The sequence below is a fragment of the Cornus florida genome, unplaced genomic scaffold, assembly GCF_030987335.1.
Source record: "Cornus florida cultivar Cherokee Brave unplaced genomic scaffold, ASM3098733v1 CherokeeBrave_3.0.0_Hap2_Chr10, whole genome shotgun sequence".
NCBI classification, from domain to species: Eukaryota; Viridiplantae; Streptophyta; class Magnoliopsida; order Cornales; family Cornaceae; genus Cornus; species Cornus florida.
In genome coordinates this window covers 86,345,759-86,417,847 of record NW_026775580.1, presented here as the reverse complement: position 1 = coordinate 86,417,847, position 72,089 = coordinate 86,345,759, and the positions used below count along the sequence as shown (strand labels likewise).

Genomic DNA, 72,089 nt, shown 5'->3' with positions numbered 1-72,089 from the left:
CAAAGAGCCTTCTCTTCTTAATTCCAGAGCCTTCTCTTTTCCCTACTACGCGTCTTTTGCTTCATCTCCGGCAACATCCGACCTTACTGTTCTTCATCTAAATTGAACTTAATGGTCTTAAATTACATTTAGTATTAATTCAGACCTTGATTTATTGCAGTAAGACTCAAAACAAAAATTAAAACAGTGGGACGTTTTATGCCAAAACAGAGATGATACAAAACCATACTAGACAAAATGATTTCAGACAAATTTAACCGATAACAGATAATCAAGTATAACATATAATGACCATGCATAGCTTAATTAATGTCCAGCGAATCTCCTAGAGACTATCTAGGTGCACAAAACACAAGCTAACGGGAAAGAGGAAGAAAAGAACTTGCTTGTGCTTTCAGTTATGAAATCCCGGCATCATGTCCACTATTCCGACAACACTGACCTACTATCAAGCCTCCTAGTGCTCCAGGATAATCCACCACAACCCCACCTTGGTCCTCTCTGTTCTTCTCCTTGACAACCCTTATGGTGCTCTATTCCTTCTACCCTCTGTTTTTGTTTTACAGAACTCAGTTTACGTTTATGTGCTATGTGTTATACTCGTAACCTGTGATACCCCTTGGATCCGAGATACGGGTTGATCAGGCCCAAGCCCAAACCCGAGGGAAATATCAAACAATTAATACTTTAATGAACACAGAATACAAGATGAAATAATAAGAAGTAAATAAATAGGTTGAAAAGAACTCTAACTGAAAATCCTCAAAATCACAATATAAAATCCAACTCCAAAACCTCCAATTAACTAACAACTCGGGAATCTATCTAGTGGACCCCTAATAAAAATCCCAACTGTAAAATGAAATAACTGAAATAAGATCCAAAGCTAATAAATAAGTAGTCCTACGTAATCGGTAAAATAGAAGTCTATATTTGCTCTGCACGACCAAACTCTAACCCTGGAACTGACGAGCACCTGAAAATAATAAAAGAGTGGGTCAGGCCCACATGTAAGTCCTAATTTACTACGATCTAAACAAGAATCCGATACGCAGATACATCTTAGATAGACTCAACAATATCTAGAGTAGTCCATATACGTATATATTACACACTATAGGACGCTCACTAGTCCAGTAGATTTGTCTCAGCCTGAGTAGAGATACCATGCAAATCGCATATTACGTGGTCAAGTGTACCTAGACCAACCAGGGAACAACACCTCTATCCAGCTATCCATCCTAGGCGATATACGTACCTTAACCATGGTCCTGAGACTCAAGCTCATACCACGGTACCATATCATAAGTATATAAAGTCCATTTCTTCCTAGTACAAAATATCATCCATCTGGTATAGTGGCTTGATATCTGTACAACAATTCATCCCATAAACCGAATTGTGTCATTTAGTTATTTACTGACTTGACACCAATAGGAGTTGGACTTAACCTTTATGGTTAATCCACCCTAATCCATTTTAGGTAGGACTTAGTGTTGAACTAATCCAAACCTAGTATGTCACCGTCCCATACCGGTGCATACAGTCCTCCAGGAACCATAGTTGACAAAACAGTGATAACTACCCATCAACCTTAGTCCAAAATAAGCATAAATATAATCAATCATGCAAATAACCAATTTATGTTTTCAACACCAAGTTTAGACATCCTACTCCAGTCCTTTAAATTGACAAAGTCCAACTATGTAATTACCTCCTCCAAACAGTGTCGTAACAGATGAGATATATAACAGATTTACTTATCAGTTAATCCCAACAAAGCATACATATAATTAAATAACAGAATGCTTATGACATAGCTACAAAACATGATTCAAAACTTAAGATCATGCAAAGGCATCATATTTCTAAAACAGTTTGCAATACAAGTCAATTGCTCAATCTTCCACAGACAGACCTTTGTTCAAACTTATGTTAATTCTGTCCTAAATTCCTGAATGTAAGCTTGCTTCCCAATTTATTTATAAGTCTTACACAATGTATTAAATCACCCAGAAGCTTTTAAACAGTTTTAGGAACCTCAGTCTCAGCCAAACAGAGCATAAAAACTCAGTTTTACGCATTACGAAGAGAAAGAGAAGGCTCTGTAACACAAAGAGCCTTCTCTGTTCAAGGAGAGCTGGCTCTGAGATACCCCTCGGATCCGAGACACGGGTTGATCAGGCCCAGGCCCAAACCCGAGGGAATATCAAACAATTAATATTTTATAATGAACACGGAATACAAAATAAATTAAGAAATGAAATTAAAGCTGGAAGGAACTAAAAATAGAATCCGTAAAATATTATAATTATTAAAATCCATCAAACCCAAACTCCAAAACTCCATCAGTTTACAACTTGGGAATCCATCTCTAGTGGACCCCTATTAAACATCCAAACGGAAGATAGAACAACTGTAATAAACGTCCAGAAATAAAACTATAGAGAGAGCCCTACATCGTCGGAAGAGTGAATAGAGACCTCTGCTCAGCACGAACACGTTTAAGCCTGGAACTGTCGTGTACCTGAAAAATAGAAGTGGGTCAGGCCCACGCGCAAGTTCTATACTACTACAATCCAAACAGAGGCCCGATACGCATGTACATCCCAAACAATTCAACAATAGCTAATAGTCCGTAAATATATATATATAGTCACAATAAAGGACTCTCACTGGACTACAGGCCGGTCTCAACCTGAATAGAGGTAACATGCTAAAATGCACACGAAGTGGGCATATGTACCTATACCTATACAGGGTACACCTCCAACCATCGTAGCCAGCTACACATCCTGATGCATATACGCTCCCTAGCCATCGGTCCTAAGGCTCAAGCTCATACCGAGGCACCATAACAGTACAAATATAAAATTCATCCAAAATCCCTGGTATTGCCGCTCAACAAGTAGTTGCCATGACAATACAAATCCACGGGACTTAACTTTTAGTTAATCCCATCCTTATTCCAAGTAGGTGGGTAATTGTATTGTTTTAAAAACCAAACCCATCATTAGTATGCCACCGTCCCATACCGGTGCCTACTTTCCAATCCTCCAGTAGTCAATAATACCAATAATCAAGTATATATCAACTAAATTCCAACATCCAACATTCAATGTTAGCAGTGATAAAATAAGCATTGATAAACAGGGTCACAACAACAACATATACATGCCCAATTTAAGTTGTTCCCTTTAGTCTGATATAAAGACAGAATTAATTAAAACTTCCATTTAACACCTTACAAATGACATACAGATATGTAGGGTATGTATCACAAAATCCTAACCTCCACAGTTGATACTAACTGTGATAATGTAAGCATCAAAATAATATTCACAGTATGTATGTAGACATGCTCAAATTATAGTGTTCCACAAAACCGATCTAGTGTTAAACTCAAATCCTCCTAGTATTTAAGTTCCAACAGTTGCTATTACAGAAGTTAAGATAGCTATCATCTAGACCCATCATTCCAATAATTTATACTAGCAGTGGTAAGGAAAAACGTGAACCACAGAACCACAATGCATCCACAAACATGCTTAGTCTAGGTTGAACAAGCATACAACACTACTGTAACTACCAGTTTCATAGCAAAACAGATAACATTTTAGTTTGGTTTAATCTTCATTAATCTTGAAATCATTTAAGAGTGCAAAGAGTATGAAGCCTAAGGGAAAGAGTAAGGATAGAATCTTGCCTCAGAAACTTTTGTTCAAAGTTTCAACGTCGTCTTCTTAAAAAATCCCGGCGAGTTCCAAAACCCAGTTACTGTTCACGGGTACGAAACACTATTCTCGAACTCAAAATCTGATCTCCACCGTTCAGATTGTGCGACACTGAGTCATGAACCTATCTTCCAAATTTCAGCTCGATTGGACTACGGACGAAGCGGGATCGGATGTTTGATGAAATCTGGGCAAAATGGAAAAAACCTGTGCGACCCAGTTACTGTTCATGAGTACGAATCACTGTTCCCAAGGTCAAACTTAGATCTCCACCGTTCAGATTGTGCGTCACTGAGTCGTGAACCTCTCTTCCAAAATTCAGCTCGATCAGACCACGGACGAAGCGGGATCGGAGCTTTGATCAAACCTTGGCAGAATGTGAAAAACTGCGTTTTTCCTTCTCCACTTCCACAAAACGTGTGCTTTGTTTAAAAAAAACCCTACACAGACGTCTACCTTATACATATAGAGTTTTCCTAAACCCTAGGTTCATTTAAGTCCAACTCACAATCCTAACCGGCCCATCCAATTAACGTAGAAACCTACGACGGCTATAATATAAAACCCTAATTTATACTGTAAATAAAACCCTAGTTAGATGTATTTACCTAATTACCCTATTCACCATTAAATACTTAACAAATAATCTAATTGAATAAAATAATAATTAGTAAACCCAATTAAATCAAATAAGACACGCATAAAATAAGACACACATAGAATAATTAAACCAATTACACTTAAACCATTAATGCCAATTAAATAATTAAAACACTAACAAGTAATTCCAATCAAATAACTAAACCAATTACACTTAAACCATTAACGCCACTTAAATAATTAAAACACTAACAAGTAATTCCAATCAAATAACTAAAAATAAATATCATTTAAATAAATTAAATCACCACAAAAGAAATAAATTAAATCACCACAAAAGAAAACAATTATATCACCAGAAAAGAAAATAATTAAGCACCTAATAAAAAAAATAATGACACATAACCAAATAAAATGCACTTAAATAATAAATTAAATATCATTAAATACCAGGAATATCTTTTTAAAATTAGGGGTATTACATTCTTCCCTCCTAACAAAAGGAATTCCGTCCTCGGAATTCACTCTTACCTTCTTCCAATATTTCAGGAAACCGTGAGCGAATGACATCCTCTCGTTCCCAAATGGACTCAGACTCGTTGTGATGACTCCACTGAACACGAACCAAAGGAATAACCTTATTACGAAGAATCTGATCTCGTCGGTCGACAATACGACACGGTGGCTCTAAATAAGTTGCATCCGGCTGCAACGCAATCTCCCTAACATCGATATGCTGATACCGATCCTCATCTTGAAGAAATTTCCGCAACATGGAAACATGAAACACGTTGTGGACGCGATCCAAAGTATCCGGAAGTGCCAACCGATAAGCAACAGCTCCAATGCGATCCGTAATCATGAATGGACCAACAAATCGCGGTGACAACTTCCCTTTCTTCCCAAAGCGCATAACACCCTTCATAGGAGACACTTTGAGTAGAACCTGATCCCCAACCTGAAACTCCAAAGCCCGAGTACGACGATCAGCATAGCTCTTCTGTCTACTTTGGGCAGTACGCATGCGATCTCGAATAAGAACAATCTTTTCAGAGGTATCCTTGATGAACTCAGGACCTAAAAATCGATTCTCTCCAACCTCCATCCAACAAACAGGTGACCGACACGATCGACCGTACAATGCCTCAAATTGTGCCACACCAATAGTCTTCTGGAAACTATTGTTATAAGCAAACTCCACAAGTGGCAAATATTCCTCCCAGTGGCCCTTGAAATCCAGAACACACAACCGAAACATATCTTCCATAATCTGATTCACCCTCTCAGTCTGTCCATCAGTCTGAGGATGATAAGCAGTACTAAGGTGTAACTCTGTACCTAAAGCCTGCTGAAAACTCTTCCAAAATCCAGATACAAAGCTCGAATCCCGGTCTGATATAATAGACAATGGAATGCCATGTAGCTTCACAATCTCTGAAATGTAAAGCCTCGCCAACTGCTCCGAAGTGTAGTCAGTGCAAATAGGCAAGAAATGAGCTGACTTGGTCAACCTATCCACAATGACCCATATGGAATTATGCCCCTTGAAAGAATTTGGCAACCCTTCCACAAAATCCATAGATATGTTCTCCCATTTCCACTCCGAAATTGGTAGTGGCTGTAGAGCTCCTGGCGGCCTTTGATGATCAATCTTAACCATCTAACAAGTACTACATTGAGAAACAAAAAGAGCAATGTCCCTCTTCATACCTGCCCACCAAAACTGCCGCTTCATATCTTGATACATCTTGTCGCCTCCTGGATGAACAGAGAACTCAGAGTGAAGAGTCTCAGTCATCACATCCTTCCTCAAATTATCAGCAGAAGGTACCACTAACCATCCCTTATACCTTAAACCTCCATCAGCCCGAACATAGTAGAATGAAACCTCTCCGGAAGCTATCTCTGCGACCTTGTCGACACACTGCTGATCGGTGAGTTGTGCTTGTAAAACCTTACGAATGATGGAAGGTGTAACCACCATGCAAGCCATAAAAGCATCCGATAACTCATCCACACTCTTTAAAGCATTCCACTCAGTAGTGAATATAGCAGAAAGACTACCAACAGGTCGGCGACTGAGTGCATCCGCCACTACATTCGCTTTCCTTGGATGGTACTGTATAGAAAAATGATAGTCTTTTACAAACTCCAACCACCTGCGCTGTCTCATATTTAGCTCCCACTGAGTAAACAAGTACTGCAGACTCTTGTGATCACTGAATAATCTGAAGGACTCACCCAACAGATAATGCCTCCAAATACGCAAGGCAAAGACCACTGCTGCCAACTCCAAATCATGTGTTGGATAATTAAGCTCATGAGGCTTAAGTTTTCGAGATCCATAAGAAATCGGTCGCTCCTCCTGCATCAATACACATCCAAGACCCTGCAACGAAGCATCCGTGTAAACAAGATACTCTATCCCGCTCTGCAGAGTAGCCAGAACCGGTGCAGAAGTCAGCTTCCTTTTCAGCTCATCAAAAGCTCGCTGACAGTGTTCATCCCACACAAACTGTACACCCTTCTTGGTTAGATGAGTGAGTGGTCCTACTATCTTGGAGAACCCCTGGATGAATCTCTTGTAATATCCTGCCAGACCGAGAAAACTCCGAATCTCAGTAGGTGATGTAGGCAGTCCCCACTCAACCACCGCTGAAACCTTGGCCGGATCCACTGCTATCCCCTTTTCTGACACCACGTGACCCAGAAATGTCACCTCCCGCTGCCAAAATTCACACTTCTCAAACTTGGCATATAACTGGTGCTCACGAAGCGTCTGCAAGATTATGCGAAGATGTCTAGCATGATCGTCCTCCGACCGAGAATAAATCAAGATGTCATCAATAAAGACAATAACAAACTGATCCAAATAAGCCCGGACAACTCTATTCATTAAGTCCATGAATACTGCAGGTGCATTAGTCGTCCCAAATGGCATAACTCGAAACTCATAAGAACCATATCGCGTGAGAAATGCTGTCCTAGGAACATCCTGCTCCCTGACCCTCAGCTGATGATACCCAGAACGCAGATCAATCTTGGAGAAATATGTGGCTCCCCTTAACTGATCAAACAAGTCATCAATCCTGGGCAAAGGATACTTGTTACGAATCGTAACCTTGTTCAACTCCCTGTAATCTATACACAGACGAAGCGAACCATCCTTCTTCTTTACAAACGGAACCGGTGCTCCCCAAAGTGATGTACTCCTATGAATAAAACCCTGGCTGAGTAACTGCTGAATCTGATCCCTCAGCTCTCTCATCTCTACCGGTGCCATCCTATAGGGTGCCCTAGCAATAGGCGCAGTGCTTGGAGCTAAGTCTATCACAAAATTGATCTCGCGACTAGGTGGCAACCCTGGAATCTCCTGAAATACATCCGGGAAATCCTATACAATCGGTATGTTATCTAATGACACAGTAATCCCTTCCTCATTTTCCTCCTCCACATGGAATAAATATGTGTTACCGCCCCCTTTAGAACGTGGCATAGCTACTACATACATATCCTGACCAGGTATGGTAAAAATAATAGATCTATCAAAACAAACAACTTGGGCATGGTAGTGAAACAACCAATCCATCCCAAGTATCACATCATAAGTGTGCATGTCCAGGACCAATAAATTGGCTAGAAATCTGAGTCTGCCAATATCTAGTGTCACAGGCCCATCACTCTCATGTATAATAGCTGTATCACCCAATGGTGTAGAAATACCCTGAAGTTTAGTGCATACCCTCGTCCTCATCCCAGACAAAGCAACAAAAGTCCTAGCTACAAATGAGTGTATAGCACCCGTATCAAATAAAACACGTCTATGCAAACTATGAATAAGAAACTTACCCTCAATAGTCTGAGGTGCCTGAACATCCTGTGGCATGGGGTTATACACCCTGCCATAGTGCAACTGCTGTGGTGTCTGTCCCTGAGTCTGCGGCAGTACCGGTAAAGCCAGATGTGTCTGTCCCTGAATCCGTGGAACCTGTGGAGCTGGTAGAGGCACTGGCGCCCTCTGTCCCTGCTGCACATACTGTCTCTGTCCCTGTCCTTGTCCTACTTTAGGACACTGCCTGATGGTATGACCATACTCTCCACAAGTGTAACAACTACCCTGGAAAGTACCAAATGGCCACCTCTGTCGGTTAGCCTGTGGCTGACCCTGTCCTGCCTGTGGTCCCTCATTCTGTTGCCTCTGAATAGGTGCCCCATTCCGGTGAGCATCTGAACCACCTTTGTGCTTCTTCCAAGGCTGTTGTCCTTGGAACTTGCCTTTGTCATTCTGCCGGTGACCATTGCCATTCCCCTTTTCAGCTGACTGATTAGTAGAGTCTTTATCTCCCCGCTTCTTACCACGAGCCTGTCTGATGTCCACAGTCAACTGATACTGTTGTAGAGCGGCGTCTACCACCTGAGCATAGGTAGTATAGGCTGGACTACCTGTAATAGCTCTCTTGATAGACCACATCAGTCCCTTGACAAAACTGTTGCGCTTCTTCTCCTCTGTATCCACCTCCTCCGGTGCAAAGAGAAACAAGCGTGTGAACTGCTGCTCATACTCCGCTACTGTCATGTTTCCCTGCTGCAGACTTAGAAACTCGGTCTTCATAGCTGCCTTGACTGCATAGGGAAAATATTTCTCATCAAAGCGAGCACTGAACTCATCATAAGACAATGTCATCCTCTCCTCTGAGGTGGTAACTGACTCCCACCACTGTAGTGCATCCCCAACTAGCTTGACAGTAGCAAGCATCTGCTTCTGAACCTCCGTGCATTGAACCAAACGAAGATGACGCTCAATGTCATGTTTCCACTTGTGAGCTGCTCTCGCATCGGTTGAGCCTGAGAACACAGGTGGACTCCCCTTTGTGAAAAAGCTCCTAGCCTTTCCCCAAGAATCCGTCTGAACCACTGGTGCCGGTACAGGTGCCGGCTGTACCTGAGGCTGATTCCGAAGTGCAGTTGTTACCCCAGCCTCTATAGCCCGAGCAACGAGGTCATTGAGGTGAGGAGGAATCTCTGGATCTCTGACCTGGTCCAGAGTCTGTTGAACATTCTCCTATTCCTCTTGAAACTGATCCATGTCATCTTAAAACCCAAGCCTTTGCTGCTCTTCCTCCATTTGCTGACGCCGTAGGAGATATTGTTGCCTACGTGCCGTTCTCCTTTCCTTCCTACTTCCTTGCATGTTGCGTCCATTTCTAGCGTTAACCATCTGTTAACACGAAAAGACAGACGTCAGTACCCTTTCTATACGAACCATAAGGAATACAAGGAATCCTAACTTAAGCTCTATTCAAGAGAAAACGCTATGCGGAAGACTTAATACGAAAACATCCTAGAGACACTTGAACCTGGAGTGCTCTGATACCAACTGAGATACCCTTCGGATCCGAGACACGGGTTGATCAGGCCCAGGCCCAAACCCGAGGGAATATCAAATAATTAATATTTTATAATGAACACGGAATACAAAATAAATTAAGAAATGAAATTAAAGTTGGAAGGAACTAAAAATAGAATCCGCAAAATATTATAATTATTAAAATCCATCAAACCCAAACTCCAAAACTCCATCAGTTTACAACTTGGGAATCCATCTCTAGTGGACCCCTATTAAACATCCAAACGGAAGATAGAACAACTGTAATAAACGTCCAGAAATAAAACTATAGAGAGAGCCCTACATCGTCGGAAGAGTGAATAGAGACCTCTGCTCAGCACGAACACGTCTAAGCCTGGAACTGTCGTGTACCTGAAAAATAGAAGTGGGTCAGGCCCACGCGCAAGTTCTATACTACTACAATCCAAATAGAGGCCCGATACGCATGTACATCCTAAACAATTCAACAATAGCTAATAGTCCGTAAATATATATATATAGTCACACTAAAGGACTCTCACTGGACTACAGGCCGGTCTCAACCTGAATAGAGGTAACATGCTAAAATGCACACGAAGTGGGCATATGTACCTATACCTATACAGGGTACACCTCCAACCATCGTAGCCAGCTACACATCCTGATGCATATACGCTCCCTAGCCATCGGTCCTGAGGCTCAAGCTCATACCGAGGCACCATAACAGTACAAATATAAAATTCATCCAAAATCCCTGGTATTGCCGCTCAACAAGTAGTTGCCATGACAATACAAATCCACGGGACTTAACTTTTAGTTAATCCCATCCTTATTCCAAGTAGGTGGGTAATTGTATTGTTTTAAAAACCAAACCCATCATTAGTATGCCACCGTCCCATACCGGTGCCTACTTTCCAATCCTCCAGTAGTCAATAATACCAATAATCAAGTATATATCAACTAAATTCCAACATCCAACATTCAATGTTAGCAGTGATAAAATAAGCATTGATAAACAGGGTCACAACAACAACATATACATGCCCAATTTAAGTTGTTCCCTTTAGTCTGATATAAAGACAGAATTAATTAAAACTTCCATTTAACACCTTACAAATGACATACAGATATGTAGGGTATGTATCACAAAATCCTAACCTCCACAGTTGATACTAACTGTGATAATGTAAGCATCAAAATAATATTCACAGTATGTATGTAGACATGCTCAAATTATAGTGTTCCACAAAACCGATCTAGTGTTAAACTCAAATCCTCCTAGTATTTAAGTTCCAACAGTTGCTATTACAGAAGTTAAGATAGCTATCATCTAGACCCATCATTCCAATAATTTATACTAGCAGTGGTAAGGAAAAACGTGAACCACAGAACCACAATGCATCCACAAACATGCTTAGTCTAGGTTGAACAAGCATACAACACTACTGTAACTACCAGTTTCATAGCAAAACAGATAACATTTTAGTTTGGTTTAATCTTCATTAATCTTGAAATCATTTAAGAGTGCAAAGAGTATGAAGCCTAAGGGAAAGAGTAAGGATAGAATCTTGCCTCAGAAACTTTTGTTCAAAGTTTCAACGTCGTCTTCTTAAAAAATCCCGGCGAGTTCCAAAACCCGGTTACTGTTCACGGGTACGAAACACTATTCCCAAACTCAAAATCTGATCTCCACCGTTCAGATTGTGCGACACTGAGTCATGAACCTATCCTCCAACTTTCAGCTCGATCGGACCACGGACGAAGCAGGATCGGATGTTTGATGAAATCTGGACAGAATGGAAAAAACCTGTGCGACCCAGTTACTGTTCACGAGTACGAATCATTGTTCCCGAGGTCAAACTCAGATCTCCACCATTCAGATTGTGCGTCACTGAGTCGTGAACCTCTCTTCCAAAATTCAGCTCGATCGGACCACGGACGAAGCGGGATTGGAGCTTTGATCAAACCTTGGCAGAATGTGAAAAACTGCATTTTTCCTTCTCCACTTCCACAAAACGTGTGCTTTGTTTAAAAAAAACCCTACACAGACGTCTACCTTATACTTATGGAGTTTTCCTAAACCCTAGGTTCATTTAAGTCCAACTCACAATCCTAACCGGCCCATCCAATTAACGTAGAAACCTACGACGGCTATAATATAAAACCCTAATTTATACTGTAAATAAAACCCTAGTTAGATGTATTTACCTAATTACCCTATTCACCATTAAATACTTAACAAATAATCTAATTGAATAAAATAATAATTAGTAAACCCAATTAAACCAAATAAGACACGCATAAAATAAGACACACATAGAATAATTAAACCAATTACACTTAAACCATTAATGCCAATTAAATAATTAAAACACTAACAAGTAATTCCAATCAAATAACTAAACCAATTACACTTAAACCATTAACGCCACTTAAATAATTAAAACACTAACAAGTAATTCCAATCAAATAACTAAAAATAAATATCATTTAAATAAATTAAATCACCACAAAAGAAAACAATTATATCACCAGAAAAGAAAACAATTAAGCACCTGATAAAAAAAATAATGACACATAACCAAAAAAATGCACTTAAATAATAAATTAAATATCATTAAATACCAGGAATATCCTTTTTAAAATTAGGGGTATTATAGGCTCCCCTTCCTTGGGAGCTGGCTTTAAATGGTTAAGAGCTGGCTCTCAACCCTAGAGAGCCAGCTCTAGTGTTTTGGGAGTAGGCTCCCTCCATTTTTGGAGCCTGCTTTCACCCCTAAGAGCCGTGGCTGTTCTGTGCCTGTCTTCTCCGACTCTGGTGGTTTCCAGTCATCGAATTTAGTTTTATTGTAGGTTTTAAAGTCCCATCCTTATCCCAGATTAATCAAAAGACAGAGTTATACAAACAAGAATTGAATTAAACATCAGTTTGTAAGGCAACGACAATCAGATTTTCAACTGAACTTGTAACAACTGATAAACAGATTAAATTCAATGATACTAGAAACTATTTCAACATATATAAATGATGTAATTAAGTCTTAATTTAATTCCTGGAGTCTAACTAAGCATGCACAGAACACAGATTCATGGGAAAGAGAAGAACAGAGACTTGTCTTTGAGTCTCTGATTTGAAACGCTAATTCCACGTCTCTGAGTTTTCCTTTGCTCTGCTTTGCTAATCCCCCTCGTTCACTCTCTGTTTTTCTTTGCTTTACAGACTTAAGCTTATGTTTTTTTCTAAAACCCTAAACCCCAGTAAGCGTATGTATATATAGGCTTCAATTAACCAAACCCTATTCCCGTTCCAACTATGAGTCGGCCACATTACAACCTAAAACCCTAAACTACGATAAAGAAAATAAATACACAATGAATTAATTAATTAAATCAATTAAATAAGTATGGTAACGAAAACAGGTAATTAATCCAAATTTCATATTATTCAGCACTTAATAAAGTTAAATAAGTAATTAAATCCAATAAGTAAATAAATTAAAAAAAATGCAATTAAATCAAAAACAAAGAATGCAATTAACTCAAATAAGCCAATTAATTCAAATAATTAATTAAATCCAAAATTAATTCAAGTAAGTAATTAAATCAAATAACAAACCAATTAAATGCAATTAAATACTTAATTAAATATCAGACATATCCTTTTTAAAATTAGGGGTATAACATTCTTCCCCCCTAACAAAAGGAATTCCGTCATCGGAATTTGCCCTTACCTTCTTCCAATATTTCAGGAAACTGCGAGCGAATGACATCCTTCCGTTCTCAGGTGGACTCAGCCTCATTATGATGACTCCACTGAATACGAACTAAAGGAATAACCTTGTTACAAAGGATTTGATCCCGCCGGTCGACAATTCGACACGGTGGCTCTAAATAAGTTGCATCTAGCTGCAACTCAATCTCCCCAACCTCGATATGCTAGTACCAATCCTCATCTCGCAGAAATTTTTGCAACATGGAAACATGGAATACGTTGTATACACGGTCCAAATTATCCGGCAGTGTCAACCGATAAGCAATAGCTCCAACTCGATCCGTAATCATGAATGGACCGATAAATCGCGGTGACAACTTCCTTTTCTTCCCAAAGCGCATGACTCCTTTCGTCTGAGACACTTTGAGTAGAACCTGATCCCTAACCTGAAACTCCAAAGCACAAGTACGACAATCAGCATAGCTCTTCTGCCTACTCTGGGCAGTACGCATGCGATCCCTAATAAGAGCTATCTTCTCAAAAGCATCATTGATGAACTTAGGACCCAAGAACCAGCTATCGCCAACCTCCATCCAATAAATAGGCGATCGACACGGTCAGCCGTATAACACCTGAAATGGTGTCATCCCAATAGCCTTCTGGAAACTATTGTTATAAGCAAACTCCACAAGTGGTAAATAATCCTCTCAGTGGCCCTTGAAATCAAGAACACACGACCGAAGCATATCCTCCATGATCTGATTTACCCGCTCAGTCTGTCCATCAGTCTGAGGATGATAAGCAGTGCTAAGATGCAACTCTGTACCCAAAACCTGCTGAAAACTCTTCCAGAATCCTGACACAAAGCTCGAATCCCTGTCCGATATAATAGACAATGGAATGCCATGTAACTTCACAATCTCGGTAATGTAAAGTCTCGCCAACAGCTCCGAAGTGAAGTCAGTATGAATGGGCAAGAAATGAGATGACTTCGTCAGTCTGTACACGATAACCCAAATGGAATTGTGATCCATGAAGGAATTTGGCAATCCTTCCACAAAATCGATATAAATGCTCTCCCATTTCCACTCCGGTATCGGCAGTGGCTGTAGAGCTCCTGGCAGCCTTTTATGATCGATCTTGACCATCTGACAAGTACTACATCGTAAGACAAAAAGAGCAATGTCCCTCTTCATACCTGCCCACCAAAATTGCCGCTTCATATCCTGATACATTTTGTCGCCTCCTGGATGAACAGAAAACTCCGAGTGGTGAGTCTTAGTCATCACATCCTTCCTCAAATCATCAGCAGAAGGTACCACTAACGGTCCCTTGTACCTCAAACCTCCATCAGCCCCAACATAGTAGAATAGAACCTCTCCGGAAGCTATCTCTGTAACTTTGTCAATGCACTGTTGATCCGTGAGTTGTGCCTTCAAAACCTTTTGAATGATAAAAGGTGTAACTACCATACAAGCCATGAAAACATCCGACAACTCATCCACTGTCCACAAAGTATTCCATTCAGTAGCGAATAGAGCAGAAAAACTACCAACAGGTCGGCAACTGAGTGCATCCGCCACCACATTCGCCTTCCCTGGATGGTACTGTATGGAGAAGTGATAATCTTTCACAAACTCCAACCATCTACGTTGTTTCATTTTCAACTCCCGCTGAGTGAACAAGTACTGCAGACTCTTGTGATCACTAAATAATCTAAAGGACTCACCCAACAGATAATACCTCCAAATCCGTAAGGCAAAGACTACAGCTGCCAACTCCAAATCATGCTTTGGATAATTAAGCTCATAAGGCTTAAGCTTTCGAAATCCATACGAAATCAGTCGCTCCTCCTGCATCAGAACACATCTAAGACCTTACAAAGAAGCATCTGTGTAGATAAGATACTCTATCCCGCTCTGTGGGGTAGACAACACCGGTGCAGAAGTCAACTTAGTCTTCAGCTCATCAAAAGATTCCTGACAATGTTCAGATGAGTGAGTGGTCCTACTATCTTTGAGAACCCTTGGATAAACCTCCTGTAATATTATGCCAAACCAAGGAAACTTTGAATCTCGATAGGTGAAGTAGGCTGTCCCCACTCAACCACTGTTGAAACCTTGGCTGATCCACCGCTATTCCCCTTTCTGACACTACGTGACCCAGAAACTTCACCTTCTGCTGCCAAAATTCACACTTCTCGAACTTTTCATACAACTAGTGTTCACGAAGCATCTGCAAAACTATCCGTAGATGTCTTGCATGATCGTCCTTAGACGTAGAATAGATCAAGATATCATCAATGAAAACAATGACAAACTAATCCAAATAGGCTTTGAAGACCCTGTTCATCAAATCCATGAAGACCGCTGGGAAATTAGTCAACCTGAACGGCATCACCCGAAACTCATAAGATCCATATCTAGTGCGAAATGCTGTCATCGGAACATCCTGCTCCCTAACCCAAAGTTGATATCCAAACCGCAGATCAATCTTAGAGAAATAGGTAGCTCCTTCAACTGATCAAACAAGTCATCAATTCAGGGTAAAGGATACTTGTTACGAATCATAACCTTGTTCAACTCCCTGTAATCTATACACAAGTAGAGCGAACCATCATTCTTCTTTACAAATAACACTGGCGCTCCCCAGGGTGAAGTATTCCTGTGAATGAAACCCTGGCAGAGTAGCTGCTGAATCTGATCCCTCAGCTCGCGCATCTCCACTGGTGCCATCCTATAAGGTGCCCTAGCAATAGGCGTAGTGCCTGGAGCTAAGTCTATCACAAAGTTGATCTCGCGACTAGTCGGTAACCCTAGAATCTCCTGAAATACATCAGGGAAATCCTGTACAATTGGTATGTTATCAAATGATACAGTAGTCCCCTCCTCCATTTCCTCCCCACATGAACAAATAGGTGCTAGTGATCCAGCTAGAATGCGGCATAGCGACGCTGTACATATCCTGACTAGGTATGGTAAACACAATAAACCTATCAAAATAATTAACTTGGGCATGGTAATGCGACAACCAATCCATCCCAAGTATCACATCATAAGTGTGCATGTCCAGGACCAATAGATTGCCTAGAAATCTAAGTTCACCAATATCTAGTGTCACAGGCCCAACACTCTCATGAAGAATGGCTGTATTACCCAACGGTGCAGAAATACCCTATGGTCTACTGCATACCCGAGTCGTCATCCTAGACAAAGCAATAAAAGTCCTAGCTACAAATGAGTGTATAGCACCTGTATCAAACAAAACACGCCCAAATAAATCATGAATATGAAACTTACCCTCAACAGCCTGAGGTGCCTACATATCCTGTGGCATGGGGTTGTACACCCTGCCATAATGTAACTGCTACGGTGCCTGTCCCTGAGGTTGCGACAGCGCTGGTAAAGCCGGATAAGTCTGTCCCTGAATCTGTGGAACCTGTGGAGCTGGTAAAGGGCACTGGCACGCTCTGCCCCTACTGCACATGCTGTCCCTGTCCCTGTCTCTGTCCTTGCCTTACCGTAGGACATTGCCTAGAAGTGTGACCATCCTCTCCACAAGTATAGCAACTACCTTGGAAAGTACCAAATGGCCTCCTTTGTCGGTTAGCCTGTGGCTGACCCTATCCTGCCTGTGGTCCCCCATTCTGTTGTCGTTAAATAGGTACCACATCCTTGGGAGCATCTGAACCACCCTTGTGCTTCTTCCAAGGCTACTGACCCTGGAATTTGCCCTTGTCATTCTGTCGATGTCCATTCCCATTCCCCTTCTCAGCTAACTAGTTAGCAGAGTCTTTGTCACCCCGCTTCTCACCCTTGGCCTGTCTAAAGTCCACGGTCAACTAGTACTGCTGTAGAGTAGTGTCTACCACCTGAGTATAGGTAGTAAAGGCTACACTACCTGTAATAGCTTTCTTGATAGACCACATTAGTCCCTTGACGAAACTGTTGCACTTCTTCTCCTCTGTATCCACCTCATCCGGTGCAAAGAGAGATAAGCGTATGAACTGCTGCTCATACTCCGCTACTGTCATTGTTCCCCTGTTGCAGGTTAAGAAACTCAGTCTTCATGGCTGCCCTGACTGCATAAGGGAAGTACTTTTCTTCAAAGTGTGCACTAAACTCATCATAAGTCAATGCAATCCTCTCTTCTATGGTGGTAACTGACTCCCACCACTGCAGTGCATCCCCAACTAGCTTGAAGGTAGCAAACATCTACTTTTGAACCTCTGTGCACCAAACTAAGTGAAGATGTCGCTCGATGTCCTGTTTCCACTGGTGAGCTGCTCTCGCATTGGTAGAGCCTGTGAACTCAGGTGGGCTCCCCTTTGTGAAAGAACTCCTGGCCTTTTCCCAAGTATCAGTCTGAACAATCGGTGCTGGTAATGGTGCTGGTAACGGTGCCGGCTATACCTAAGGCTGATTCCGAAGTACAGCGATTACCCTTGTTTCTATGGCCCAAGCAATAAGGTTGTTGATGTGAGGAGGATACTCTGGATCTCCTCCTTGATCCCGAGTCTGCTGAACCTCCTCCTACTCCTCATAGTACTGACCCTCATCCTCTTGACGCTGCCTATGGGCCGCCTCCCTTTGTCGCTGATTGTTCTGTCTGGTTCTTGCATTAACCATTCTGTCAACACAGAAAGACAGACATCAGTATGATTAAACCGAATCGTACAGAATACAATAAATCCTAAAATTAAGCTCTAATCAAGAGAAAACGCTACGCGGAAGTCTTATATAATAAAATACTAGAGACACTTGAACCTGGAATGCTCTGAAACCAATTGTGATACCCCTTGAATGCGAGACATGGGTTGATCAGGCCCAGAACCAAACCCGAGGGAAATATCAAACAATTAATACTTTAATGAACACAAAATACAAGATGAAATAATAAAAAGTAAATAAAAAGGCTGAAAAGAACTCTAACTGAAAATCCTTAAAATCATAATATAAAATCCAACTCCAAAACCTCCAATTAACTAATAACTTGGGAATCCATCTAATGGACCCCTAATAAAAATCCCAACTGTAAAATGAAATAACTGAAATAAGATCCAAAGCTAATAAGTAAGCAGTTCTACGTAGTAGGTGGAATAGAAGTCTGTATCTGCTCTGCATGACCAAGCTCTAACCCTGGAACTGACGAGCACCTGAAAATAATAAAAGAGTGGGTCAGGCCCACATGCAAGTCCTAATCTACTACGATCCAAACAAGAATCCGATACGCAGATACATCTTAGATAGACTCAACAATATCTAGAGTAATCCATATATGTATATATTACACACTATAGGATGCTCACTAGTCCAGTAGGTCTGTCTCAGCCTGAGTAGAGATACCATGCAAATCGCACATTACGTGGTCATGTGTACCTAAACCTACCAAGGAACAACACCTCTATCCAGCTATCCATCCTAGGCGATATACGCACCCTAACCATGGTTCTGAGACTCAAACTCATACCACGGTACCATATCATAAGTAAATAAAGTCCGTGTCCTCCTAGTACAAAATATCATCCATCTGGTATAGTGGCTTGACATCTGTACAATATTTCATCCCAGAAACCGAATTGTGTCATTCAGTTATTTACTGACTTGACACCAATCGGAATTGGACTTAACCTTTATGGTTAATCCACCCTAATCCATTTTAGGTAGGACTTAGTGTTGAACTAATCCAAACCTAGTATGTCACCGTCCCATACCGGTGCATACAGTCCTCCAGGAACCATAGTTGACAAAACAGTGATAACTACCCATCAACCTTAGTCCAAAATAAGCATAAATATAGTCAATCATGCAAATAACCAATTTATGTTTTCAACACCAAGTTTAGACATCCTACTCCAGTCCTTTAAATTGACAAAGTCCAACTATGTAATTACCTCCTCCAAACAGTGTCGTAACAGATGAGATATATAACAGATTTACTTATCAGTTAATCCCAACCAAGCATACATATAATTAAATAACAGAATGGTTATAACTCAACTACAAAACATAATTCAAAACTTAAGATCATGCAAAGGCATCAAATTTCTAAAACAGCCTGCAATACAAGTCAATTACTCAATCTTCCACAGACAGACCTTTGTTCAAACTTATGTTAATTCTATCTTAAATTCCTGAATGTAAGTTTGCATGTTGGGCACCGTGGGGTGTGCCGGATGGGATCCGAGAGTTCATTGGCACATTTCTTCGAGTTCAAGACTTTTAGAAATGCATTGTTGGTCATTTCGACATTTTTTAATTTTTTAGGTCGGGAGGTCTCGTGCATGACCCACAACCGGTATTATTGTGCACGGGGATTATTTTTCGGGGTCGTCCCATTTCATATATTATTTGATGCATATTTATGTGACTGTGTGTTTAGAAATTTGTTGTGGCGTGTTTAGTGTATATACATTTGTATATGAAATCAAAAAATATATTTTTATTTGGGTGGACCTCATATGTTATAAGTTTAATATATATATATATATATATATATATACATACACACACCATCATATATCATATTTGGGGCCAAAAATCTCTCTCTTTTCCGCAGCTTCCTTTTCCCTTTTTATTTTTCTTTTCTTTAAACAAACAAGCTTAGATTTAGGCTTTACCATTGAGAATTTGACTTTGTCACTTGAAGATGCAATGAATTCACTCTCTCTCTCCTCACAGAGTCTCATTACATTTTTAACAAAAATCCCCCTACATTTTTTCCTTCCTGCCTATTTATAGGCATTTACAAGTGCTACTAGAATGCTATAAGTGATTATCTAAGTTGGGTCCCTCGACAGGCTTCATTCCTTACGGGCCTAACTATGCATTCGGCCCATTCCGCAACGTCAACGTGTGGGCTGAATCCAGTTTCTCGGCCCGATCCTCTTTCCGTGGGTCATATCCGGCCAATGTCTCTTCCGGTATCCTCAACTGCCCCCATAATTACTCCCTAATTAATTAGGGGGTAATTATTAGAGGCTGCTAATCATGGCTTGACGGCTCGAGAAGATCTTATGGAAGAATGGATGGTTGGATTTGGGAGTCAGTGCTTCGAGATTTCAAAAAACTCCTCGCTTTCCTGACTCCTCAGCTTTCGGGCCCACCTTGTCTTTATAAGCCTCAGAGATGTTCCATCAACCCTCTTTACTGTCTCTATCTTGCTTTAACGTCGTTCAAATCTTCATCTGTCTCTTTTGAGTTAAATCTCCTCCGACAAACTTTTGCAAAAGCTTCCTTTTCCGGTGATCTTGCAGTGCTCTTCGCGGTGTTCAATCTTTCGAGGTTAGTTTTGCTTTTTTTCTCCTCCTTTAGGGATTTGCTGTTCTTCCTCAGAATCTTTGTTCATTTTCACCATGACTATAGATTTAAGTGTTCTTCGTATGAGACTCAACCTTCCTGATGACATTTAAATTAGGGCTTGCCCCAAAGATGTAAATATCAGGACTGGTGCTGGCCTTCTTCCCAACGAGGTCTTGTTTTCCAATCTTCAATTAAATCTCATTAGGTTCCCTCTGCATCCCTTCTTTAGTTACATTTTTAATAAACAAAAACTTTCCCCTTTGCAAGTAAACCCAAATTTTCTTAGGGTTCTATCTGTTATGTTGCTTTTGAACCGTGATAGAGGTCTAGATCTTGACCTCATAAATCTTCTCCTCTGTTACAAGGTTAGCAAAATCCGAACTGATGAACCGTTCTACCATTTCTACCCATTTGAGAAGAGGTCCATATGCAAAGATAAAATCAAATCTGAGAAGGGTTGAAGGAAAAATATAATTGGGATTAGGGGAGCCTGGTTTTCTCCAGCCGCAAGGGACTTCCCTATCCCGAGCGCTTTTGGAGAGTGCTCTATCTTTTCGTATAAAAAATACAACACCCATAAGAGTGACTGTCCTTGCGAGATTTGCGTTCCTCGCTTTTGTACTTTCTTATGCCGTTCCTTAGGCATTCCTTGTGATGATTTGAGTTACGGTGTTTGCAGGGATAGGGATAACTATTTGAAGAGTACGTTCTGAACAACATTCCTTCTTGCTCGGACCTCCTTACCTCAGACAACCTTCTTGCTCTCCCAGCCCTTGGCAAGACAATGAGTCAACTCCAGATCCCTTCCTTCGGCAGGAAGAAAGCTGCCCCCAGGACCGTTGTTGCCCCTGCGGTAACTTCTTCCCCAGTTTCAGTATCTTTTTCTGCCACTATTTCTGATACCATTCCTTCCACCGATCCGAACGTGATGGCTACCGACCCGATCTCCAATGTTACGCCTGTCAATCCGAACGTGACCCTTTTTGTCAGCAACCTCCCAGCTCTGCTACTATTGCCGCTCGGGAAAAGGTGAGAGGAAAAAGGCCTCAGCCTGATAGTGCTCTCAGCCTTGATGACGTTCCTTTGTCACAAAGGGTTAGGCCCTCTGGGCCAAGTGTGTCCGTGCACCCTCTGACTAGGCCCCCTCTGACTAGGCCTTCTACCCTCTCTGGGCCTATCTCTGTTAATGCCTCTGCCTTTGTATCGGCACCATGGAACCCTCGCTTTATTCAAATGGACGGGTCGTCTGTAAAGCCGGACGAGACCATGTTCAAGGATGGTCAGACCGCTATGGCATACTACAGGAGCATGTTGACTCCTGATAAGCGCCGAATATTGCATATTCAAACACCCTTATTTGCATTAGTTAAGTCCATTATTTGATTATTTTATATAGATTATCTTCATTTGCATGTTTTTATATATTTTCAGGTTTGTTTCCCAAAAAGGAATAAAAATGATGTTTTGATGAGTTCTTGAATACCAAAGGTGCGCAGAGCTAAAGAACATCCGCGGGCACCCGTGAAAAACCAGCGCGCGCCCGCCAAAACGGGCAGCGAGCTAGTGCACCCGCGGGCGCCCGCCAGTGCACCCGCGGGCGCCCGCCAGTGCACCCGCGGGCGCCCGCCAGTGTACTGCGGGCCCCCGCTGATCTGCAGGTAGCAGACCACTTACCCCTGTTTTTGGGCTACATTTTGTCCCCTATGCATTTTGTGTGGTCATGATGGCTTCTAGGGAGTTGGAGCTTGGGATTGTGTGGTTAAAAAGAGGATTTTGTCAAGATAAGAGGGGGGAAACCATGTATATGGATCTCTCTCATTTTTTGTAAGGTTCTAGAGAGATAAATGAGTGTTCTTGAGTTCTTGGCTTGTGGGTGTCCTCTAAGCACGAAAATGGAGGGGGTTTTCATCCTTTCTCCTTCCTCTCTAGCATCTATGAGCAACTAACTCCCTATCCTAGGGAGGTGATGAAGCCACTCTTTGTAAGCATGCTATAATCTTGTTTTGATTTGGGGAATGAAGTGTGTATGTAATCTTTTCATATTCTAGAGACTTACACATGTTGTAAATGTTCTTCAATTCAATAAATGATTGTGTTAAATGTATTATCTTGTCTTAGATTGTATGTTTTCATGATTATATGGCTTACACCTCCTTAGTGAGAATGGAGATGAGAATATGAAATGATTTTAATGGCATGTTATATGAAATATTTGATAGTCCATAGCTTAGGGTCTCCCTTTTGATGGATTATTCTTAACTTTTGACTTCATGTGCACTTATCACACAAATTGAGAACTTTGATGGTTCATAACTTAGGAAGGATATTTCATGTTATACCTTAGTTTAGATAGATGAATTATACCAACCTTTGATGGATTATACTTAATTCTTGAATGTATGAACTTCTTGAAGATATTGTAGTTGTCTTGCATTTCTACATATCATGGTTACATGTATATTTTGTCCCCCAAGTTATTTGCAAGCAAGCATGTTTACATAGTTTATGGTGAATTCACTTCCCTAGACCTCTCTTTCTAGATTTCTTCCTCTTAAATTCCTTGCATTTATTACTTTAAGCACATTTCAATTCTAGTGACTAAGTGACAAACCAACAAAACTCTATATCCCATTTTCATCAAACTAAAAGTGATTTTAAGCACCTTGGTTGCCATAAGCTAGCAGTCCCAGTAGTTCGACCAACCCAACCAATAGCCTTATTTTACAATGATTTGTGCTATTGCAAAACGGGTTGATTTATAATTGTAATCGATCCGTCGATCAATTTTTGGCACCATTGCCGGGGATTGCAAACGGTTTTGTAACCGAGGTTTTAAAAATTACCTTTAGCTTGATTGTGAATATTTTATTTTGTGTATAGTTTTTGTTCTTGTGTTTTTGTGTTTTGTGTGTTTCTGTGTGATCCTAGGAACTCAAAACTCGTTAAGGAGAAGCTGAAAATCTGAAATCTTAAGGATTCCTGGTAAGTTTTTCAAAGTTCTTGTTTCGACATTGTGAATATCTTGCATGTGTTAAGTTAGAGATTTTTGAATTGTGAAGCCCTTGTCGAGGCTATTCCTGTTTTACTATTTTACAAAGCATCGGTCCTTGTCGTGGCCATTTATTTTCTGTCTTGTTGATAATTGAGGAGAAAGGGATCATTACATGTGGATGTTTTGGTGAATGGTTATTGTGTATCTTGTTTGTGTTGTATATATGTTATGTGTGAAATTTTTTTTTTTATGTATCACAACAAAAGGTTGAATTAGTCCTAAATGGAGAGTAATTTTCCTTCAACTCAATTTTACACACCACATGAGTTTTGTGTATTCTGCTCTAGTCATACACATCATACAAGAGATTGTCCTCCACCGAGATAATTTTCAGAATTTTATCTAGAGCAACCAAATGAAAATTTCTTTGAACCGGGTAATGATCTATACTTCAATGGTTATGACTCGGGTTGGGGAGATCATCAAAACTTCTTGTGGCATGACATGGGAAATTCAGCACCACAATCTCATGGGTAACATTTTCAAGCCAATTTTCAGCCCCATGATCATTATTTCTAGCCTTTATCTCAAACACCCTCTCAATTTGAAGAAGTGATTGCCAATAACAACAAAGAAATGATGGAGTCCATGATGGACTCCAACAAGCAAATATTGGCTTCCCTTGCTAACATGCAATCCACAATAGAGTCTATCAATCAAGCGGTACCATACCAAAAGTCCCAAGTCAGTGCAATGATAGATGACCAAATATCTCAAATTCAACAAAGGATTAATGCTAAAAATCATGAAGAAGAGGAAGCATGTTCATTTGAATTTATGGCCAATCCAAAAGAGAATTCTATAAATGATGAGTTTACTTCTAGTAACTTCCATCATGAAAATGATCAAGTGGTTATTACATGTGAAAATGATGAAATGGTGGTTGAAGATCAAATTGTTGTCATGCAAAAAATTGAAGAATTTGTGGTTCAAAATGAGGAAATTAATAATGAAGAGATTGTCTCCCTTGAAAATCCAAAACAGCCTCTAAACAATCCTTTGCTTGATACACCTCCTCCAATGGAGGATCCTCTAAAAGTTTGTTTGGTTCATTTCAATTGTGGGGATTTTGATGTTGACACTTCTATTTGGGAGGTAAATTCCTTACTTGATATTCCTCCACTCATTCACTCTTTTCCTTGGGCAACATCACATGTATCTCTTTCTTAGGAGCTTGCATCTCCTCCCATTCCCTCACTTGAGTTATCTCAAACTGTTGAGCCCGAACCATCGGATAAGTCTGAGGAGGATGTTGAAAGTGTGAAAGATATTTTCCCGGACATTCCCGCGCTAAATATGACCCTTCATAAGTCTTTGCTTAATGTACCCTCACTTGATCCACCTTCCTATAATCCAAAGCAGCCCCATAGTCCAAAGTTCTTCATTGAGGATGAAGAATGAGTTGAGGTCTTTCCATTACCTCTTTTCAAATCTTATCTTCAAGCTCTTTTTCCTCCACTTTTAAAAGAACTTTCTTATTTGGGGAAGCATAACTCTCTAGAGAGACTTGGTGTAGGGTAAAACTTACTTTGAGATTCGTAGTTAGATTTTATTTTATTTTATTTTAGATTTTATCTTATTTCATTTTAATTTTTAGATGTTTTGATTTTACTAGACAATTTTTGATTTGATTTCATAAACTTGTGGATATGCATAGTTTAGTTTCCTTTGCCCATTTTTAGTTTGTTTTTGTGTGCCTATACTTTTATACTTGTGTGCTTTAGTGTTGTTTTGATAGGCTCTTATGTCCAAGTTTGGGGGAAGATCATCTTGGCATCTCTTCACGGGATTACATGCGACTATAATGCCGGAGTTGCCTCACTCACTTGGTATTATTGTTTCTTTTATCCCCTATGCTCTTTATTTATACATCTTTGTCTCACACATTGAGGACAATGTGCCATTCAAGTTTGGGGGTATAGTGTATGGTATTGTGTATTATAGAGTGTTTGCATTTGTTATTTTGTTCAAATAGATTTGTATAAAACTGAAAATTTAAAAAAAGAATGGAAGCAATGATTTTAGAACTTTGGAATTTGTTGGAGATTGAAGCATGTGTTGAATACCTTGTGTATAGAGGTAAAGGATAATTATGAAATGAGGAAAAACTTAAATGAGTATGTAGGTTCCAAATGGTTGTATAAATGCTTCAATTAGATTATCTTCGAGTATCACTCTCTTCTATGCTTCACACTTCACATATGCACACCGGAAACTTAATTGTGAGGCATGCAACCTGATTGACCTTGACCTTAGCTCAGTTGATTTGAATTGATGACCCTAATGAATGGATACCTTTGGCATGTTGAAATTTAAAAAATAAAAAAAATAAAAAAATAAAAAAATGAAGTTAAATAATGAAAATGACTTGTTTGAGTTCGTAGCCTTGCTGACTTGAGTTATTAAGCCCTTGGAGTGTCTTTACACTTAGCACCCTAAAGCCATCTGGTTTGGGAATTGTTAGCCTAACACTTGCTACATGGGTTAGTTAGAAAGCTTAAGGGACTTAGGCATTGCACAGTCATTCACAGAAATAAAAATAAATAAATATGGTTCGTTGGAGTTCGTAACCTTGCTGACTCGAGTTATTAAGCCCTAGGAATGTCTTTACACTTAGCACCCAAAGCCATCTGGTTTGGGAGTTGCTGGCCTAACACTTGCTACAGTGGTCGGTTAGAAAGCTTGAGGGACTTCGGCATTGCACAACCATAATATGTATGTATATAAAATAAAATAAAAATAAAAATAAAATGTGCGTGTATTTTAAATAAATCATGCCTTAGAGACTTCATTTAAAAAGGAAATTCAATGATTTGAAGACTTGTGTTTTGAAATTGGAGAAAGAATGTAAAAGTTGCATATTAGGAATCCGGTTCACTTTAACTGAAGCTTGAGATGATTTCTATTATAGATATGACAATTGAAGTATTTATATAGACTATGATGTTAATACATGAGAGTTGAAAGATGATTAGCCATTTTGTTCATCAATGCTTCATATACATCAGGTAGTCTTCATAATGATTCCATCGCTAATGTTCTCTATGTTCCAAGTTTGAAAATGAGCTTTGTGCATCTTCATGCACCATGTTGATGTTTGTGGGTAACATTCCTGTTAAACCCTCACGAGACTTCACTCGTCCTCTAGGGAAGCCTAGGGGTTTAAAAGGCTTGTTGCATATGCTAGATGCAACCGTCGCTCTCACGAAAGAAGAGATTTGTTGTTATTTCATTAAGTATTTTCATTCTAGTTTTGCTAAAGGACTAGCAAAATGTAAGTTTGGGGGTGTGATAAGTGCCGAATATTGCATATTCAAGCGCCCTTATTTACATTAGTTAAGTCCATTATTTGATTATTTTATATAGATTATCTTCATTTGCATGTTTTTATATATTTTCAGGTTTGTTTCCCAAAAAGGAATAAAAATGATGTTTTGATGAGTTCTTGAATACCAAAGGTGCGCAGAGCTGAGGAACATCAGCGAGCTCGTGCGCCCACGGGTGCCCGCCAGTGCACCGCGGGCCCCCGCCGATCTGCAGGTAGCAGACCACCTACCCCTGTTTTTGGGCTGCATTTTGTCCCCTATGCATTTTGTGTGGTCATGATGGCTTCTAGGGAGTTGGAGCTCGGGATTATGTGGTTAAAAAGAGGATTTTGTCAAGATAAGAGGGGGGAGACCATGTATATGGATCTTTCTCATTTTTTGTAAGGTTCTAGAGAGAGAAATGAGTGTTCTTGAGTTCTTGGCTTGTGGGTGTCCTCTAAGCACGAAAATGGAAGGGGTTTTTATCCTTTCTCCTTCCTCTCTAGCATCCATGAGTAACTAATTCCCTATCCTAGGGAGGTGATGAAGCCACTCTTTGTAAGCATGCTATAATCTTGTTTTGATATGGGGAATGAAGTGTGTATGTAATCTTTTCATATTCTAAAGACTTACACATGTTGTAAATGTTCTTCAATTCAATAAATGATTGTGTTAAATGTATTATCTTGTCTTAGATTGTATGTTTTCATGATTATAGGGCTTACATCTCCTTAGTGAGAATGGAGATGAGAATATGAAATGATTTTAATGGCATGTTGTATGGAAGATTTAATAGTCCATAGCTTAGGGTCTCCCTTTTGATGGATTATTCTTAACTTTTGACTTCATGTGCACTTATCACACAAATTGAGGACTTTGATGGTTCATAGCTTAGGAAGGATATTTCATGCTATACCTTAGTTTAGATAGATGAATTATACAACCTTTGATGGATTATACTTAATTCTTAAATGTGTGAACTTCTTGAAGATATTGTAGTTGTCTTGCATTTCTACATATCAAGGTTACATGTATATTTTGTCTCCCAAGTTCTTTGCAAGCAAGCATGTTTACATAGTTGATGGTGAATTCACTTCCTTAGACCTCTTTTTCTAGATTTCTTCTTAAATTCCTTGCATTTATTGCTTTAAGCACATTTCAATTCTAGTGACTAAGTGACAAACCAACAAAACTCTATATCCCATTTTCATCAAACTAAAAATGATTTTAAACACCTTAGTTGCCATAAGCTAGCAGTCCCAGTGGTTCGACCTTCCTGACCAATAGCCCTATTTTACAATGATTTGTGCTATTGCAAAATAGGTTAATTTATAATTGTAATCGATCTGCCGATCAACTCCTAAAGATATTGAGGTAGCTAAGGGTCTGTCTCAGAAAGAAGTGTTTAGCCGATTCCCATTGTCTGCCATGGAGGTAACCTTTGCCCCTCAGGCAATGAATCTTTACAAAGTCTTTACATTTGATTACTTCTGATCACCAGCTCGGCTTAATTCGTTATCAAGTATATCTTTATAGACCCTATTTGGGATGATGGCCATGCAAAATCAAGTTGAGCTGGGAAACGCTAAGGCTCGTAAGCTCTCTGACAACCTTGGTGCAGCTAACAAGGAGAATAATGCCTTAGTTTCTTAGAATGCCGAGCTGATGGGTCAACTCAACAAAGTTGAGAAAGATAAGGACGCTCTAAAAAGGAGACAGACTCTCTTCAGGACGAAAAGGACGCTCTGTAACTTGAGAAGAGTGTTTGGCATACCGAGTGAGAATCTCTTAAGGCTGAGAAGGAAGAACTTCAGCGCCTTCTGAGTGATGAGCAATCCACTCGGATGGCCTTTGAGAAAAGAGCTCTAGACGAGCGTGATGTTTTACTCAACACCATCAGTAAGGTAAATGGTGGTATGCTAGCTCTACACGCTCGGTTTTCCAGGGTTGGGGCCCTCAGATATGCTCAGGGGTTCCGAGAGGGTTATACCGATGGTGTTCCAGTTGAAGGTCAAACCGGTTCTACCCCTGATGAGGATGACAAAGAGCTGGAGATTGATCCTCCAGGTGTTTATGCCGACCCAGACTCCACCCTTGCTGAGGGCATATTTGATGAATGCCAAGAGATCGCCTCTTCCAGGATCACTCTTGCTCCTTCTACTGCTCAACCTCTGGGCATTCTTCCTCTGTCCACCGTGACTCCATCCGCCACCGCTACTGAGGATGAACCTCGGCAGGATGATTCTTCCAATGCTACTGAGGATAGAAACTCAGTAAAATGACTCTGTCATTCAGCTTGATTCTCATCCTCGTGAGGACGGAACCGCCAACAGTGATGAGAGGACCGTTCAGCACCATAAAGAAGCTGGCGGGGCAAATGCTTCTAGTTAGAACCTTTCTGATGTACCAACCTCCTTCCTTTTGCACCTTTGTCATCTATATACCACATTTTTTGTAAGTCAGAAACTCCATTATTAATGAGATGGCTGACTTTTGGTTGAACTTTTGCCATACATCCCTTTATTTAATGATTTAATGCTATCTGATTTTTTTTTGCAAGTTTTTGGCGTTCGGCTCATAGTGCCAGCTACCACTTACTTTGCTGAGTGGCTGGCGCTCGGCTAGAATGCCACTTACCACTTTCACTCATTATTTTAGCAAGTTTTTGGCGTTCGGCTTATAATGCCAGCTGCCACTTACTTTATCGAGTGGTTGGCGCTTGGCTAGAATGCCACTTGCCACTTTCACTCATTTTTTTTTTTTTGCAAGTTTTTGGCATTCGGCTCATAGTGCCAGTTGCCACTTATTTTGTTGAGTGGTTGGCACTCGGCTAGAATACCACTTGCCACTTTCACTCAATATTTTTTTTTTTTTGCAAGTTTTTGGCATTCGGCTCATAGTGCCAGTTGAGACTTACTTTGTTGAGTGGTTGACGCTCTGCTAGAATGCCACTTTTACTCTCTTATTTTTTGGCAAGTTTTTGGCGTTCGGCTCATAGTGCCAGCTGTCACTTACTTTATTGAGTGGTTGGCGCTCAGCTAGAATGCCACTTGCCACTTTAACTCTCTTATTTTTTGGCAAGTTTTTGGCGTTCGGCTCATGGTGCCAGCTGCTACTTACTTTGTTGTTTTAATACACTCAACTTTTCAGAAGAAGATAGCTTTCTATAAATTTCGGAATTCTGTATAACTGAAAATGAATAATGTCAGAATTAAAACTTTAAACTTTCTACAGATAATACCTTTTTAAAGATGTAGCGTTCCATGGCTTGTTAACCAACCTTCCAGCCATGGTTTCTAGTATATATGCCCCCTTCCCTATGACCTCTGCAATTCTGTATGGTCCTTCCCAAGGTGACATCATCTTTTTAACCATTCCTACCTTCTTCTTCAGAACTAGATCACTAAGTGTGAAATCTCTGTGCTTCACCCTTTTGTTGTGGCTGCTAGCCAGTATCTGCTAATAGGATGCAAGCCTTATTACCGCAACATCTCTCTTTTCCTCTAACATATCAACATTAAATCTTAGCATTTTGTCATTCTGTTCCTGATTCTATGCTAAGCTTCGAACAGTTGAAACCAAATATTCAACTGGTATGACTGTCTCAGTTCCGTATGCCATGGCGAATGGGTTTTCCCCGGTCGGCCGTCTAGGGGTCGTTCTGTAAGCCCATAGGACGTTCGGGAGTTCATCCAGCCACTTCCCTTTATGGTCTTCCAGTTTCTTCTTGATACAAGCGAAAATTGTTCTATTCGTAATTTTAGCTTGTCCAATGGCCTGGGGATGACTTACTGCTGCCAACTTTTGGTTAATTCCATATTCTTCCAGCAATTCTCTGACTTGCTTGCTATCAAGATTAGTCCCATTATCCATAACAATTGACCTCGGAACACCAAAATGGCAAATAATATTACTCCAGATGAAGCGTCTTACATGGGTTTGTGTTACGCTCGGATATGGTTCTGCTTCTACCCATTTGGTAAAGTAATCTGTTGCCAGTAATACATACTTATTCTGAGCTCTTGCAATTGGTAGAGGACCAACCACATCCATCCCCCATTGTGCGAAAGGCCATGGTGTGGCCATTACATGCAAGTCCTCAGGTGGTTGGTGGATTAATGGTCCGAACCTTTGGCACTTATCGCATCTTCTGGATAATTCTTCCGCATCTCGTGACATGCTCGGCCAGAAGTACACTTACGTCATTGCTTTGTGCGCTAAAGATCTTCCCCCTGAATGATTTCCACACACACCTTCATGAATAGCTCGCAATATCTGCCAAGCCTCTGTGGGGGTAACGCACTTTAAGTACGGCCCAGAAAAAGACCTCCTGTATAACTGGTTATGCACTATGGCATACTTTGCAGCGTTCGATTTGATTTTCCTAGCCTCATCTCTTTGCTCAGGCAGAGTACCATCCTGAATGTAAGTTATGATCGAATCAATCCAACTTGGCTCATATGGAATAAGATTCACTTGCCAAGGATCTGGGCCCGAAGGTTCTTAAAAAATGGATGGCTGGTTCAGTATTCTTACTGGGATCACCCTTGCCAATGTTTCTCCAGAACCCGAGGCGCTATATGCTAGCCGATCGGCATCTTCGTTATGCTCTCTCGGTATTTGGATGAATTCAATTTTTTCAAAGTTTCTGACTTCCCACATAACAGGAGAATGATATGCTTCCATCGTTTCATCATTGGTTTCATATTCGCCATTCACCTGCCGGACAATTAACTACGAGTCACTAAAGACGGTCAAATTCCTGACCTTCAGCTCTTTGGCGAGCTTAAGTCCATCCAGCAATGCCTCATATTCTGCTTCATTGTTAGTGGCTCTGAATTCAAGCCGGAGCACTTGACTTAGGGACGTGCCTTCTGGTGTCTGCAGTTTGACTCCAATGCCTGCCTCCATCTGATTTGAGGATCCATCGACAAAGAGTTTCCACAAGCAACCTCGAAGGTCTTCCTCCATGTTTTCTAAATCACATTCCAGTAAGAAATCTGCCACTACTTGCCCTTTAACTACCGTACTGGGTTCATATGTTATGTCAAATAAGCTTAACTCTATGGCCCACTTCGTCATTCTTCCTGAGAGGTCTGGCTTGTGCAGGATTATTCTAATAAGGAAAGTGGTTAGAACGATGATAGGATGGGATTCAAAATAATGCCTGAGCTTTCCTTTCGCATGTACTAGCGAGAGTATCACCCGCTCGGCCTTTAAATAGTGTCATTCGGCTTCAGTCATCGTTTTGCTAACATAGAACACTAGATATTGCTTCCCCTCTTTACAACGGATCAGAACGCCACTTGTCGCAGTGCTGGATACCCCAAGGTATGAAAATAGCTTTTCTCCTAGTTCGGGAGCTGACAGGACCGGAAGGTTCTGCATATATTCTTTCAAACCAGTTAATGCTCGGCGCTATTCATCCCCCCAAACTTGTCTCCTATGGTTTCGTATTGTGTCAAAAAATGGTTTGTAGCGATCTGACAATTTGGAAATGAACCGGCTCAATGTAGCTATCTGTCCCGTAAGTGCTTGCACTTCTTTGATTGTCTTCGGCTCAGCATTCTTAGTCAGAGCTTCTGCTTGGGTAGGGCTAGCTTCTATGCCTCTATGATTAACCACGTGTCCTAGGAACTGACTAGAACTCACACCAAATGAGCACTTAGTTGGATTGAGCTTCATTCTATATTGTCTCAACACATCAAATACGTCTTGTAGATGTTTCTGATGATCAAATTTCTTGTTACTTTTTACTACCATGTCATCAATGTAGGCTTCCATAGTCTTCCCTATTTGATCTTTGAAAATTTTGCTAATAAGCCTTTGATAAGTTGCTCCGGCGTTCTTCAGTCCGAACGGCATAACTTTGTAGCAATAGGTCCCTCGCTCGGTAACGAAAGAAGTTTTCTCTTCATCAGCAGGGTCCATGGGGATCTGATTATAACCTGAATAAGCATCTACAAAGGTTAAACGCTCATACCCAGTAGTAGCATCCACCATTTGATCAATCTTAGGCAGCGGAAAGTTATCCTTCGGACAGGCTTTGTTCAAATTGGTGAAGTCAATGCACACTCGTCATTTCTCATTCTTCTTCTGTACAATAACAATGTTTGACAACCAGTCAGGATAGTACATTTCTCTTATGAATCCCGCATCAAGCAACCTATCAACCTCCTCGGCTATGATCCGGTTACGTTCTGGAGCAAACCTTCGCTGCTTCTGCTTTACAGGTCTTGTATTGGGATTAAGGTTCAGGGAGTGACAAGATACCAAAGGGCTAATTCTAGGCATGTCTAAGTGACTCCATGCAAATACATTGGCGTTCTGAGACAAAAAATTAATTAACTCCTGTTTCTCCCCCTCAGCAAGTCTTACCCCCACTCTGGTTGTTCGTTCTGGTCGGAATTGATCGATCTGTACATCAACTAGGGGTTTTTCGGTCAAGTCCACTGGCTCCTCCTTCCCATTCTGCTTGGGCGGGTGCTTTCCCTTTACCAGCATATTTCAGCGTTACTGAATAACATTCCTTAGCTACAACCTGATCCCCATGAATGTCAATCACCTTGGTTCCGTCTGGCCCCAGGCATCTCATTACTTGGTGCAGAGTGGAAGGAACACTTTAAACTCTGTGGATCCACCCTCTGCCCATCAGAAGGTTGTAAGAGGGATGAATCTCGACAACTACAAAGCTCTCCATCAGAACCCTCTCTGCAGCATGCACTGCTACTTCTACCATACCGATGGGCTCTACTTGTTTTCCATCAAAGCCTAGTAAAGGATTCCCAGTGGGCTTGAGTCGGTCTGGCTCGATCTCGATCCGATCAAATGTGTCCCTCAGCATGACGTTCGCACTACTTCCAGGATCAATCAGAACTCTGCGTACCAAACATTCGGCCACTGTCAAACTGACGACTAATGGATCTTCATGAGGAATCTAAAAGCCTAATAGGTCGGTTCTGTCAAACTTAATTTGCGTTGATGCGTTCTGCTGATGCAGAGTGTTTACACCACCTATCATCCTCTTCATCTGTGCCTGGCAGAGGTGCGCTCTAAACAGTTCTTCTGACTCTTCAGCCAGTTCGGGCCGACCATGAATCATATTGATTATGCGAACTGGTTGCGAGTTATGGGAGCTCAGCTTCTGATTCCTTTTTACTTGCTCCATTAGTCGGTTCTGTTCCACCGCCGTGCCTTGGATATAACTTGCGAACTCCCCTCTGGTTATCAGCATCTCTACCTGCCTCCTTAAGTTCTTACATTCATTAGTCTAATGGCCAAAGTCAGAATGGAAAGCACAATGCTTAGACTGGTTCCTCTGGTCGAGGGGCTATCAATAGGTAAAGGAGATCAGAACTTATCTTTATTTTCTTGGTACAGCTTTGCCAGTGTGACTTTCAGCGGAGTAACCAGCTCTTCCTCTTTGGGCCTCTTCTCAGCTTTCCAAGAGGTCTGACGTTGTGGCTGAGCCTGCTTTTGCCTAATTTTTGTTTTAGTTTTCTCTTCTGTGGTTATTATGGATGTCTTCCGAGCGTTATCTGCTTCTTCTTCTTCTAAACATACAAAACCATCAGCTCTTTCGTTCAGCTCGTCCATGGTCTGTGGCGTGTTCACCACCAGACTTGTGTGGAACAGAGTCCCACAAATCATGGCCAGCTTGAATACCTGAACTGCCGTGGACGGATGGCACTCGATCACCATGCTCTTGGTTAAATTGGCTTGGAGGCATTCATCTTCATGCTGCCGCATCGTGAATAGACTGGAGACATCTTTTACCGGGCGCTTATTCCCATAGTACGGGCTGATGAACTGATAGCAAAGGCTTCGGAAACTATTAATCGATCCCCTCGGTAAGTTTTTGAACCAATTGAGCGCTAGTCCAGCTAAGCTTGTTGGAAAACATTTAAACATTAAGGAGTCGTTCTCCATGTTCAGAGCCATCTTCAATTGGATATGATACACATGATCGATCGGATCAATTGTTCCGTCAAACAGGATGAAACTGGCATGGAGAATTTCCTCGGACTCGGAGCATTCAGAATTTCATCGGTAAACGACGAGTCAACCATCCGAGCTGCTGAACGAAGGGCCTCATTCTCTCTATGGAACCTTGCGGCAGCTCTCTGATCCGTAGATCTCCTTTCTGAGCTTCGGTAGTCTAACGTAGCCATTGAAGGTCGATAAAGCGAATCGGATGATCTTTCCTCCATGTATTCCTTCTGCTAAATTAATGTAGTTTTGTGATGTCCAAACTCCACAACTTTTTCTCGGTTGAACATCTCCTGAGACGGATTAAAAGTCATTGCCTCGTTCCACCTGATCTGCTCACGCCGTGGATCTAAGTGAATTAAGCCTTCTTGATCATCAAAACGATGAGGATTTGGCGGCAAATCATCCGGCCTAACCTCCTCATGACGAGGATTTGTCAGATTGTTCTCTTCCTCTTCACCTTAACGCACAATAACAAGATGCATATCCTCTTCACCCGCCGGAAGCGGTTGCAAAATCGCCGGAGCTTCTTGGCGCTGCATTCCAGCTTTCAGCTCTGCATTCTCTTTCCTGAGAACTTCGATCATGTTCATTAACTCACCAAGCTTCATCTGCTGAACATTCTCCACCGGATTGGAGCTCTCGCCTCCTATCATGATTCTGGAGCAAAGCAAAGGCATGAATCACAAGATCTTAATCAGATCTGAGCTTTACTGATGTAAATCTCGTCGGATCTGGACTCAAATTCACCGAATCGTGATCACAGTTCGCTAGATCTAAGCTTTTCTAGCTTCTAACTCACCAGATCTAGCTGTGATCAAGCAAATCTCAGCTGCGTAATTCCAACGCAAACACGTCAAAACCAACAGTAATCAAGAATTCCTTCAGAAAAAACTGCAATCTCTCCTAACTGGATTCAATTTCTAGAAATCTTGCTTCGTCTTCATGGATCAGTTTGAATTAACATGACATCGATCATGCATGAATAAATGTTCTTCATCGTTTCCCACAGACGGTGCCAATTGAAGATGCAATGAATTCACTCTCTCTCTCCTCACAGAGTCTCATTACATTTTCAACAAAAATCCCCCTACATTCTCTCCTTCCTGCCTATTTATAGGCATTTACAAGTGCTACTAGAATGCTATAAGTGATTCTCTAAGTTGGGTCCCTCGATAGGCTTCATTTCTTACGGGCCTAGCTATGCATTCGGCTCATTCCGCAACATCACCGTGTGGGCTGAATCCAATTTCTCGGCCCAATCCTCTTTTCGTGGGTCATATCCGGCCCATGTCTCTTCCGGTATCCTCATCACTGAAGGCAAAGTCGACAAGCATGACAAGGGTTTCAATTTGATCGAAGCAAATCTTAGTTTGGAACAACTCAAAGATTTCAAAAATTGGAGCTTTTGTTTCAAATTGAGGTATAGTTGTCTAATTGTCGAATTCCTCGAATTTGGTAGTTAATTGTATATTTGTTTTCTTCCTCGCTTTGCATGTCAATTTGATGCTTAAATTGAATAAAGGGTAAAGTACATTAAACCCCCTTGAATTATTAGTCATTTGCAAGAAATCCCCCTAAACTACAAAAAAAACCCCTGAATTATGATTTTGTTGCAATTTACCCCCTTGAACTATTGGTCATTTGCAAGAAACCCCCCTAAACTACAAAAAACCCCCCTTGAACTATGATTTTGTTGTAATTTACCCCCCTGAACTATGATTTTGTTGCAATTTACCCCCATGACATCAGCTTTCGGCACCGAAAATTTTGAAAGACCAGTTTACCCTTATAAAATACTGCGTCATTTTAACTTATACACTTCTTACATTTTTTTTTTCTGCCAAAAGATATTTTTCACCCAATAAAACCCAAAACAGAAAGCTAGAGAGAGAGAGAAAAGACCAAGGAAATCCGAGGTCGGCGGAATGGCTCGGTCTCGGGCGCGGAGGACTCGACTGTGATGAGAGATCGGTTGACTCGGCCGTGAACTGTGGAGGCGGCGGTGAGCTCAAGGGGGCACGGCGATGAACTGTGGATGGCTGTGTGCTCGAAACACGGACGGCGGTGTGCTCGGTTATGGAGATGGCGGAATGAGCCAGCGAGCTTGGAATAGACGATGGAATGGACCGGCTAGCAAGGTGAGCTGAATGGCGGGCAAGGCGGTGACGGCGATGGGCTGACGCAACGGTGCAGAGAAGTGCGATATATATGGCCGACGGATCTGGCGGGTGGTACAATGGCTATAATGGAGCTATGACAGGAAACCCACCGATCTCAGCAACAAATTCCTCAGCTTCATCGTCCCTTTCAGTCCATCAATTCGCGCAGATGGGATAAACTACAAAAAAATATATAGTTCAGGGGGGTTTCTTGCACATACCCCAATAGTTCAGGGGGTTTTTTTGCAACTTTTATGGTTCAGGGGGGTTTCTTGCACATACCCCAGTAGTTCAGGGGGGTTTAATGCACTTTACCCTTGAATAAATTGATTCTAGACTTTGGCTTATGCATGAGTTTTGTCTAGTTGATAAGTTGATATGATTATGTGTTGGTTTTGTGTATGATTTGCAAAGACATGCAATTAAATGGGCTAAGTGATGGATTATAGTTATGTCTAATTGATAAGTTGATATGATTATATGTTTGTTTTGTGTATGATTTGCAAAGATATGCAATTAAATGGACTAAGTAATGGATTATATATTTTTCTTATGTAGTAGTGTTGATGTTTTAATTAAATACATGCTAGATAATATAAATGTGAATTAAATCTCTATGTGGCTACATGATTGCCTATTGTGTTATAGAGCATAATGAGTAGTGATTGATTATTATTAAAGCATTTCTATATGCATGGCATAAAGGCATTCATAGGCATTGAGTTGTGTGGATGAGGGATTTGATGTGTGGATACGCGAGGGTGTGGTTGTGATGTGTGGATATACGAAGATGTGGATGTGATGTGTGGATACACGAGGGTGTGGATGTGGTACGTGGATATGTGAGTTGTGTGGGTGTGGTGTGTGGTTGTATTGGGGCATTTTATGCATTATCTTGCTTATGGATGGTATGATGATATTTGGAGAATGAAAATATTGTATGTTGATAAGTGCTTAAATGTTGCACATTTCAGTACCTAAGCTAGGGTATTTTAATCTTTGCATCTATCTTAATTTCATGTTTTAGTCCTAATTTATGTTTATGTGTGTTTCAGGGCAATAAAGTTAAAATGAGCTAAGAATAGTCCATTAAAGCCTTTCTGGAGTCAAGCAAAGACATTTAGAAAAAAGTTCAAAAAAATGGCAAAAAGAGGTCGCAGCCTATTGCTCGTATAGTGTGTTTATTCTTCAAAAGCGGTCAATCTCGGGTCTTTAATGATGTTCTCAAAGATGAAGAAGCAAACCAACGAGCCTGGGGCCAAAATGGAGCTAAATAAGGCTTAAAGAAAATTTCCAACTCTTGGGAGATCGATCCCCAGGATGGGGGGTTAATCCCCCAGGACTTGGCAACATTACAAGATTTTCTTATTTTTGGCTTATTTTTGTAATTTATGGGCTTTAATAGAGTTTGTTACTTAAGGCCCAGTGAGCCATTAGTTTAGGGTTAGTATTATTTTATTTAAGGGAGTTTTTAATTTATGAGATTTTTAAGTTTTATTTTTTTTCGGTACCGAGATATCACGTTCTCTCAGGAGAAAAGTGAGGGTGAGAAGAAAGAGAAAAGGGAGGCACAAGGGTTTCAAGGACATCTACACACCCATCTCTCTTGAGCATAAAGGAAGAGGAAGAAGGAGCAAAGCATGGAGGAGGATCCTGTTGACACCTTGATCACTACAACCATGATGGGCTAGATCTCCACTTAGGGCTTGGTTGAGCCCTAAGTTTATGTATTTCTAAACCCTTGTATTTTTATTTTTGGGGAGATTAATATATTGTTGTAGTTAATGTTATGGTCTTGTGATTATATACTTGGATGTTCCAAGATTTTTGTTGATTAATCCTTCCATTATTTCTCTATTTTGGTTGCATGTCTATGTGTGATTAATTTAGGATTATATACTCTTTAATAAATGTTAAAGATTAATTCTTTCATTAGTTCTCTTTGTTAATTGCATGTCTATGAGTGATTATTTGAGAATTATACTTGAAGGCCATGACATGGTAATTAATGGATGCAATTGTTAACTAATTTGATGGTCTATGCTTTATTCTTGATGAGTTGTACTATGATTAGACAATTCACACTTGAAATTGATAGTCCACACTTATTATATGCAATTTGTATCATCTTCTTGATTATGGATTAAATGCAAATGGTCAATGAATTTGATGAGTTAGGTTTTGTCTTGATAGGTTGTACTACACCCTAGTTTACCTGTCATTAGGTAGACAATCTACACTTGATTAATCAATCCATCATCATGATTGAAATTGGTATTATCTACTTGATGTGTGCTCTCATTGGATGCATTTGTTGATTGGTAAGATAGGTTAGGCCTCAAGATTGGTGTGTTGTTCTACACTTAGTTTACTTGTTGGTTAGGTAGGCAATGCATTACAAATGAATTGGATGATCATGCTTACATATGCAAATTGTGCCATTGATTGTAACTACATTTTAATTACAAAATGTTCTCCCCATTAATGGAAAACAAATGGTTAATTGCATGAGTTTAGTGGTGATTCCAACAAACCCTAAGAATTTTCTTCTATCTCTTAAACCCCTATCTCTAACATAGTTTATTTTCATTACATTTTAATTTAATTGTTCACTAGCTTAATCAACCAACCATCTCTTTTATTCTCTCTCTCTCTTATGGTAATCATTTGTTAAAACCAATTGTCTTATTTAAATCCAAGCCAAGGATCTCTTGGGTTCGATCCCTACTCACTATATACTTCAGAGTATAAGTGTCTAGCGGTTTTATAAATTATAAAATATGATACCCACTTGACATTATTTCAAACCTAAAGTGTTGTGCATTATTTTGTGCACACGCTCGGGTCGCATCATAATTTTGGCGCCGTTGCCGGGGATCATTGGTTTAATTAGAGTTAAATTAGATTTTGGTTTTCATTTGATCATTTGTATATTCTTACTATTTTCTTATTTTTCTCTCTCTATTGTGCAATTAGGTACTTGATACAAGAAAGGCGAACATTGGAGCTTAAAACAATCATTATAGCTGAAAGCTATCATTGGAATTTGAAATCGCTTAAGGACCTTTGTGAGAAATTCGTATCCTAATTGTTCATTTTTCTATGCTTGCGAGATAGTCCTTGTTGAGGCTATCAAATTGCTTAAATATTTTATCCAAGCATAGGTCTTTGTCGAGGCCATTACTTTCATTGTTATATGCATGAGCCATTGTCGAGGCAATTATTTTATTGTTTTTGGATTGTGAATGTGAATGGAGCCCTTGTTTGATCCAAGTTTGGGGGGAAATTTTAGCCCTTATCCTTATACATCTCTATCATATCATGTTCCTTATAAGAGTGAGTCCAATGCATTTCATGAATCATCATCACATAATGGACTTGTTTACTCTTATAATCCCTCTTATGACTATTACCCTCCCCCACTATTTTATGAAGAACCACCTCCATTACCTTACTCTCCCGGATTTGAAGATAAAATGTTAGCTCTAGTTGATGAACTTAATGAAAGGAGACAACTTATTCATTCTCATTCTCATAGGCTAGCCATGATAGAAGCTCAAGTTGAGGAAATTACAAGTACTCTTTCTCGTCAAGAGAAAGAGGAAGAAGAGGCAAGTCAATTAATGACTAATCAAAGTGAGCAAAATATGATAAATGAGATAAAAAGGAAGAGGCAAGACATACCTTGTGATTTTAATCATAAGGAAATTGAAGCCAATGACACTTTAGAGGAAAGTGAGGATGAGGTGACCAATTTAGAGGTGGAGGAAAAGGATGAAGAGAGTGCCCTTCCACAAAGTCCAATTGTGTCTTTGAAAAACAATGTTTTACTATGTACCAAAGGAAGTGATTCTTTGAAAACACTTCATGAGCATAAAGAAGAGGTAAGGCCAACCATTATTATTGATTTTGTTTTCAAGACCATGGATGGAAGGAAAGAACCACCGTCTTCCATATATGTGCATATCATTCTTTTGGGAGATGAATTTGTTGTTGTGAGAGCGGATCCATTAGGCAAAATAGATAAACGGATCAATAAGGATATCTCATATCCAGTTTTTGATTCTTTCGACTAGTGAGTCGTCCTAACGTCATGCTAGAGACGTTAAACATTAGTTTTTCGTTGATTTGAAAAGAAAAAAATAATAATAAATTGCATTTTATTTTTATTTTATTTTCTTTTCCATTTGTACATTTATGCATTTTTAAATTCAAAATAAATAACAAAATAAAATAATAAATAAATAAATAACAAAATAAAAATAAAAAAAATTTGTTGTGATGGGTAGTTTAGGTTGGTATTTGATTTTATTTTAATTTTTAGTAGTATTATTTATTTTATTTTATTTTTATATATATATTTCATTTTACTATATATATTTTTCTTTTTAGTTTTACTTAAATTAAAAAAAAAAAGAAAAAAAAAAAGAAAAGAAAAAGAAGTATTAGTTAGTATAGGTTGATAAGTGATTTTATTTCAATTTTATTTATTATTATTATTTTTTTTATTTTTTATCTATTTTTTATTTTAGTGTATATATTCTTTTTAGTTTTATTTTTTTTTTTTAGAAAAAAAAAAAAAATTAAAAAAAAAAGTATTGATTCCACAATGGAGATCAATCCCATACTATGGCAGAGAGCGATAAAAAAATGGCCTTAGTGGATTGATCCCCTTCCACTTTCTTACATTACACAATGAAGGGAAATTTTTTTGCTTAAAATTGTCGATCGCCCGTCAAAGCGGACCGAGCGCCCTTTTTAGCCCTCACTTCTCTCCATCACCTATCTGCTTCATCATCATCGCCTAGCTGCACTTAACCCTAGCCGCCTCACTCTTCCCTCATCACCATCACCAGCTCCGGCCGAATCAAACTCCACTTCCAATTTTCTTCGCTTCGTGATTTCCAGCGTCGCATCTCTGTTCTTTCAACGGCGTCGTATCTCTGTTCTTCCAACGGCGTCGCGGCTGGGTCGTTCTCCGGCGTCGCGGCTGGGTCGTTCTCCGGCTATCTCGGCTGGGTCGCTTTTCTTCCGGCGAGTTTGAGGGACGCTGAGTTTGGGTTGCCGAGTTTGAGGGTCGCCGATTTGGTAGGCTGGTTCGTCTTTCCGGCGTCGCGGCTATTCGCCGCTTCTTCCAACAGCGATCACGGCCGCTTCTTCCAACGGCGATCAAGTCTGGTTCTTCTCCGGCTACGATTTCCGACAATATGGGTTCTTCGCTTCTTGATTTCCGGCGCCGGCTGGGTTCCTTTCCAGCGTCTTTGATTTATATTTCCAACGCCGGCGATTTTGATTTCCAGTGTTCCTGTTCAACGGCGGTCGAGGCTGGGCTTTATCTTTCCGGCGAGCTTCGTGATTCACCGTTCTCCGACGCTTTTGACTAGATTATTCTCCGGCGATTTGGCTTCGCCGTTCTCCGTTGCTTGTATATATATATATATATATATATATATATAAATAAAGGAAAAAAAAAAAGGAAGAAGATAGAATAAAATAAATAATAAAAAATATGAATTGTTGATTCCAATAAAAATAAAAATAAAAAAAAGAAGAAGAAAAAGAAGAAGTTGCATTGATTGATTAAAAAAAAAAAGGTTGCATTGATAATTTAAAAAAAAAAAAAATTCCTAATAACATTTCGTCCTGCTAGAGACGTTAAACTTAGCTTATTTTATTTATTTATCTATTTATTTATTTGTATATACATGTTTCTTCTCTTTGTTTATTTTTTTTAAAAAAAATCAAAAGAAAAAAATCAAAAAAAAAAAATAAATTAGTGTTACCATTATGCCCCTCTGCATGCATGTTATTATCTTTGTTTCAAGGGCTTCATCTTATATATTTTTGCATCATATTTTATATTGTTTCGAGTGTATGATTTTTATCCTATTTGATATTTGATGTGAGTTGCTAGTGTGATTTTTCGGTAGGTTTTTGAATCCAAATTTGGGAGCGACCTCTTTTTTACTGGATACTTGCCGGACTTCCTCATCTTTGCCATCACGGTATACTCTTTCCATCATTTTTCATTATTCTCATTGCATATTGAGGACAATGTACAGTTTAAGTTTGGGGGTAAGGTCATCATGCTTCATTCTATTTTTTGTTGAGCTTTAAATGCATGATGAAATTTAAGATGTTTTGGCAATGATTTGAACTTTTGAAGCATAGTGCCTTTGAAAAACAAGTTGTTAGAGTCTAATACTTCTTGTATGCTCTAGGATGCCAATTAGGAGTAAATTTTTAATTTTTGATATCATGTTTGCTCTTGTGGTACACATCATCCGGTTGGTTGAAAATGTTTTGAGAGTTGATTCTAGAATTCTACACTTGCACTTGTGCACACTAGCATTCAATTTGTGGGGTACATGCTTAGTTGATTATTGTCTTGGTTTATCCCAATTGAGCTAGTATGCTTTGAAAGTTTTCATTCTTGATAAAATGACCTTGCAATGAAAAGCAATAAAAGCATTCACTAAAAAAAAAAAAAAAAAAAAAATTGCATTCTTTCAACATGTCAACTGATTAAAAAAGAAGACAAGGAAAGAATGTAAGATGTATGATTAGTTTGAGTTCGTAACCTAACCATTCCGAGTCATTACGCCCTTAGGAGTGTCTTTACACTTAATGCCCTAAGACCATCTGGTTTGGGAGTCGTTGGCTCAACGCTTGTTACATGGGGTGATTAGAGAGCTTAAGGAACTTGGACATTGCGCATGGTCACACATATAAAAAATAAAAAATAAAAAATCAATAAAAAAGAATGTTTGATTGAATAACAGGGTTCATTCAATGTCTTGATATCTGGTACTATATCTGTATGCTAGTTTGAGGGTAAGACTATGCCATTACTTTGATTTGCCGAGTTAGCAACATATTTTGATGTCGGTTCACTCAAAAATGATGATAGAATTGATTCAATTTGCATGATTAACTTGTTTGATGTGTGGATGACCATTTTTACTTACATGATGTTGAAATGTTGAGAATAGCTTAGAAATGGCAGAAATTTGCATACTTGAGGTAGTCTACTTTTAACACTTGTTTAATATGTGTCGTTGCTTCTCGAGTAAGAAAGAGCTGTTGATGTTTGTGGGTACCATTTTTGGAAACCCTCACGAGACTTCACTCGTCCACTAGGGGTAACCTAGGGGTTTAAAAGGCTTGTTGCATATGCTAAATGCAACCGTGATCCCTACGAAAGTGGTGTTATCTTTATTTGTTTTATTAGTTCATTGTTGTATATATGTTTGTTTCGTCGGATCTGGACTCAAATTCACCGAATCGCGATCACAGTTCGCTAAATCTGAGCTTTTCTAGCTTCTAACTCACCAGATCTAGCTGCGATGAAAGAGGGGTCGAACAGTCCTTTAAGGTCACGCAAATGGGCATAGAAAAGAAGAAGGGGACGGTGAAAGGTCTCCCACGGAATGGGACCGGAAGGCAAATCTCAACTGCGTAATTCCAACAGAAACACATCAAAATCAACAATAATCAATAATTCCTTTAGAAAAAACTGCAATCTCTCCGATCTGGATTCAATTTCTAGAAATCTTGCTTCGTCTTCACGGATCAGTTTGATTTAACATGACATCGATCAAGCATGAATGAATGTTCTTCATCGTTTCCCACAGACGGCGCCAATTGAAGATGCAATGAATTCACTCTCTCTCTCCTCACAGAGTCTCATTATATTTTCAACAAAAATCCCCCTACATTCTCTCCTTCCTGCCTATTTATAGGCATTTACAAGTGCTACTAGAATGCTATAAGTGATTCTCTAAGTTGGGTCCCTCGACGAGCTTCATTCCTTACGGGCCTAGCTATGCATTCGGCCCATTCTGCAACGTCACCGTGTGGGCTGAATCCAGTTTCTCGGCTCGATCCTTTTTCCGTGGGTCATATCCGGCCCATGTCTCTTCCAGTATCCTCATCACTGAAGGCAAAGTCGACAAGCATGACAAGGGTTTCAATTTGATCGAAGCAAATCTTGGTTTGGAACAACTCAAAGATTTCAAAAATTGGAGCTTTTGTTTCAAATTGAGGTATAGTTGTCTAATTGTCGAATTCCTCGAATTTGGTAGTTAATTGTATATTTGTTTTTTTCCCCGCTTTGCATGTCAATTTGATGCTTAAATTGAATAAATTGATTCTGGACTTTGGCTTATGCATGAGTTTTGTCTAGTTGATAAGTTGATATGATTATATGTTGGTTTTGTGTATGATTTGCAAAGAGATGCAATTAAATGGGCTAAGTGATGGATTATAGTTATGTCTAATTGATAAGTTGATATGATTATATGTTTGTTTTGTGTATGATTTGCAAAGATATGCAATTAAATGGACTAAGTGATGGATTATATTTTTCTTATGTGGTAGTGTTGATGTTTTAATTAAATACATGCTAGATTATATAAATGTGAATTAAATCTCTATGTGGCTACATGATTGTCTATTGTGTTATAGAGCATAATGAGTAGTGATTGGTTATTATTAAAGCATTTCTATATGCATGGCATAAAGGCATTCATGGGTATTGAGTTGTGTGGATGAGGGATTTGATGTGTGGATACTCGAGGGTGTGGTTGTGATGTGTGGATATACGAAGGTGTGGATGTGATGTGTGGATACATGAGGGTGTGGATGTGGTACGTGGATATGTGAGTTGTGTGGGTGTGGTGTGTGGTTGTATTGGGGCATTTTATGCATTATCTTGCTTATGGATAGTATGATGATATTTGGAGAATGAAAATATTGTATGTGAATCCCTCACATGATCCCTTACTCTTTTTCTTATTTATTGTCTGAAAAGCATGTGATTACTTACTTTATTCAAGAAGATGCCACTTAGGCAATCTCTACTGAGTTGTTGTGCTCACTCCTCTACATTTTTTCAGGTTATGGGGAAGAGTTGGTGGAAGTTGATCTTCCACATGTATGGACAGGGTTAGAAAGGATTTCCATTTGCCCTTTTGTATTAGATAATGCATTTTGTAAAGTTTCGGCAAATTTTATGTAATGACCTTATGGTTGTAACTTTAAAAATGTAATTGTATTCTTTTGAGGCATTTGAAATCTGTATTTTTGGGACATGTATATATATTGGATTGGATTTCTGCAGTTAAATGTAATTACTTATATTTCCACATTGGAAATAATCGTAATGCCTTAGATGACCTCGGCTTCGGGTAAGGACCCAATTAGCGATCCAGACCCCCTACATCGAGTCGTTACATTCTTATTTTGGTTAGTTTTGCAATGGTGATGGCGATTCTGTGACGATTATAGAAGTAGCGGGAGGTGGAAATTGCCGGAGAAGCAGAGAAACAGAGATAATAGGATGGAACCGGCGAGATGTCTTGGGCATGTAGATCAAACAATACTCCTTAAATGCTTTGACCATTTCAGAGTGTGATCGTTTTTACTTCTTTTTTTTAACATCTGAATTCGATGTAGAAGTATATCTGCTTTTCTTTGATTGTTGTAAATCCAACTATATAATCACGATCACGATTTGAACAACACTCTTAAACTCACTATGTGTTTATATGTGTTATAGAAAGACTGACAGAGAGATCTCTTGGATTTTCTACAAAAATAATATTCCTAAGGCTTTAGAGAATTATGAAGTTGTAGTGCAAAAAGCCATTCTAAACCTAAATGACTATCGGGGTTTATATAGAATTTTCAAAGACCTAATCCTTCAGAAAATATAGAAAATTTTGTGCATAGGATTTTTGGTATAATTTGAAACTAAGTAGGAAAAAAATCAGAACAAGATTCAAAGTTTCCAAAACCTGTAACAGACCCTTGAACCGATTCAAGAAAGGCTGAATCGATTCAAGTATGACAAAATGATTTCGAGGCCAAACTCGAAGGCTGAACCGGTTCAAGTATGCCAGACTTAAATTTTAAGGCCTGAAGGTTGAAAACACTATTTTTTGGTAGGATCTGAAAATATACCAACCATGGAACGTGTCCTAACCTTTTTAGATTTCTTCCTAAAGTGTTGTTCTTTCCTTTCTTGATAATTTCAGTTATGGCATATTTGAACAACCTTCCAATTCCGTAGTCGATGTCGATCTTGATATGGTAACTTGTAATTACAACTCGACTAGGACTTGTTTTGTTACCGATAATTGCCAATTACAAAATTTATATAACATAGTGAAGATGATGACGACTAGTTGGCGATTGCGATGTTGATGAAGAATAAATGTTGTACCAGTGAGAAGTTGGTTTATTCGGCTGTTCGTGGATTGAATGCCAAGTACCAGTATTTTGGTAAATGCATGGTTTGGTGGCATTTTTGGAATAATAAAAGGGCAAAATAGGTACTTTAGGTTAAATTTGTGCAAAAAATATTTTTAGGGTCTTTTTGCACAATGTTAAAAGATTAAGGATGTTATTTGCACATATTTTTAAATTTGGAGTTTAAGTGCTACGAAAAATATATACTATATGAGTGTTTTCTGCAATTTAACTCTTACTGTATATATACATATATATGTGTGTGTGTGTGTGTACTTTACTCCTTTTTTTTTTCTTTTCTTTTTTTCTCTTTTTTTTTTAAACTAAAAAAATTAATTAAATTCTATGTGTGCAGTGTGTGCGAAAGGTATTCACCCTTTGACCATTCTCGGTTAAGATATAGTTGACCCATGCTGCTCCCAATATGGCACTGTTTAGTTAGTGAAAAAAAATTAGGGCAAATTTTACGAAACCCCCAATACTATCACTTTTTGTATCAAATACCCCCAACCTACTTTAGAAAACCCCCAACACTATGAAAATTGATCACATTGCACAATATCTTGATAAAAGGACGAAACTACCTTTCTGATATACCAAATCAATTAAAAAAGTCAAAATAAGTATTTTACCAATTACTAAAATACCCTTAGTGACATTTAAGTCACCAAAGCACAAAACGACCGCGTTTTGTGTGTCCACTAAACTCGTTGTTTTGATCAAACCCATTTATATGTATATATTATTAAATAACACTAATCTTTGTTTACCAAACCCAAAAGCCAATTATCAAAATTCTCTTTTTCTCTGTCTCCAATGACATTTTAATTAATCAAGATTAATTTAATCAAGCTCTCGCCAGAATTCGTCATTTCTCGTCGTTGAAATGTCTATCTCAATCAAGTTCTCTTCTTCGACTTCACTTGTTCTCTTACCATCCAATGCAATCTCAATCAACCCATTTCCGCCGTCTTCATCCCACCTAAAACCCATACTCTTCGGCGAGTCCTAGCCTCAAATCACTAGAAAATCGCCGTTCGACGAGCTATCCGAGTCAGATTCCGGATAATACAGGTATATCTCGATACCCATTTCACATCTCTCTCCTTTCTCGACCGAAACGTCATCGTTTCCTTCTCCTTCTTCGTCTTCACCTTCGTACTCTTCGTATATTACCTCCAATGGTGCTCTCAAGTTCCATTCAACAAACGAATCGGCGTAAAACGGATTTAGATCCAAATCCAAACCCAAACCCATTTCGGGTTTGGACTATCGGTGTTGTTCGCGTGAGACCAATTTGCGATCTTCCTCTAGTGATGATGAATCATGGGTTTGTTGTGCGTCGGTGGAATTGAATTCCTTTTCCGTCATTTGGATGAGTCCTAATCAAGGAAGAGAAAGAAAAAGAATTCTAGTTAAAATCAGAACTGGGGAGAAAATAGTTTTGAGGAAAAATCTTGGGAAATTGAGGAGAATTAGGGTGTAGAGTGTGACAATGCTCGAGAAGAGAGGGTCAGAGGAAAGAGTGGAGAGATAGGAGATATGGGATTCTAGGGTTAGGGTTTGGGAAGGATGGAGGCGGAGGTCGTTTTGGGAGAAGAAAGAATAGGTGGCGGAGGTGGCGGAAGCGACGAGGGTGATAAGGTGGGTCAGATTTTCACGGTGACAGTGGCGAAGGGCATTTTCGGAAACCCAATTGGGATATAACCAATTCAATACTCAATAAAGCATATACCCCATAAATGAATGCTAGTGTGCGCCTGTGTTAGTGTAAAATCTTAGAATAAATCTCAAAACAATCACAAAATCAAGATGATGTGGACCGCAAGTGTAAGTAAGATATCAATCTTTCGAAAAATTTACTCCTAAATGGCATCCACAAGACATACAAGGAGTATTGGATTCTCAAGTCAAGCAATTTTTAAATTTTAAGCAATATAGTTCTCAAAAGATCAAAATCATCGCTAATCAATCTCAAATCTCAATCATGCATTTAAAACTCAGTTTCTGCATTTGGTGGTGGACTTGGTGTTGCTTTGTTTTCCTCCGCCCGCTGCCATGACTGATGGTTGTGCTCTGTCTCTTAGGTGTCAACAGCCAGCACGTATATTTTGAGAAATTAAGGTTGTCATTATACTAGTAATTGAGAAGAAGAAGAGGGGTAGGATTATAATTTTTCACCAAGGCTATTTTTGTAATTGGCAAAATACCAATTTTGGCTTTTTTAATTGATTTGGTATATTTTGAGGCTAATTTCGTCATTTAATCACAAACATGATACAAAATGATCAAATTTTACAGTATTGGAAGTTTTCTAAAGTAGGTTAGGAATACTTTATAAAAAAAATTGATAGTATTGAGGGTTTTGTAAAATTTGTCCAAAAAAATTATGGTCTGCCGTCTCAACCAATTACATGTTCTGTCAGTTATTTGTAATTTTTAGTTATACAACGACATACGACTTACAGGGATCACGATCATTTTGACATGGGTGAGAGTAAACGGGCATATAAAAATTTCTGTTAGTTAGTAATGTTGAGGTGGGATTTGGCGAGCGTTTGGAAGAACAAAGAAAAAGGTGACTGGGTCAGTCTTATTACATGGAGCACTGTCCTTTAGCTAGGATTTGGTAATACCATTCTACACTGTGACCTCATTTTAAGTTTTTTACATTTTATTACTATAATTTATTTTTTTTTAATTGTGTTGCGTTTTGGAACTATAATTATGTCATTTTCTTTGTTAAAATAAAATTTATATATACAAATTAAAAGAAATTGTCCATTTTAGACCAACTAAAAAATATATCTCTACAAATACATGTTTAAGAATTATACGCATATAGTTTTCTTTAGTTGGTAATTAGAAACTTAAGAGATCATGAAAAATAAGAAAATAAAAAATAGAATAATTATTCTATTTTTTATTAGATTAAATAATTTTAGCGAGCAAAACTTTACTGGCAGTGATACTGATACCGAATAATTGTAGAGAATTGTCCAACATTTTCAACAATCTCTCCAGCAATCTGTTAGAGCATTTCCAACCGTTGTGTGTGTGTGTGTGTGTGTATATATATATATATATATATATATATTTGTGTAAATATGATTTGTCAAGATAGATTTACATAAAAATTTTGAATTATTTATTTTTAACTATAGTAATTGTTTTATACATTTTGTGTAAAAATATATTCTCCAATGACAACCAATCATGTGTCATGTCATGACCCCACATAACTTTTACAAACCTACTTAATATGGGACTTTAAATGCTCTAAGATACACTACTACGTTACCAATGTGTAAAATTACACATCAACATATTTTCTTTCTCCCCCTCTTTCTTATTCCATTAACGAATCAATCATTTATTAAGTAGGTTTATAAAAATTATGTGAGGTCCATACATGATGATGATGGATTGTTATCGAATGATATATTTTTACACAAAAGGTATAAAATAATCGCTGGAACTAAAAATAAATAATCCAAAATTTTTGTATAAATATATTATGACACATTATATTTACAAAAAATATATATATATATATAAACAACGATTGGAGATGCTCTTAATATGTTTGATTAATTAGTTAGGTCTAATACAAGTAAAAATTATTTTCCAAACTTTATGGATTCACGTCCCAAGCACTATTATTAGCGACTTAGACCTCTCTAATTTCCTTTTCACATGTCCATGTCAAATACTGATATTACCAAGTATGTGCTAACCAATTAAGTAATGTGTGATATGGACATGACGATGAAAAAGGTATAAATAATTAATTAAAATTAATAAATTTGACAATTTAAGTGTAACAAGTCCGTGTAAAAATTATTTTCTAAACTTTATTGATTCACATCCCAAGCACTATTATTAGCGACTTAGACCTCTCTAATTTCCTTTTCACATGTCCATGTCAAATACTGATATTACCAAGATGTGCTAACCAATTAAGTAATGTGTGATATGGACACTGACAATGAAAAAGGCAACATAAGAACCTCCCCACTCTCTCTCTCTCTCTCTCACAAATAATGAAGGGTAAATTTGTTACAATAGGAAACCAAACTTCAAGAGAGCCAACCAGCTTTTCAATAGCCTTCATCTCTTTAGAGCTGATTTTGAGAGATTCTAACTAACCATGGTTGGTTGGTTGATCTGTCAGCTTATCACCATTTTTTAAATAATTTTACAAAATTACCCCTATCCATTGTTGGGTGTGATTTTTTGTTCTATACTCTTTATTTATTTATTTCTTTTTTTTTTTTTTACTTTTTATTATTATTTATTATTAATGTTTTAATGCACGATTCTATGTCATATCACTAAGGACATCTTACTCTCCGAATTTAAACCCTCCGCATTTACCATATCAACATTTTTCAATAACTACGTTAGTATTTTAGAATCTTCAAATTTTAACTATCCGATGTACTCCAATGGTGCATTTTCGCTCTCCAAAAATATTAATATTTTAATATATTTTAAATTTTTAATAAATTTTATTTTTTAACTTTTTGCTAAAGGCTATATTTTTAAAACGCCTATATAATAAATTTTGTAGTTATAGGTTGAAAACTAGAAAAGATGGGTTGGATATGAGGTGAATAATAGTAGGGTTTAATGTATTTATAGAGGAAAAATGAAAGTTTTTTTTTAAAAAAAAATAAAAATAAATAAATATATATATATATAATGATTTTTTTCAAAAAATAGGTTTCTGTGCCAATATAGCAGTTAAGGCACTGCTTGGGTCAGCCAAACAGTGCCTAAAACGGTTATATGTCAATAGGAATATTTTTTTTTTTTAAAAAGTACTTTTATCTATTTTTTTAACTTTTTTTTGCTCAAAAAAATCTTTAAAGCACTGTTTGTGTCAGCCAAATAGTACTTTAACGGCTCTTTGGTTCAATTATTTAAAAAAAAAAACAAATCAGCCAAGAAACTGATTTTTTCTTCTCTTTTTGTCAGGCAAACATGTCTTTAGAAACAGTATTTTGAGTTAAATGTCAATTTTGAGCCAAAATTAAAAAAAAAATAATAATAAATAAATAAATAAATGCGAGCCAACATGATAGGCCCGCAGCTCGCCAACGGGGTTGTTGAATATCGCGACCCACTCAGCAATTCAATGGGTGGGGCCCAATTTTTTACTATCCCATAAACAGTCCAATATCCAAACGTGTTCCAAAATCACCCATTTTTTATTCATTGGATCTGCTCTAATGAGAATAAATATGAATAAATATTAAGTGTGCCCATCGTGTACCGTACTTATTCGTGTTTATGCACACCCTGGCATATGTATAGTTCACAAAGAACTCAAATGCACTCGGTAACAGTGCGCATGGAGCAGCCAATACCTTCTCCACTGATGGGGATGGTAGGCTTTCAACTTCTCAGCCATCAAAAATTTATAAGCCTATTATAAAGTTTTGCGTCAACTGCGCTTGCTAGGCAGGTGGGGGAAGGTCTCATTCAGTCACACAAGTCTAGAGAGGAGATTATTTGAAATTACCAATATACCCATGAATTAAAATGCAAATCTTCATTATTCTTTAGCCCTTCTTGTTTTTAAAGTTCTCGAGTCATTTTTGTTTCAAATTATTTCTAGTTGAATTTATAAATACATACACATTTGATACAATCATGCCAATCCGTTTGGATTTTAGATCCATTTGAAATTACGTGATCCTAATATTGAATTCGCACAATTATATCAATTATGATTTATTTGGACAAAACTCTATTTATTTAGGCACACTTAGGGCATCTCCAATGGACTCTCCGAATTCAGGCTCTCCGAATTTGTTACATCAGCATTTTTTCATAGTCACGTCGGTATTTCCCATAACCACATTAGCATTTTAGAATCTCCAAATTCTAGCTATCGGATGTACTTCAATGGTGCATTTTCGCTCTCCAAAAATATTATTATTTTAATATTTAAAATAAAATTTATTTTTTAACTTTTTCCTAACGGCTATATTTATAACGGCTATATTTTTCATGTTATATAAACAACCATTTGTTCATCCCATCATTATTACATTCATCTCAACTTTATTCTAGAAAAATATCTACTCTCGCCAAATCCAAATTCGCAACAAAGAGACAAATATGCGGTTGAGGAAAGATTTAATTAAAAATTTGTGGAACCGCTTTGGTGAAGCACATGTTTAATTTATGTTGCATTATTTTATTTTTAAATTGGTATGAAGTTTATGTAATGCAATATTTATTATGTTATGTTTTATTTTGAAATAAATAATTAAATTGTTTGTTGATTAAATTATTTATCCAATATGTATGAAATCTTGATTAATATCATTTGATTTATTAATTTATAATGAAAACAAAGGCATATTTTTTAAAAATAAAAAAATCATATTTGAACTAAACAATGAAAGGTTTCTAATATCATTTGAAATAAACAATGAAAGGTTTTTATTTTTTATTTTTAAAATAAATATGTATATAATGAATTTTTTCAAAAAAAAAATTTTAAAAATAGGTTTTTGTGCCAATATAGCCGTTAAGGCACTGTTTGGGTCAGCCAAATAGTACCTAAAACGGTTATATGTCTGTAGGAATATTTTAAAAAATAATTTTTTTTTTAAAAAAAACAATTTTATCTATTTTTTTTAAAACTTTTTTTGTCCCAAAAAAGTCTTTAAGGCATTGTTTGTGTCAACACAAACAGTGCCTTAATGGCTCTTTGGTTCAACTATTTTAAGGGAAAAAAAAAAGAAAAAAGAAAAAAGAAAAAAGAACAGACCAAAAACAGCCAAAAAAACTAATTTTTTTAAGCCAAACAGCCCCTCCCAAACAGTGTTATGCGCTAAAATACTATTTAGGCCAGAATTAAAAAAGAAAAAGAAACCTGATGCGGGCCCGCATGTCAGGCCCGCAATTCTCTAAACCAATCTTGAATTTTGGAGACTTGGATCAAGTTTGTGTTAATGGGACCCATTTTTTAAAGAATATATTGAAGTAACCCACTCTTTAAAATTAGCCCAAAATGGCCAAACCAATCACCATTGTACTTGCTCTTCACTGACCAATTCATATGCATGTCCCCTATGCAATACTAATTGACCAGTCATTTTGGCTAATCTATTAGGCTAAATATCAATTTTATTTATTCAATTACAGCTCTATTTAAAATTTTTGAATTCTTAAAGTTGATTGTATTTAGGAATATGGTTTCTGTTACGAAATTAATGGCACCTTACCAAATTAATGGCATCCAATGAAAAAGAGATGGAATTTAGGTACATTATAAAATAAGGGCATATTTGTAATTTTAGATAACCATAATAATAATGCTTAAAAATAAAGTACTACGAACAACTGCAGCACATCAGAAAACAGCATCCCCATTTATCTCCCCCATTACCTTTTCAGCATCTTCTCTCGTCTCTCTCATCACTTTCTCGCTCTAAAACTGTCTTTCTCTCTCTACCAATATCTATCCTTCCAGAGGTAGACACACAAAGAAAGAAGGGAAGAAACATAGAAACTCCACGCACCTCCCCATCAAAAACAAGGAAAGAGTCCACACCACCCAACTCTCTCTCTCTAATGGCCCAGCTAGACCAAAATTTATGTACAAGAAAAACAAAAAAGAATGGAAAGATAGAGAGAGGAGAGAGAGAGAAGGAAAGAAAGAAGAGGTGTCTTCAAATGTCCTCCAACCAAACCCACCTCACACAACAACGAAACTTTATGTTCCCACAAATACCCTTCTGCAACACCCAAAAAAAATCCCATCTTCATCACTTCACTGTTCAAAACAACAATGTTTTCCCCGTTTTATATGGGCTTTTTGGGCTTTGTCTTGGTCAGAGTTTTCACAGAGAAAACAGGAAAGCCAGAACCTTCTCAACTCCTCTCTCGCCCCTCTTTCTCTCTCTCTATCCTTCTTCCTTTATTATTTCTTGCCCACCACTCTTTCTCTCTCGCCATATTTGTTTCTTTCTGTCTATTTTATGCATATAGTTCTGAGTTTTTTTTCAAAGTTCATAATTTCTTCGCTAGTGGGTTCTTTGTATTTGGGATCTGATGTCTAAGAAGATGAAAGGGGTTGCTTTGGATCCATCAACCAGGGGTGTATATGAGGATGCTAAGACCAGATTCAAGCATCAGACTCTCATGATGGACTTCCAAGAGTTGCATAAGGTAATTTTCTTTGTGGGTATTCTTCCTCTTATTGTTAAGATCTAGGGTTTCTATAAAAAAAATGTTTTCTGGGTTGTGCACAGAGGGATTTGATTGTACTTCCAATGAATTTCTTATGAAAAATGTCCCTTCGGTTTCTTTAAGTTTTTTAGGTTTTGATGTGTTTGATTTATTTTCTTCCTTTCTTAATGGATTTAATGGATTTAATATGTGGTTGTATGCTAATTCTTTACGTGATTTGTTGATTAATATCCCATTTCAGCTTACTCTGGTTATTTTTAGTATTTACAGGGCTTTGATCTACTTCTTCAAATTTTAATGGATTAAATATGCAGTCTCTTGTAAATTATAACCACAACTTGTTCAATAATTTCTAATGAGCCCAGTATTGTGCTTCTCTCAATCTCAATTTATTCATAAAAAAAAATCCTTGTAGACCCCTTATCATCAAAATTGTCGTGTTTGTAACTTTTATTTGTTCTATTTTCCTTGTTTGTTTTACTCCTTTGATCTATAATATTTGCTTCGATGTAGTTTATGTCTGTACTATTTGTTTATGCTCTGGTTATGATTTTTCAGGGTACAATCTTTTCCTTTCTTTTCTTTGTTTTTTTGGGGGAGGGTGTTGTTTTCAATAGAATTCCCTTTGCAATTTGGGTCCTCTCTTGTTTGTAATTTTTCTTCAAACTCTTCTCGTTTTGTCTTTCTTGTTTTAGGTATCTTCTGTTTTCCACTCTTTCATGGTTTAGTACATTAGTGATGAGGTTTTCTTCTTGGTTTCTTAGAGAGGTCCTGTAGACCATTCTTCGCTAGATTTCTCATTCATTTCTTTTTCAGACCTTTCTTTTAATATTGATGTTATTGGTCTTTTGATGATTTCTTCATGCCTTGTTAAATAAATACCAGGATTTTTTTCTGTCTTTGTTACTTGTTACTCAAAATGATTTCAATTTGTTAAGCTAGCTGTGGATGGATTTTGATACTAAGCACTCTGCAGGAAGCAGAGGGCATGAGAAACAAATTGGAGACCATGAAACACAGAAAGCTAACCCTGTTGGCAGAAGTTCGGTATGATCTTTTACCTTCATGTATGTTTATGTATATGCTATTTGAATAAAATTTTATTAGAAATTACTCATGCTTTTTAATATTTTACCTTCATATTTTTGTTGATATCATGTGTCTTTTACAAGCAAATTCTAATAGATAATTTTGAATATGTCTTGTAATTCTATTTAATATGGTGAGTGCATTTGCCTTTGTGCTTTTCGAGCAAATTTCAATGTAAATTATAACTTGAAATTTGTCAGTGTAGTATGTTTTCTTTTTCCCAAATTTAGTAACTCTTAAATCTCTGATCAGTTATTTTAAAAATCAACTTCTTCCTTATTTATTTATTTTTTCCTTCCTCGCCAATTCATTTAGATGTTACAAACAAAATTCAATAGGAAATAATAAGTTGACAACTGCTTTTGTGTATTTACTTTTTCAAATGCTGGTGGAACTTTATGTGTCTTGTCATGACCTGTTCTGGTTTTGTTTTGGATAACAGTTTTCTGCGGCGACGGCACAAATACCTATTGACACACAAGTCTCCAAAAACCCGACAGGATCGAGTAGTAGTACAACCACAGCATTTTGAAACCCAGCGCACAAACACTAAGAAAGACAGGATTTACAGTAAAAAGGAGGCCACTTTGCGAAGTTTACTCCCGGTTTTTAACTTGAACCAAAAGGAAAGGTTTTTTAATGGAAATGAATCTGCCCTGTTGAACCCATCTTCACTTTCTGGCATAAACCAGAAAAAAAGGATATATAGCGGAAAGGAACCTCCTCTTCAGAAGCCAAATCCACTTATTGATCTGAACCAGAAGGGAAGGATGTATATTGGAAAGGAGGACCCTCTGATAAAGCCAGCTCTGATTTTCGATTTAAACCAGAAGGAAAAGACTTGCAGTGGCAAGGAGGCTGCTGTGCAAAACCGAGCTCCAATATTTGACTTAAACCAGATATCGGTAAACAATTATAATGCTCTGAACTACAAACTATGAATGGTAGTAGTTGCTTTGTGCTAATGGGTTTATGTTTAACTTGATTTCACAGAGAGAGGAAGAAGAGGAATTTCACGAGACTTATAAACCACCAAGGATTGAGGAGCCGAAGAGCTGTGTAATCAAAGTTGGAAATGACGAGCAGCACAATGATTTGAAATTATCTATATGTAGGAATGTGGGGAACGGATCAAACAGAGCTGGGAAGAGGAAGATCTCATGGCAAGACCAGGTTGCGTTGAGGGTTTGAATATTATTGAAGTGCAGCACATCAAGATCTCGCATTCAGTGAGCTTTTGATGCTAGGTTTAGGCTTTTGAAAATTTCCCTGCTATGCAAGGTTACTTTTACTTACATTCCATGTCTTCTTTTTTCTTTCTTCTGTAAAGGAAAAATAGCTTTTATATATTAAAGTACACACGAAGTGAATGCAAATGTTGTTTGAGAAATGAGTTTATGACTGATCCTTGAAAGCACGTTTGGGTTTGGAGTCTATAGTACTTCAACCGGTTTGAGGTCTGGGATCGTACTTGGCGAAGAAATCGAGTTTGTAAATCCATTGGGATGGTTAGTTATCATAATATATGATATCTGGATGCTTATTAGATGAAGGAAACAAGGAAATTTGTAACCTTTGCTCTTGTTGGAGTTGGAATTGGAATTGGAATTGGAATTGGTGCCCTAGCAATAATAATCCAAATGTTTATTTGTTTTTTTAACTCTTGTTATGGCATGAACCAAAATTCTGGGTTTTGTTATTTATGTACTCTATTGGACTGCCTTGAAGTCTATGGATTGTGGTTGGAATTTTCTGCCTTGACCTTTCCTCTCATATTTTAAAAAATTACACTGATTGGGGATTTATACCATGTTAAACAAGTGTATTTTTTAGTCATTGACTATGCTTCTTAGGAGGTCGTGTAGGATTCCAAATTGTTGACTTACCCTGTCATTTTCCTTCTCCTTGTTGGAACTTCCAATTATTCTTAAGGTTATTATTAATTATTTTTTTAATTAATAATACTGAATCCTCTTATAGTAGTTATGCATCTATTGTTCAACTTCGTTTTCGTACCCACGACGAGTTGATGTGCTGTTGTAATACGGGTCAAGCAGAGCGACCAAGACCAAATTGGAGTCGACTTGGAAATTCTTGTTAAACTGGTGGTTTTAAATAAAATAATCAAAATGTATAGATTATAATTTAATAACTATTATTTAAATTACAAAAATTAAAATTTAAGAAAATAAAATGAAATTTAAAATTTTATTACGTATATTGTATTTAATTTTGTGAATTTATTTTATCAAATTTTGGTTCATCTATGTAACCACAATTATATGACCAATTAACTTTGTCCCAAAGAGTTCCCTTAAGCCCTGATTTAACAAATGAATTAATTAGGATGAATAAATATGTTTATATAATTAAACAACACTGTATCAAATATCTATTTTTTTATTTTTATTTTTACATTTTTGCAAACTATGCCAATGATAATTTATATTTAATGAAATTTAATCTAAACTTAATTGACTTGTATACAAATTTAATATATAGATAATTATATTTTTTAGAGAATATTATGAATGTGAAAGTGTAATAAATTCAAAAAAAAAAAAATCAATATTTTAAAAATGTTTGACCATTACTAAATGAGGATAATAATGTCTTCATAGGTTAAAGATGGTCTTTTAATAAATTTATTTGCTGACATAAGCAAAATTTGTCGCTGACCATTTCAAAAGAGACCAGTATAAGTTTTGAATATATATATATATGAAGAATTCGGCTCATTTTGTTCAACTAGGGGAAGCAAGAGCAAGTAGTGTTTTTTATCTTTTTTTTTAACCTCTGAACAGATGGACATCATAACCGCCCAGGTCAAGGACCCTACAGCAACCTCAAGTAATCTTTTTCATCTAATTGAGCTGAATTTATCTAACTTCATAATGCTTTTTAGCCAAGCAAAGTTAACTAAGCTCAAATATATATGTGTATATATAAGTTTGATGTATCCATATAATCACAAGAACAAACTAGGTTCAAAAACGGTTTGTCCAATCATCAAAAGTGTAGGCATAAGAATTTGGCATATCTAATGAGTAATGCATCCAAACAAGTATCCGAACAATGCTTAAGGTTGTGCTAGAATGCATCCAAACAATGCGTGAATAGACTTTCTCGTATCCGAAATGAGTTAAACCCCAATCCCCTAGACCAAGGAATTTAAACCTATAATGAGCAATGTAGTTAAACCATCCAAACCCGTGTTTAATTTCTTAGTTACTGGTCATTGGCAGTTTAGGATTCTTCTAAAATCTATAAATACTTTCTACAAAAAGTAATCTTGACTCATGGACTGAATTTGGGATGGAAAGCAATACCTTGAGCAGATCACAGAATGTCTTTCCGATCTCCATCCTCTAGCATCTACACTAATCAATATTTACCCCAGGAGAAAGGCAGAACAGAATAATCAATGAAGCAACCAGAAGCCACTTCCACCACTCCCGGATGATTCTCCAATTCCGTACCATCCGCAGTTCCATCAACATTTTCCATTGCTTCCTTCCCCTCATCTTTGGCGACCACATATACATATTTTGCCTCCTGAGTAGTTTCAGCCACTTCCACAACTCCATAATGATTTTCCAATTCGGCACCATCTGCAGTTCCATCAACATTTTCCATTGCTTCCTGCCCTTCATCTTTGGTGACCACATCTACATATTTTGCCTTCTGAGAAGTTTCTGCCACTAGATCCGCTGGGATAGATCCACCATTTCGATTGAGATCCTGAAGCCGTCCCAAATGCTTCTTCCCCTTTCTATGAGTTTCCATCACTTCTGCAGAGAAGGCCCCGATCTGACACATTTCACACCAAAACTTAAACCTCTTCTTCTTATGGTAAGTCTTTTGCCTCTCTGCTGCTGCCTCATTATTCAAAATTTTCAGCAATGGACTAGTTTCAACCTGCTGCAGTGATTTCCGTTCCAGTTTTTCCCTCTGCTGCTCTGAGCATGGACTGGTTTCCATGACATTACCGGCCTTGCCAGTTTTATGTGGGAATAGGCCGATGGAAAAGTTCTTGCCTGTCCTTCCTGCTCCCAATCCTGCCGCCCTGGCCTTGTGTTTCTTTCCCTGGAAGTGTTCATTTAAACCTCGCTCACAAGTAGCACTAACATGACACACTGCACAACTCCATTCCTCTTTATGTTTTTTCTTTAAACTGACTGAAGGGCACTCATTAGAAGCAGCGGCTAATGGTGTCACAGTTTTCCGTTTTGCTCCAGAAAGATTTTCATCAGGCTTAGCCTGAAATAGAATACTAACAAAGTCCATAACTAGGCATATATAAATACTAATAACCTGATGGTTCGTTAAACCCTTGAAAGCATACCCTCAGCTTTTGCAAAGATGGAGTACAATAACATTCTGGCCTTATTTTGAACAAGTCATTATATTGGGAAGTGTTGTGTTTTAGACATTTTCTCTATCCGTGATTCCTGTTAACTGAATAAAATAACAACTATTGCTTTTAAAGTAAGTAATATTCTGTAGCTTATCAAAGAATATAAACCCATCATTTGCAATAATAGGAAAATTTATTCAGTGACCATGTGAACCAAATAGTGTTATCTTGCTCATTTCAACAAAAAAATAAGAATGGAAAATTTTACCCAAAAGCAGAACATGTCAGAAGAAGCACATTATGGTTTACTTGTCAAAAAATAAAAAAATTAAAAAATAAAAATAAAGAATCACATCATGGTGCATAGTTCTCTCCATGCACCAAACCCTCTCAAAGAACCACCACTAGCTCCTTTTGATTTTCATCATTTCCTTGCTCATGTAGAGCAAAACTATACTATCTCTGGGATAATTTGAGGATGAGATGGAACCACAAACTAAGTTTTACAAGTCATTGCTGCAAAAATATATATATATATATATAACCTTAACTATTTGCGAATTGCTTATACTCCCTATATAAAGAACTAACAATATACCCAATAGGTGTCTCTTCGGCATAGACAAAAATCCTGTTTCTCTCTCTCTCTCTCCACAAGCCCCATCAAAGGCAAAGAGGAGCCGCCCTCCAAGCATCATAAACTTGGCCCCCCACTGTACAACTAAGGTAAGCCTCGAGCTCAATCCAACTATAGTTAATTTTGAACTTGACACACCAACCTCAGAAGACGTTTTTGAGTTGGTAAAAATGCAATTGAAGTATCATATCTGCAAATATATATCACCTGCAAGTCACGTGCTAAGATAATCGATGTCAGGGACCTATTTGCCATAATCGGAATAGGATAAGGGGTTTATTGCCAAAATAAGAGTTCAGGGGATTTAGTGCATTTTAGAGTAAAGTTCAGGAGGGTTTTCTGTACTCAACCCTTCTTGTTATTATCTAAGAAACCTTGCCTAGCATTGTTCAACAAGCTACTCTTCCACGGTTGAACAAAAAGGAAAAGAGAAAAGGAAAACCTTACTTTCTGTTCAATAACATTTATAGAGCCTATAAAGGCTTTGTGGAGCTCATGCGTCCAAAGTGTTGATTATTCATTACCGAAAGAAAGACTAAATAACACAAGTACAGAATATAATATATATATATTCATTACTGTGTAATAATTACAGAAGAGAAGATGAAGTAACACACGCAAAAAAAAAAAGGGATAGGAGTGGCGGGAGGGGAACTCATAATTTCAATCGAAACACTTATGATTAAATTTAATTAAAAAAAACAACCATAATATTCAAAAGGATTTAAGTTTCAAGTCGTGAATTATAAATCTCAAAGATAATCCAAATAATCCAGTCAAGAAGGACAGATATCTAAGATTCAATAAATGTTGGCTAAGATTCAATTCATATTGTAGGATTCAACCAGTAAATCATGAGACTTCAACAACTATGATCCTAATGCAACTATGATTTACAATTAGAATCCTATGAACCATAACAACCTATTTGAATCATAATTCCACATCCTTTTTGTAAGAAATCCTTTGACAATCTTTCCAACTTGACCGTTCACAATTTCAGTCTTAAATACTATCAATTAGTATGATTTAAAATTTAGGTAACTGTAAATAGTTTGACAAAATTTATTAAATCTAACTATATCTTTTACTACTTTTGTTAGTTTTTCATAATCTAAACAAGATGTAGAAATATTGATATAAATACACTTTCATGCACAACTTAGAGTAAATGTTTATAAGTATAAAGTTGTTATCACAAGAATTCTACTTCTCAAATTACTTAAAACTAAAATACTTAAGAAAAGAGTAAGTTGACACATTTCATGCGAGGTTGACTGAAATTTTATTTCAAACCACAGGTAGTTTTTGTCAAAAATAATTACTTAGAAACTTAGAAGTTTAAGTCATACACTTCCATATAAAGTCAAAAACAAAACCTTAAGGGGCAACTTTAATGATCGTGTGAAATTGATTGTTAAAATATACTCTATAAAGTATAAGCTTATTACTTTAAAGATGGTGAAATGACTAAGTTAGAATGTACTCAATAAAGTATAAGCTATCTTCAGTTGGTAATCACATTTAAAAAGTTTATCTCCTTTATTAATTTTATATACTTCCAAATTCTTTCAAAGGTGTTTTGGAATTTGTAATTAACAGTTTAAATTAAACAAATCTTATAGTTTACTTATTCCATTTATATCTAGCCATTAGCACGATAATCAAATTGCAGTAAAAATCTTATACAAGCAAAAACATAATGTAACAAGCTCTAAGGAGTGCAAAATTATGTTCATTTTTTGCATTATATCTCAAATCATATGACCTTTTGGCTTATAGCGACTCTAACCAAGGGCTTAGCAAGTGGTATCTCAACTTTATTATGGAAAGAAGAGAAAACTCCATATAATGTATTAAATAAACTAATGATTGGACGACCTCAATAGGAATGAGATGCTTTACAAACGAAAACCTCCCAGGGCATCAAAGAACTGCTTTTTATTGGAACTAAAACTTGAAAATGATTTCGTATGACTCTTAATGTATGGGAGATATTTAAAGATGCAAATGTAGGAGAAAGTTGCTACCTCTTCCAGCAGTTAAGCTTCGTAAAAAAAAAATGGAAGATCAAACCATGGCAAAGAATCTTTCTTTGAGTCCACATGCAACACACAATTAAACTGGATTAAATATGCTAGGCCGACAATTTTACACTAAGATCCCTGTGAAAGAACAGCCAGACATTGCATGCAAGATCACATCAAATAAGATTTATCCTATTCCGAATTCTCTCAACAAAGAAAAATGAATCTTAGGTTGTGGCTCCTCAAAATAAGGATGACTATGGAGTGTAAAAGGCACTTCACACAGAAACAAGCTGGCATTGATATGAAGCTTCAGATTTCAGGACATTTCTTCTACGACAAGGCTTGCTTTTGAATCTCCAAGTGAAGGTTGGTAAATCTCCTTTGCAATCGCAGGGTGAAAATTAGATACTATGGGCAGGCTAATCTATAAGATGACCCAATGCTTTGGACATTCTCCTTCTCTTTTCTACCTTGTTTTTATTTTGACAAATACGATATACGCACCATGTGCTCCAATTAGGACATGAACTTCCTTAAAGAGGTGGCAAGAGATACCACTGCAGCTACATAACTATTATTACAATTGCTCGGGCTGTTTTTTATGAGAAAATTAAAAGAATATCTGATGAGGGAGAATTCTCACTAGAACATTAAGGTTTGGAAATGCACATCCGTGTCCCAACCCGGACTTGAAACACCACCTCGCCATATATACATAGGTGCCAATAGATACCACTTGATGTAAATAACTGGTGGTCCAATTTTCTGGCTGTTGTGTAGGTCAAAAGTAAAAGAATATTTGATGAGGAAAACTCCTAATCAGAGCACTAAAAGTATATATCCTTTTTTTTTTTCCTAGTTACAAATCCTAAAATTTCTTTACTTCTGGACATTGATTTTGGAGTTCCATGAAAGTTCTTTTATTTCTTTTGGTTTAAATTGGTCTGCTTTGTTCGATAGCATTCCTGGTATGTTCTAAGGTTTCTACCTAGATTTCCTTGTGACAATACAATGAAGTCAATGTGGCACCCCCTATGGCATTACAGAATATACTAACAGAGAAATTAAATTAGACAAAAAAATGGAGAATTGGAAACAAAATAAACTAGAGGTAATTATAAAAATAAAAATAGAAATGAAAAACTGAGAAGCTCCGACAATTGCTATTACCCAAGATGTTATGTGTCCTAAATCTATATCAACAACTCAAATACTAGACAGACCAAAAGCTTCTCACTTCAGGATCTGGACTGAGAAATTATTCCCCAGATCTCACTAAACTCATAAACCAAGAATTTATATTTTAGGTGGAAACATAAATAAAAACTCATCTAAACTGATAAAAATTAAAAACAGGAGTACCACTCAGAAAATTTCATCAACATTGCAGTCCAAAAAAAAAAAGGTTCTGTGAGAAATTTCAAATTTTAAAATTCTATAAGAAAAAACTTCGACAGTCGGAAACAGTATAAAGAAAATATAATTATACATGCATATATACACAGAAACAAGAAAATAAAAAATACTGACCACGAAGATGACTCTCTCTTTGCCAACTTCTGAAAGAGGTTTGGCCTTAGGTTCTGCATTGCCCTGAAAAGGCAGGGTATTGAATCCCCCAATCGATCTTCCATCAAATTGATGCAAAATTGAGCGTGTGGGCTCGAACAGCATTGACGAAGAAGATGGAGCACCTCGCAGGAACGATAACCCCTTTGCTTTTCGCAACGCCATCTCTCTTTCTATAAGCATATCCCTTCTTACTTCTGCCTCTATGACACGTTTCTCCGCCGCTATAATTTCTTCTCTGATCCTTTCTTTCTGGAGCTCCCTTTGAATCACTTCGCGAACAATGCTAGGGTTTCGAAATAACTCGTTGGGGTGTTCAGAATAGGTGCTTGCGTAACCCGCTGAGACATCATGTGGTTATCAGTTGAAAAGAAAAATTAATAATAATAATAAACCAATAAGAGATCACTAAATTCGAATTATTTCAACAGTTGTATACTGTTTGATTGAAAAGAAACTGCAGGAAACAAAAGGAAAAGACTTTTCCATAGTTAGAATCCTAGATCAACTCCACAGAGCCTAGTGCAATCAATCACTTCACTCGCACGAGATAATTTTTCCTTCTCTTTTTCATTAACTATTCTAATACAAATCCATATATACATAAATATATATTATATAGTTTAAGAATAAAAAAAATTAAAATTTTGTTCATCAATGTCGACCGAGAATAGAAGAATCTAGGGTTTGTATGGACCTCGTAGAGCTTGTTCGGTGATGTAGCCGATGCTCGAAGAAGCACGGTTATGCTTCGACCCTTGATCGTCATTGGCTCTAAACTTGAACTCCATTGCTATACCTATACATATACTGTGTATGTCTGTGTGTGTATATAGATTATAGAGAGAGAGAGAGACGAGAGATATACTACCAATAAAGAGGGGTTTATGTTGAGTTTGTATGGGTTGTGTGAGAATAAGAGAGGACATTGTATTGAAGTCGCGCGCCAATAAGCGCGAGTGGGGATCCGTCTTGTACGAGGTCTTGTGTCACGCAGAGTCGCAGACGCGTCCAAGATAATTGGCATTACCTGTGGCCAGATATTGATTTTATTAACTGATGAGCCAATAATAGTACGCCACGTTAGGAAATTAATAAGTAAACAAACTGTGTATATTAATTTAGTTTTGTGGCTGAAATTGATTGGTATATCAGACTAGATATATGGTAGTCTTGCTGTATCTAATTGCCGCTGAGCTCATAAACGTAAAACGAGGTTCCACGCGGTCTGGTTCCAAAACCTTCCTAAAATAAGTGAGTCCACGCGGTGTGGTTCCAAAACCTTCCGAAAATAAGTGAGTCCACGCGGTGTGGTTCCAAAACCTTCCGAAAATAAGCTAGACGACAAAATCAGTCCACTGTTCCAGAAATATACTGCAGAGCTCATATATGAACCAGATACAAAATTACAAATCAGTCCAACCGTTTCAGTGATATTAGAATCAAAGTCAGAAAAAAAATTACTCCGTAAAAGATTAATGATATTAAGAGAGAGGCGTTTTCCTAGGTATATTGATTAACTCTCCCTTTATAACCGTTAGATTATAAAATTTTAGAGATATGTGCAAAGAGGAAAGTGGACGTTAAAAAGAAGAAAATCACGTTTTCTTACTCTTGAAAAAAAAAAAATCTTCAGAACAGTTTTCACAGCAACTAAAAAAAGATAATATCAAAAAAATAAGGGGATTAAATATAGGGATAAACATAAAAATATAAAAGGTTATTGAAAGAAAGATATTGAGAAGTAAACAATAAAACAACAGGTGATTTTTTTTTTTTGTTTTTTCCCACACATCAAGAAGAAAAAAAGAACGGTGATTAGTTAGAATGTTTGGTTTTGAAATTTATCAAATACAACAATACATAGAAAATTTATGATCTTGGATATAGTGATTCAAAAAAATTTAAAGAATTTTTTTTTTTTTTCTTTCATGGAGAGATTTTTATGAAGAGAGATTTAAAGAGTGATAGACTGATAGGTTACTTGACAAAAGAGATAGATAGGAAAACGACTGTTTCTAACTTTTATTAATATCTAAATTTTGCTAATCCAATGGTTGAAAAAAGAGAGCTAGTTAATATACTCAACAGTTACTCAAATTAAAAATACTAAAATCCAACTATGCATTACCTGTTCGATTCTACTATTTTTTAACTTTCTTATTCATATATATATATATATATCTATATTAATCAAATGAAAAAAAAAAAAAAAAATCAATTGAAAAATCAAAATGTGAAATATATATACTTGTGTGATGATTTATTGGTTTTTTATTTTTTTATTATAGAACTGAATTAAATAAAACGAAGCATTTTAGGTCAGGTTTGAGTTAACAGTTTTAATTTTTTTTTTTTAGGTACATTTTTGAGAAAATAGAATTTAATTGAATTGTGATTTGTTTGTCTTTCTTTCTCTAATAAACACGCTCATACATTCACTTACTCTCGTAAAAATTACCTTTGAAAATATTTTTTTGATTTACCACTCAAATGCTGCTATTCTTACGTTTTTTTTCCTTCTTAAATCTTAATTACTCTAAAAGTATTAACATTTTAAAAATATGTTGTGAAAAAATATTTCATCTTTGTTTCTTTCAGTTATTTGTTCATTCTTTAGTGCAACTAAATGAGAGAATTATAAATTAATAGATTATGCAACTACTATGTAATTTATAAACCAAAATTGTTTTTGCGCTCCCGTTTGGACACTTGAAACCAGCTTGATTTTATTAATATTTTAACTTCAACAACCAAAAAAAAAAAGGTATTGTGATTAATTTAATTTTTGAAAAAAATATATTGGGATTTATTTTTTGGAATCTAATTTAAGTTATTGCTTCTTGGTTTTTGAGAATTTTGATATTTTTTATATGAAAAAATAGATTTTTTTTTTTTTAAAAAAGATTAGATATGTGTAATTTACTAGGGGAAAAAAACACTTCATCTTTTCGAGACTGATTCCACAGTATTTTCACTGATTTAAAAATAAAATTTTAAAATCAGAATTCTAAGTTTGAATTTTGATAATTGGGTGAGAATAATTGATATTAATAAGAAAGTTAAGTGATATTTTCACAAATATTTAAAAACATTATCCTTGTATCTTTAATGTTGTTTGGTAACTCATAAAAATACATAATTACTAAGAGTTTTGTGATCCAGTGATATCTTATTTACTTTTTAAAATGAATGGTGAGAATTCTGAGCGAGATTGGGAATGCAAAGTAGTAAAATCTAATAGAATTATGTAACTTACCTTATAGCATTTAGTTATGAAATTTAGAGTTTTTAAAATTAATTAGTTTAAAATTGTAAGTAGTGTAATTTTCAATTCCAATTTTAAAGCACATTCAGTGCTGTCCAGAGTAACTTAGATTTTGCAAATTTTATATGTGAAAGATTTTGTTCCTAATGATGTAGAGAAGTAGAACTAGTAGTTACGATGATATATGAATTGGGTAAAGAAACTGAATAATCTTTTTTTTTTTTTTGGTTAAAAAAAAAAAACTTTTATTTTCTTTTAAATATTTATAACGACCAGCACAGCAGAGTAATCCTCCCTTATGCATAATTTCTCTGAAGCAGATTTACCCGATACAATTTTGTTGCTTTACCAAGAAATAAAAATTTAAAAAAATGAAAAATAATAAAATAGTAGAAGTTATTAATTTGTTATGAGTAAAAATAAAATAAAATAAAATAAGAATTTAAAGAAGGCTGGTCACGGATTCAAATTGACAATGAAAAAAGAAAAAGCAAAAGAACAAAGTAGAAATTAAGCAAGCTCATAAAGTTATATTTATATATGGGAGAAGTGTAGAAAACACCTTTTTGTAGCATTTTTATTCCTTATTTGAAAAAGTGTGCAATAAATATCTCTAGTCTTTTGAAATTGTGCAAAATTATCCCTCCGTGCAATAAACACCCCTAAATAATTTTTATAATATCCATTTTGCCCTTTTAGTCTTCCCAAAATACCCCTCCTTCTCTTTCTACTATCTGCCACCAGTTCCTCCCATCGCCGTCTTCTTCTGCACCCAATTTTGCTTTCACTCTTCTTCATCATCATCATCACCGAATCAACAGACATCCAATTAAAAGCTAAAACATGAAATTAAAAGCTAAAATATACTAATAATTACACAGCTAAAAGCAGGAAAAATTCTAACATTCCCTGCATCTACCCGATCTTACAATCCCAGAACTCCGAATTTTAGACTCGTACCAACAGAAAAGAGCATCAGATATACTTGGACTCTTATAAAACAAGAATCATAAGGGAAGCAGCAGAGTTCTCAGCGTCTCTTACTCTGGACTTCTCATCTCCTACCATATGAAACACACCATCTGCATTTTCAATCTGAATTGAACATACAAATCTCCTCTCATGGGCAGGACCCTGACCCACCTCTGCATTTTCACCATCACAACCCGTTGCTCGCCGGCCGCCAATTCAGTCCAGCCCTCTTCCGGCTAAGCTCTCCTTGCCGTTCTTCATCTCTTGCTCGCCGCCTCCATCACTGCCATCACCTTTCTAGCCGTGCACATCCATCATAGCCATCAATATTAATCATCGCTGCCATCACGCCGCGAGCCGCCGTCTTCATCACGGCTGAGTTCAGAAATTATGGGATGGCTAAAGATTAGAAATTAAGGATCTTCCTATTCATGACTGAGGAGGCCCAGGACGACATGGGCCGGATCTGACTTGCAAGCACGACATCCGGTCCGTACAGCTGGGTCGGCCCATAAAAAGACACTGCCATATGGGCCGAACGCGAATAATCCCATCAAAGGTGACCAGGACTTATGGAGGAACAGGCCCAGATCCAGCAATCCGTCAATATTTGTAAATATCTTGTAAATATCTATAAAGAAGGGAAGGAATGGAAAGAAGAGGAGGATCTTTTGGTTGAAGTGTAAGAATTCTAGAGAGAAAAAGAGGGAATGAATTTCTTGCATCTTCAATTGGCGCCGTCTGTGGGAATCGCATGGAAGTTTGGTTGATCAATGAGGAATATCGAGTAGATTCAGACCAATTCGGTTGATCGAGACTCGATCTTTGGGATTTGGATCCAGATCTGAGCGATTGTGACCTACTCTGGAGGAATTACAATTCTTGAAGCTTTGGCAGAAGTGGCTTCAGATCTACGCAACAACGAGTTGTTCGATTGTGGCAGGATCTGACGGATTTAGAGTTCAGACAATTCAGATCTCGTAAACGGTGAGCATAATTCGGAGAATTCGAAACCAGATCTGAAAAATTCCCACTCACGAAGCTCGGATCTACTCGCGAACTTGAGATTAATGCCTTTACTCCGTTCAGGAATAATGATAGGTGAAAGCTCCAATCCGATGGAGGCTGTCCAGCAAACAAAGCTTGAGGAGTTGATGAACTTAATTGAAGCTCTCAAAAAAGAGAATGCAGAATTGAAAGCTGGAATGCAACATCGGCAAATACCTGCGGTTTCGCATCCACTTCCGGTCGGTGAAGGAGGTGTTCAATCTAATATCGCGCGTCAAGGCGAACAGGACGAGAACAATCAGTCAGCTCACCACCGTGATGAAAGGATGATGGACAATTTGCCGCCAAATGTTCGTCGAGTTGAGGATCACGAAGGATCGACTCACGTTGATCCGCGACATGAGCAGATTAGACGGAATGAAGCCATAACCTTCGATCCGCATCGGGAAAGGTTCGACCGAGAGGAAGTGATAGAGGTTGATCGCCGTCGAGTAGCGTCGCCTTGGCAAAGAGAGTTCATAGAGGAACGGTCGTTCGATCCGTCTTACCGGCCATCCATGGCTACTATCACTCATCGCGGTTCGGAGGGCAGAACCGTAACTCACAGAGCTACCGCTGGACTCCAGAGAGAGAATGAAGCTCTCCGATCCGCAGCTCGGACGGTTGATTCACCATTCACCGACGAGATCTTGAATGCCCCGCATCCAAGGAAGTTTGCTATGCCAGTCTTTATTCTGTTTGACGGAACAACCGATCCGATCGATCATGTGTACCATATCCAGTTGAAAATGGCCCTGAATACGGAAAACGACTCTTTAATGTGCAAATGTTTCCCTACAAGCCTAGCCGGACCGGCGCTCAGCTGGTTCAAAAACTTGCCTAGGAGCTCCATTGGTAGCTTCAGAAACCTGTGCGATCGGTTCATAAGCCAGTACTATGGGAACAAGCGCCCGCCGAAGGACATCTCGAGCCTATTCACGATGAGGCAGCACAAAGATGAACGTCTCCAGGCTTTTCTTACCAGGTTTAATCTCACTAAAAGTATGGTGATCGAATGCCACCCTTCTACAGCAGTTCAAGCCTTCAAGTTAGCCATGACACGTGGAACTCCGTTTCACACCAGTCTGGTAGTGAACACGCCAACTACTATGGATGAACTCAATGAAAGAGCCGATGGCTTTGTGCGCCTAGAAGAAGAGGAGGCAGCTAATGCTCGGACAGCGTCGCTCGTGTCGACCGAGGAAAAGTCCAAGGCAAAGATCAGGCAGAAGCAGGCTCAGCCGCAACGTCAGACCTCTTGGAAGGCAGAAAAAAGGTCCAGGGAGGAAGAGCTGATTACTCCGCTGAAGGTCACTCTGGCGAGGCTGTATCAGGAGAACAAAGATAAGTTTCATCCACCACTACCAATTAGGCAACCCCTCGAACAGAGGGATCAAACTAAACATTGTGTTTTCCATTCCGATTTCGGTCATCAGAC

At 37.8% G+C, this 72,089-nt stretch overlaps 1 protein-coding gene and 1 pseudogene across 1 annotated transcript; one reads left to right on the top strand and one right to left on the bottom strand.

Annotated features, from left to right (window-relative positions):
* Positions 1-48,485: 48,485 nt before the first annotated feature.
* On the bottom strand, positions 48,486-51,851 carry LOC132278052 (uncharacterized; annotated as a pseudogene).
* A 3,012-nt stretch (positions 51,852-54,863) lies between these two features.
* LOC132279710 (uncharacterized) lies at positions 54,864-58,161 on the top strand. Its single transcript, XM_059781740.1, has 4 exons — positions 54,864-55,661; positions 56,659-56,729; positions 57,214-57,676; positions 57,765-58,161. The coding sequence occupies exons 1-4, from the start codon at positions 55,545-55,547 to the stop codon at positions 57,960-57,962; spliced, it is 849 nt and encodes a 282-aa protein (XP_059637723.1). The 5' UTR covers positions 54,864-55,544; the 3' UTR covers positions 57,963-58,161.
* Positions 58,162-72,089: the final 13,928 nt, after the last annotated feature.

What these genes read in the sequence shown, in the direction of transcription:
- LOC132279710 (XM_059781740.1), top strand. Translation starts at nt 55,545, where the DNA reads ATGTCTAAGAAGATGAAAGGGGTTGCTTTGGATCCATCAACCAGGGGT. An exon ending in ACCCTGTTGGCAGAAGTTCG is followed by an intron (nt 56,730 to 57,213) that starts GTATGATCTTTT and finishes TTTGGATAACAG; the next exon opens with TTTTCTGCGGCGACGGCACA. An exon ending in TTGACTTAAACCAGATATCG is followed by an intron (nt 57,677 to 57,764) that starts GTAAACAATTAT and finishes TTGATTTCACAG; the next exon opens with AGAGAGGAAGAAGAGGAATT.